The 72089-nt window shown below is 42.4% G+C and overlaps 1 protein-coding gene and 3 long non-coding RNA genes across 6 annotated transcripts; 3 read left to right on the forward strand and 1 right to left on the reverse strand.

Annotated features, from left to right (window-relative positions):
* Positions 1–7: 7 nt before the first annotated feature.
* On the reverse strand, positions 8–16308 carry LOC122478588 (melanoma inhibitory activity protein 2-like; the record flags this gene model as incomplete). Its single annotated transcript, XM_043572116.1, has 15 exons — positions 15900–16308; positions 12856–12987; positions 9204–9225; positions 8171–8259; positions 7853–7915; positions 7047–7113; positions 6743–6881; positions 4887–4988; positions 4140–4200; positions 3998–4033; positions 3848–3915; positions 3629–3723; positions 2546–2622; positions 955–1096; positions 8–84 (listed from the first exon to the last, which is right to left on the reverse strand). Coding segments are annotated over exons 1-15 (1236 nt in total), but the record flags the coding sequence as incomplete, so codon positions are not given.
* Positions 16309–21591: 5283 nt separating this feature from the next.
* Positions 21592–25544, forward strand: LOC122478587. The gene is made up of 2 exons (XR_006296102.1): positions 21592–23369; positions 23668–25544. It is a non-coding gene; the product is annotated as an uncharacterized LOC122478587 (long non-coding RNA).
* A 22024-nt stretch (positions 25545–47568) lies between these two features.
* Positions 47569–70067, forward strand: LOC122478585. Of its 3 annotated transcripts, none has more exons than XR_006296100.1 (5): positions 47569–47625; positions 48015–48115; positions 48961–48996; positions 49079–49146; positions 49271–50094. It is a non-coding gene; the product is annotated as an uncharacterized LOC122478585 (long non-coding RNA). The 3 variants fall into 3 exon arrangements; XR_006296099.1 differs by lacking the exon at positions 47569–47625 and adding an exon at positions 70022–70067 and having other exon boundaries at positions 47964–48115; positions 49271–49477; XR_006296098.1 differs by lacking the exon at positions 47569–47625 and having other exon boundaries at positions 47965–48115.
* LOC122478586 lies at positions 50566–56027 on the forward strand. The gene is made up of 3 exons (XR_006296101.1): positions 50566–50687; positions 54163–54376; positions 54757–56027. It is a non-coding gene; the product is annotated as an uncharacterized LOC122478586 (long non-coding RNA).
* Positions 70068–72089: the final 2022 nt, after the last annotated feature.

Raw genomic sequence — 72089 nt, forward strand, 5'->3', positions numbered from 1 at the left:
CATTTACCTTGTCATTCGTGGTCCCTTTGGTAGAGTCATTGTTGCTGTTACTCACAGAAGCAACATGTGGATCTGCAAAAGGCCCTAAAGAGATGGAGGTTTATTCTGATTTGAGTAGATTGTGCAGAGATTAAAAAACAAAACAAAAACAAAACAAAAAAACACAAAAACAAACAAACAAAAAACCACTCTCCTCATTCCTCAAGCAACTTAAACTCTTTGGCCCAGTCAGATCCCAAATCACATGCACAGGGTATCCCACATGCTTCAGGTGATCCCAAGGTAAAGGGAGAGCCATTCTTTAAACTCTGATGAAGACCCATAAAAGCCCTGGTTCAGGTGTTTTCATAACTCCTCAAACAACTGTGGATGACTGGGGGCTCAACTGGATGGATATACGTTAGGCTGCGCCTCATGCCTCCCACCGCCCAGCACATGGACTGTGTATGGCACACATCTGCTGAAGCGCTATGCCTGCTTTTCTGCATACAGCCCCATTCCATCTCCACAAGAGACACCTGTACCAACACAAGGTGGGGGAAATGACCCAAGGATGACAAGTCAATCATGACAAACTCAAGGAATGTGGTGATGATGGCAGGCATTTTCCTTGCGTTGCAATGGTCTGTGGTACCACCTCTGCACCTTGTACAAGACTGAACAACGGGGCGCCTGGGTGGCTCAGTCGGTTAAGCATCCGACTCCAGCTCAGGTCATGATCTCACAGTGCGTGAGTTCCAGCCCCACGTCGGGCTCTGTGTTGACAGCTCAGAGCCTGGAACCTGCTTCAGATTCTGTGTCTCCCTCTCTCTGACCCTCCCCCATTCATGCTCTGTCTCTGTCTGTCTCAAAAATAAGTAAACATTAACAAATTTCTTTAAAAAAGACTCAACAACAACAAAAATTAGATGAAGGTTCTTAGCAAGCCAACTCATACTGCCCAGATCATCTTACCAAGTGGTGCAGGTGGAGGGGTTCGGGATGGTCCCGAACCTGGTACAGGAGGTGGATGTGCCCAGATCAAAGGGTGGCCTCTATAGTAGGGTGGGCAGAATCTTCCAGTTGATGGAGGAGGTCGCCACGGATCCACACTGCCCTGTAGAACAGAAGTGACAGCTATGTGCAGATGCCACACAAGAGAACCAATCCGCAAAGCAGCTGAAACCCATAGAAGTACGGGTCAGCACCTGCTCCCTACTCTGCCACCAGGATCCAAGAGAGTAGCATCAGTACCTGAAAACTCTGTCCCTGCCACTGGGTACCACCTACAGCTTAGGCAACTAAACACAGGCGGTTAAACTACTGTCACCACATGTCCCTGCCCATGTCTGAGAATTTAGAACAAAATGACCCCATCTTACAGGATTAAATAAGTAATTCAAACTAATCAAGGGGCATATTCCAGACAGGAAGACATCCAAGTCCAGGATCACTTTGCATCCCTCCACTACAGTGACGGCAAAAGCTCTGTTTTTGGCTTGTTCCGAACACAGAAAAATGGACTGCAAATACACAGCTCATTCTCTGCACATGAAATCACAGCTACTCTTGGGGACAAGTTCTGCCTGCCGGCCCCACACTTGGCCCCCTCTGCTTCCCTCGCTGAGAAAGAGGTCTTCCTACTTTCTGCAAGTGCTGTCAAAGGCCAAGAAACCACTCGGGAGTTGGGGATGCCTGGAGTCTTGTAGGGGACCTGAGGAAATGTTTGCTGTGAGGAACATATTACACATCAATGAGTACTAGGCCCCCAAGTGTTTACCTGAATTCATAAGGAATTCTGGTTTTGTGTACACTACAAGACACAGAGTAATACATCCTATGGGAAAAAAGAGGCAGACATTCATGAAACAGAATTAATGCAAATGTGTTTTGACTTTGGTATACATTTCCAGGGATGTGTCATGAGCGATGGTATCAGCTCTAACACTGACTGGAGACACAAGAGAACCTGCTCATATGAATAAAACTGAAGGACCTTGTGTTCAGAATACTTTTACCTAAGATACTGCTTAAAAGGATTCGAAACAGTTCATTTACCCATGAAGACGTGAAGATGGTGAGTTATGACAATGACTTTGTCTAAAACCATCATAAATTGTACAAGGCACACAATATAAAGATGGAGGGAAGTCTTTTCACGTTTAGAACTAACAGACAGTCTTCACCATGAATAGTGAGACCAGAAAGAGGAAAATAACAACAACACTGATCCCACAGAGAGGTAGTGTGTTAGGAGTCAACAAGCTTAGAGACTTTGCTATAGAGTGCAGTGTATCTTCCTGTTGTTGTTATTTTGAACACAAGGGAAAAGCCATAAGGTGGTCAACTTCTAAGTTCCTTTGGCTACTAAACTGACCAGAAAAAAGATGACAGGCTGAAAAGACAGAAGCCTGTAGACTCTTGGGTTAAGGCTGTGCCATTTGGAAAAGATAAACAGGCAGACATATCACACAACACAGAAAACAGGGATAAGGCCGCAGAGCATGCTGTGCGCAAATGAGGGTTTCCTGACAGACCTACAACTGAAAATGGCCCCAGCATTTACCTTGTCCTTCTCGGCATTGTTGGTAGACTGCTTGTAGTTGTGACTCATGGGAGTGACATCAGCTTCGGCTAAAGGCTCTGAAAGGGATAGAGGTTTACTCTGATTTTAGTAGACTGTGAAGAATTCACACAAACACCACATTTTGTGACGTGTTAAACTCTCGCCCACACTCAGGACCAGGAGGAGAGGCAGAGAGTAACCCACAAGCCTCAGTTCACCCCAGTGATAAGGGGAAATCCATCCCATCATATCTTAATGAAGAAACCATAGGGTCCTGGCTCATGTTCTTCATAATTAGTCAAATAACTTTCAACAGGGCAGCTCAAAGTGAAATCAGGAAATCGTCACCAAAACAGCCATTTCTCAATACACATGAGGGGTAATAACTCAGCATCTCATTTCAGATAAAAATTAAAATGAGAGCGTCAGTTGGTGGATAACATCAAAAAACCCTCCACAGAAGAGCATGGGTGTGTTTCTTCTGACTCCAGGCAGATTGTTCAGTCTTTCAGCTTATCTATAAGCTGCCTTCCACATGGGAGCTGGTATTATGTAACTATTTCTGAATGGAACTGAACTTGACTGATATTATATTAATGAGGAAAGGAAAACTATGGGTGTTTAGCAGTGAAGCCGCAGAGTTGCACTGATAACATCAGAGGACGAAGCTATTTGGAGCTTGGATTCAGAAATGTAGGTCTACAGTTCACAACAATAAAAATAAAGGAACATTAAAAATAGTCAATAAATGACCTTCTCCTCAAATAAACTAAAGTCTTCACATTGAGTCCGGGTGGGAAGAAGGATGAGGCCCCTGTCCTGTCATCCTTTCCAAGCTCTTCAGACAGGGGGATGCTAGAGGAGGTGGGAGGGTCACAGCCAGAGGAGGGGCATGAGCTCCACCAGTCACAGGGACAAGTGCCTCACTGCTTGTAGTACCAGAGGAGAACACCCTTCTGTCACCCCTTCAGACCACCTGCTGTCCTTAGTGTTTGCTGTTCTGTCCAAACACACGATGATCACCCACAGGAAAAGGCTTTGCCGCAGAAATTAGGCTGCTGCACATCACCACATGCCTTTTACCTCTCCTCGCAGGGTTCTGCATCTCTGGACTTCCAGGCATTGGTCTCCGCCTCCTGTATCCCTCAAGCAGCCTCTTTCCTTCCATCTCATCCAGTCTTGGATACAGAAAAAGAATGGACTTCTATCAGAGTTGCAACGCCACGTCCTCTGACTAGACACTAAACAGCACAGCTGTCATCCCTCAAAACACCCATAAAAACTCATGTCACGCTCCCACACCTGTGTTTCAAGCGGGCGACCTCTCGGCTCTGCTCCACCATTTTCCTCTCCCAGATCCGAGTCTTGATCTAGGGGAGAAAAACATATCCACCTTCAGTCGTGCCAGACTGGGAACCAAACAGAGAGAGGAGGAAAAAAGAAAACACTTACCAGGTTGTCCTGAGCATTACGCTCATAAACTGCGACCTGAAAAAGCAACAATGAAAAGTCCGTGTTTAGGAATTCCAAGGGCCACTACACTCAACCACATGAGGTACTAAGGGTTCACTATGTCAGGCAGAACTCACGTTACCTGGTGTGTGAAGGTGAGTTCTGCCTTCTGCAGCTGTTCTCGTGTTTGTTCAATTTGCTGTCTGTGAGATACAATTGTTTTCGTCAAATAAGGCCTAATATGAGGTAGGATTATAAATAATCTGCTCATGTTCCCGTCATCCTCATATCTTCCCCCAATACAATTTATCCTTTCACATGAAACACTTTTCACACAATTATAAATGTACAGAACCAAAGCTATTGTTCCATCCTCTCCTTACTCATTATTCCATGCCCGTAGGGTTCAGAGGTCATAGAATTCTTTTCCATTTGCAATCTTGCCCTAATTCATCATGTGACAAGTGACTTTCATCATAAAGCCAACATAAAGTTCTATTCTCCTTTAACTTGTGTACTCACCAGGTTTCCTAGGGTTGCAAAGACCACGACCATCAGATGGTACTACCTTGTTGATGGATATGATTTCATCCTATGACACACTGCTTTCCTATAGATTATGACAACTGACACCACCCCTCAGGAACGTTGGCATGGATGAAGTTTCTACATGGGCAGGTCAATGCTGGAGACCCAGAAATGTTTAGTAGCTTAATTGTTTTGTTCTTTCTAATACTTATCTTTTCCTATCTGTTAATTCTCTACAGATATGTCCTCTGAATTTGTGTTTGTATTACTATATTCATGGAGTCTACCCATTGTACAAAGGTTAGAACTAAGAAACGAACAGGGGTTTCATGAGCCGCTGCTAATTAGTATCTGAACTCACTTGCACTTGTGTATGTCCCTTGTAGCTATTTTCAGATTTTCCTCTGCAGTTGCCATCTGATTCTTCATTGCCACTAGTTCACAGTTTGTCATATCCAGATTCCTAAGATGGGAAAGATATATACACAGTCCAGTAGCCAAGGTCCAGAAATTCTGCCTTTTTCCTTCTCAGCTCTCTTAAAGCCTAGATTCAAATATCCCTATCCCCTCCCCCAACGATGCACAGACTGACAACACAGTCAGAGAAATGAAGACCCCATTTAATGTTAAAGAAAATTCAACCTCCGTCTGCTGCCAAGTCGCCTACAATCAGAGCCGCCTTTCTAGTTCTCTGCTTCTACTCCTTCATCGTCAAGTCATCAAATAACATTGCACCTTGTGCCTTCCCAGAGTTGGTCTTTTGTTTGAGATGGAGAAGGCCTATTTCAGGTCAGTGTGAAAACCTGTGCCTGACCAACTGTACCCATTAGGGTGAGGCAGGGGATCATCATTGCCTTACACCTCCATGGGGCAGTGCACTGAATCTCAGTCCAGAAGTTGTACCCTGACACAGACACTGAGCATGAAAGACAGCCTTCCAGGATATGGCTTCACCAGCATTGCAAATCACTCCCATACACCACTAAGGTTCAGGAGTGCAACCCCTGCCCACTCTTTCAAAGATCCTGGTGGAGGGAAAGGCCAATCTTAGAGTGGCAATATATGCTGAAATATAACATGGTGTGAACTGTCCCACAGTCAGGCTGTTATCTTCAGGAAACAGATTTCAGATGGAAAACTATCAACTTCATGGAGTCAGTCTACTTGAACAAGACTCAGTTCATTGACAGTGAAGGCAGCAAAGGGAAATGCTTAGAAAGGCTGGTTTGCTGTGTTGCCCTCAGACTATTTTGTCCATGGTGTTGCTTTAAAGGGTTTCAACTTGGCACCGGATGTACTCAAGAATCACATGCAAAATTGAAAGACTGTTAGTAATGGACACAAAAGCACTAGACAGAGAAAGGTACATGCATTTCCCTCTGGTCTCACAGGTAGTCCTTCAGCAAATGCTTTCTGGGGTGGCTGTAACGTAGAGGCTCTGTTGTAAGGGGGTGAAGATAGAAAGGTGGTCAGGGTGCTGTACCTGCTCCCACAAAGAGCTTACACATTAACAAAAACAACATGCCAGTGAGACAGAGCAGGCTCCACCCCGGGTGTGGAAAGGACTAACAGAAGCTGAGTCTCCAGGGAAGACAAGGAAGCATTTCCTTTTCAATGTGAATAAGGTCTCTAAAGGCCCTCCTCCTGAGAACAAAAGGAAATACTGGACCAAAGAAGAAACATGCACCTGGTGCACCAAATTTCTAATGAACCCATGAAGACACACTTCATACGAGGCTCACTTGCAGACTGGATGAAGAGATGCAGTCCTGATGCCATCCCAACCCACAGTCTAGAAAGAAACTCCCATGGTTTCTGCAGCAAGATAAGTCAATGTTTTCCCTAAATATTTTTGACCCAAGTCTGGTGCTGAACAAAGATGACCTAATTCCCGGCTGATAAGACAATGGGATGGGATTGAAACGTATAGGCCAATGTAAATGGATCCAGAGGGGATCCTGTCATCAGTGTGTTTAATGCCAGTATCTTCCCTCTTCTACCCCAAGTACATGACACAAGAATGTGTAACAAGCACTAAGGACAGAGAGGAAAATGCAGGTTATAGGAAGCCAGGTAGGAAGGGCAGGCACAATTCTCCTGAATGCATTTGGCAAAATTACTCTGGATCCAATTCTAGAAGAAATATGTTTATCTATAGCGGCCACCACATTCATTCATACAACAGTACTCGGGACCATTATCACATGAACGTCTTACTTTGCTGTAGCCGTTTTTCTTTCTTCATAGAATTTATCAAGGATGCATACTTCCTCCTTCAGCCTTTTGGCTGTTTCTTCCCTGATTGCTTTAATAGAACTCAAAGCATTAAGAATGTCTTCCACAGTCTTTATCCTTGCTGTAAAAAAAAAATGGTTATTTTGTGCATGTGCATATGACCTGAGACTTGGTTTTGGGGTGACAGGAAAAGGGCAACTAGTGTGAAGGCAAGAAGGCATTCTTTCCCTTCCCAGTGCAAAGTCTTTGCCACCATATGGGGATTTCTCCCCAACAGACAACATACCTTCCAGTGCACGGTTATGGGACCTCCAGGCTCTCAGTTCCTCCAATTGACTGTTTGCATCTTCTGACTTTAGGACAGATATGAGAAAATACATTCAAGAAATAATGATCGCACAACAATGTGAGTGCAACAGGACTGTGCATGGCAACAAAGAAAGATCCTGGGGCATAAATACAACAAGGAGAAGGCAAAGAACATGGAAAATAGTTCCAGTCAAAGGGCTCACAAATGGCTTTCTTAGGAGAATATTCCTCTATGCACACTGAACATTGTTGAGCATTAAGAGAAGAAGGCAGTATACAATTTGCTATTGCCCTTCATCTCTCAACTATCTTGGGGGATTTTCTCCATATCTTGGAGGGCAGGTCTGAATGATGTGGTAATGACCTAGTTGTGAAAATAAAAGATACTTCCTAGTCCTTGAAATAGCAAACTCCTCATGGTGGTCCTAGTGAAATGCCAGCTGTGCAGATGGAGGTTTGTCTCCCAGAGGCCCACTCTCTACTATGGTAAACAGCAAGCGAATATGCTATGCTCACCTCACCCAATGAACAAAAAGCCTCCAAAGTCAAATTACAGTAAAAGCAGCCAACTCTTAGCACTTCCTGATTCTTAACATTCCTCTCTCTCTCTCTTTCTGATTGCAAGGTAACATGTGCACTTTGAAGGGTGTCATTTAAAATTTTATTGAAGTGCTCAACTTTTTTGATGTTCTCCTTCAACAGAACATGTTGAATGAATAACAATAATTCCTTAATTTTACTTGTGTTTTTAGAACGCAATCTAGGCAAAGAAAGGATTCTTACTTTCAACTTAAGAGCTTCAGCAGAGTGAATGTTACTTTCTCTCTTCGCTTCTTGAAGATGTATCTTTAATTCATTGATTCTATATATAAAACACATGAAAAAGGAATCAGAATTCAAAAATAGCATCGTGGTAGATAAGCCTATGTCTGATGTGTGACTCCTTTCACAAATAAAAAGGTAGTTTTTTATTACATTTGTGAAGCTTGTCTTGAATTGGAAGTATGTATAGAACACATGAAATAGGTCAGTAGGATGAACTACAAGAGGTAAAACTAATCAAAATGAAGTCACAAGAAATATTTGAAAGGGCAATGCTACCTTCTGTTCCCACATGGATATTGCTTCAGCCAGCTCTGTGGTTTCTTTCTCCAACGTGTTGATCTTTGCAGTTTTTTGCTGTAAATTAACTAAAAGGAGATAAAACAATTTTTAAGGTTGTTACCAAACCAGTGACATCGAATAATCCCACTGTATTAGCAGCACAGGCACATGATCTGACACATGGGTGTAACTAACTGTTTAGCTTTCTCATTGTGCCTGAAGAAAGCAAGTTTCAGCAGCATTTTAAACCCAAGAAACCTCATTTCACTGACATTCCTATACGTGTAAGCTCTAGAACACTGACTCCTCTAACAGACACAAAGTGCAAACTCCTCTTACATTGGCCCAATGTGAGAGCTCTCATGCCCTGAGGTCACTCTTCTCATCACCACCACCGCTGCATTTACAGTGATGAACACCAACCAGTCTTTGAGGGCTTGTTAAGTGTCAGGTAGCCACCTTGCCTCTCAACAGACAGCACCACAGAATCACCACAGTCCATGGGGTCCGTGCAGAATAGATTGCCCCCCATTGGCATCAAGTTCACTTTTCCCCTGGCATGAATGGCTCCCTCCACCTCAGACTCAAAACCTTGGTTTAACCCTCTCCTGTGACACACACGCTGCCTGGCAATACCTGGCTTCTTCTCTAAGCTTAGGCTTCTTGACAGACTCAAAGAGGGTTTTCTCATCTTCACATTTCACCAAAAGCCAGGTCATGGCAAAGTACTCACTCCACACCTCAGGCTCATATCATCACTTCTGTCCTAATCATTTCTATGCAAAATTACACTCATTCTGTTCTCCTTCCTCCTGTGATGTTTTCCTCCCCTGGTCTCTTGTCTTAAGAGAGGCAAATCCCTCCACATTGTCACTTAGCCTCTAACAGGGAAGAGAAAGATTTTCAAGAGTTAACAAGTCAATTAGACATCAGAAGTCACCATATTTATCCCTAGTTAAAAAATTAAAACCCACACCAAACACGAGTAATGAAAAAAAATTACAAAGACGACTCAAACCTAAAATCTTACCTGGATATACTGGAGGCTCTGTCTGAGAGAGGAAGAAACAAAATTAAGTTTGAGGTCAAAACATAGTAATAGTAAAAACTTATTCTTCCTGATAAAATACTGAAATGTCATCCAATGAAATTACAATGATCATTTTGTTCAGCATAATGAATTCATAACATTAATATAATAAAAAAGTAGAATTTCATATTTAGTTCATGATTCTTTATAAACCATTTCTGATAAAAGCAGAAAGATTCAGAGCTTATTTTGACCAAAAGATAGATTTACATTATATTAAATAAATATCAAAATATTCAATTCTGTCAGTGCATAATGCAGACATTTTTAGAAATACGTAAATAAAATATTTGTCCAATTTTTTTTCTCTTGTAGTCAAACCCAACATCCACACTGAAGTCCAGAACCCAGGATCATTTGAAATGCCAAAAAAAGAAAAAAAGAAAGAGAGAGAGAGAGAAAGGGAGAGAGGAAGAAAGAGACAGACAGAGAGAGAGAGAGAGAGAGAGAGAGAGAGATGGAGGGGGACGGTAGGGGGGCGAGAAGGAAAGGGAAGGGATGGGAAGGAGGAAGGAAGCGGCAAGGAAAGAAAAGGAAAACCTTTGTATGCAGACACGCTTCTTTCATTCTCTAGAAAGCTTTCTGAAATGTTACACAGGGTTGGCTGCTTTCCGAATCAATAAACAATTACAACATGTCAGGCGCTATGATTTTCCTAGATCACTAAAAACAGAGGGTCTTCCAAAAACACATCCTCAGATGAGAAAGAGAGTGGAACATGGCTAGGGCAAAAGCACAGGCACCAAAAGAAATGACGGCTAACATTTCAAAAACAAAGCAAAAAGGGCTCCCGTTGAGAAGGTATAAGAAAAGCAAGAGGAACTTAATTCCTGTAAAGGCACTGGTCTAAGGCAAGGGTTAACAGTTTCCATACTGGAGACTTCTGGAAAAGTGAACCAAAGAGAGAACAGGTATTAGGGAGTAATGGTTGTCTGGGCAAAAGTAGAAATAACAATTTAAAGCCTGACTGCACTAGGATTTCTATTTTCTAGGAGCACTAAAAGCACGTCAACCATGGAAAAAGACATCCTGTGATTGTCTTGTGTCCACTGAAAAGTAACAACCATAAGATAATGACTGTGGGACTGAAGGATGCTTCCCCACTCCCAGCCCCTCACCCTTTGGAAAAGTGCCTCTATAAGCCTGGCACACCACCCTTTTGGGGAGCGATATTCCTCTTTCTTGGTGGCTCCGCTGTATACAACCTATCTCTAATAAACGCCACCTGCTTTGTTTCCCTTTCGATCAGTGTTCATTACTAAGACACTGAGACTGGAGAACGTGGTCTGGGTGGTCCAGTAACACCCAGACCCAAGTCATCCCCTGATGAATTATAGCTCAATAATATCTAGGCAAGACTCTACTTGAACAAAAGGTAAAGACACATTTTCTTGATCTGTAGGACGTATATCCCTATTTGAAAGTTTTGAATGATGATGTGATGCTGAAGCGAGCCCCAACATCTTGCCAGGATATTGGAATATCATCATGGTATCAAAAAGTGAGTCATAAAAATGTTGTTATAGGAAAGTGTATCTACGGAGGGCAAACAGGAAACCATGGATAGTCCTTTAATGTCACATGTTTCCTTTCCTAAGCAGGGGAAATGGAAAGAGAGATGGCCTTACAAGTACTTAATATGCATATTTTCTTTTTGAAGGGAAAGATTTCTAAATTGGCAGGAAAAGAGGAAAAACAGCCACTTATAAATAAACTCATGCTGTTCTGTTCTTGCTTAGAAGGCCTGCCCTCCAGAGAAACTATTTCTCCAAAGCCTAATGGGGTTTTTCTGAAGACAAGCAATACAGATGAAGGGAAATACTCAACTACAGTGCTCTTCCTCCTTCCTGTCTCATAGGGGAGTAAACTCAGCCTAAAACCTAGGTAAAGACAAAACTTTACACTAAAAGCCTTCACCTCAGTTTTTTTAAACACGGACGTGACCCCAAGCTTCCCAAAAAAGTTAACAAGGTACCCTAAAAGGAAAAACCACATATTTTGAACGCAGAATGCAAGCATTAGAATCACACTTCCTATGGCAGAGATGGTGGGATAATCAGGCTGGGAATGTAAAACCGCTCTGATTAATAGGATAATGACTCTAATGGAAGAAGTAGTCAGTATGCAAGAAGAGGTGGTGAATGTGAGCACAGAAACGATAACTCTAGGATCCAAAAGGACTTCTAGAAATCCAAAACATCATAGCAGAAATAAGGAATGGCTTCATTGGATTTATTAACACACACAGCACAGCTGAGGAAAGACTCAACAAGCAGAAGGAAATGTCAAGTAGAAACACCCAAAACAGAAACGCACACACAAAAATTAAAAATACAACAGAGAAAATCCAAGACCAGTGTGACAATGACAAAAGGTGTAACATACACACAATGGGAATACCTATTATACGTTTGAAGTGAAAATGACTGAGAATTTTCCAAAATTAATGATAGTCATAAACCACAGATTCAGGAAACTCAAAGAATTTCAAGCAGGATAAATACCCCCCTCCAAAAAAAACCAAACCAAACCAAACCAAAACAAAAACAAAACAAAACAAAACAAAAACAAAAACCTATCCCTAGACATATACTATTCAATCAAGAGAAAATTGAAAACAAAGAATTTTGGAAGAAGCTAAAGGGGTAGTGTTGGGGGCTGGAGTCGCAGGGAGATGGAAGAAATAACACCTTACCCAAGAGGAACCAGGACAAAAAATACTCAGAATTCAGAAACCATGCAATCAAGAAGAATGAAATGTTTATACTGTTAAAAGAAAAGAACCCATCCACCTAGAATTCTGTGAACAATTAAATTGTCCTTCAAAACATGTACAAAATAAGGGAAATTATTGGAGATACTGAGGTCAATAATAAAGGCTTAATTCTCCAAGAAAACATAATCCTTAATGTACATGCATTAACAACAGAGTGCCAAAATACATGAGGCAAAAACTGATACAACTGATAGGAGAAGTAGACATATACATTATTACAGCTGAAAGAATTCAACACCCTCTATCAGTCATTGACAGATTGAGCATAAAGATATTCAAATATAAGAACACAGTTGGACTGAACTGCATCACCAATCACCTAGATCCATGACCATCTGTAGAACACTTTCTACAATAGAAAAATACACATTCTTCTCAAGCTCATATAGAACATTCACTGACACAGACCATATTCAGGGTCATAAAATACACCTTAACTTGAAGTCAACAAAATCATAGAAAATGCGTTCTCAGAACACATATGTAAGCTAGACATCAATAATAGAAAGACAACTGAAAAACTACAAAATATATGAGAGATATTCTAATAGAAGATAGAGAATAGAGATAGACTAGAGAAATTCTAAAAGAAGAGGGTCAAAGAGACATTTCACAGAATTTTAAAAATATGTCCATCTAAATGATAATGAATGTTGGAATGACTACAATTTGTGGGATGCAATGAACGCCGTGCTTAAAGGGAAATTTGAAGTACTGAGTGCATACAAATGGTCTAGTAAAAAATTTGTGCTTACCAAAAAACTTCTGCTTACTTATGCTTAAAAGCCTATCTCTAAGGTATTTTAGTATACTCACAGCAAGGACAACTCTCCAGAGGTAAATAAGACATGCACAAATTGCAACGGTGGCAGTAATGACGGCAAGCTTCCCCAGAGTTCCGAAGACACGAGAGCCAAGAGGGAAATGGTCAGCCAAAATATGGACAAGCTGAAATAATATTTGAGATAATGAGGAATAGCAAAGACATTTATAACATCTGTCACCAAGAATCATTTTTATAAACCTTCAACCAGCCTCCAGGAGGTTATAAGCACACCTCTCAAATGCCTCCTCCTGAAGGAGAGGGAGGACAGAAGGCTTACAAAGGAGCAGGGGCAAACCTGTAGGAGTGATGATTGTGTTTACGATCTTACTGTGGTGATGGCTTCATTGTTCCTTACCCTTTTAGTAGACAAGAAGTAAATGACTTGTGTTGTACATTCATGAAGTACCTAGATAAAATCCTTTGGAACATTTCCAAACATACACCAACATTTACGGAAGGATGGGAGAAAGTAACAATAAAAATGTACTAGAGATTCAAATGAGACTGTTATAGAGACAGATGTTTACAGATATGGATATAACTGAGAGATGTGCAGCTGCTCTTAATATGGGATTATTCCAACAAAAATAAATTCTACATTATTGTTTAGTTTCTAAAAACACTGAGGTTTTCTTTTTTCTAATGTTGATTTATTTTTGATAGTAGAGCGGGGGAGGAATGAGAGAGAGGGAGACAGAGAATCCAAAGCAGGCTCCACGCTGTTAGCACAAAGCCTGATGCTGGTCTCAAACTCACAAACCTGAGCCAAAATCAAGAGTCAGATGCTTAATTGACTGAACCACCCAGGCTCCCCATAAGGTTTTACGTTCAAGGTTTACTTTGAATCTGAATCACAGCCCAAATTGTCAGATTTCTGAATTAAATAAAGATTTGCATAATCAGGTGATCTTGTGTATTTTGATGAAATCTATGAGGTTTTAAGTTACTTGAACACACATCTCCAAATAGCCAATACAATACATTCAAGTTCCTATTTCATAGTGTTGCACCTAAATCAATCAATAACAACTATGGAAATTACTTTCTTTTTTTTTTTAATGTTTATTTAATTTTGGGACAGAGAGAGACAGAGCATGGATGGGGGAGGGGCAGAGAGAGAGGGAGACACAGAATCGGAAGCAGGCTCCAGGCTCTGAGCCATCAGCCCAGAGCGTGATGCGGGGCTCGAACTCACGGACTGCGAGATTGTGACCTGAACTGAAGTCGGATGCTTAACCAACTGAGCCACACAGGCACCCCTGGAAATTACTTTCTAAATAACACAAAAGTCCTGGATGTGGTCACTAAAACAACAGAACACATGCCATTTTACTAAAACTAGACTTACCAGTCTTTTAGGGAGAAAATACACTCACAATGCAATTCATACTAATTCACATACCAAACTTCAATTTTGTACCAATAAACCTCTCTAGAAAGTAGCCTCCAAAATGTGTACCATTTGTATCTTCAGCTCTCAGAACTGAGGTCACTAAATTGCGTCCTGGTGGGAAATGTACACTGTCTTTGAGTGGCCAGTGTCTGCAAGAGAACAGGGGCCGTCAGCACAGCGATCATGGGGATCAAAAGACAGAGGCCATCTTGACATGAATGGTAAACATCCTAAGTCCTGGGCACTCTTGATACCTCTGCCAGCTATCTGTATGCTGATTTGATTAGTTACCGTTAACTAGATTAGATCCAAGGGAGCCAGTAACACTTGGTTCCCACAGACAATGGTCATGACCAGGTGGAGGTAGGAAATGCAAGACAAGTTAGTTTGTGCAAGAATTCAGAGATGAGGGAGGGAGAGAGAGCTGAACTGATCTATGAGATGCAGCCTAGGCAGAAGGGGGAAATTGCAATAAACAGAACCAAGAAATGTCCTCCTTCGTAGACTCAAAAGAGACAGAATAGATTCTGTTGTGCCTGGAGGTATTCATGTGACAGGATTCTGCCTCAATTTAGGTTGTACCTGACTTGGGACGTTGCAGATCCCTCTCGAAGAATCTGGTGCATGCCAATATCAAGAAATCTACTTTTCTCTGTGGGTGTCCCCTGTGTCTCTGTCTCAGGGTCTTGGGAGTACAGGTTTTGCTTTTTAATGATAGAATGAAACATTCACACTGGCAACCAGGTATTTCTTTATAGTTGGACAATCCTAAGGACATTCAAGACCCTTTTTGCTTTGGGTAAATCAACACTCTGCACATAGTTGGCTAAAGAAAGGACAAGAATGCATTCACTTCCTGATCACATCACTCCTAGTGATTTTCTTATTATACATGTCCAAGCAGGCTGAGGCCACTTCATGTACACTGAGCTTGTCAGCTACCTGGTTGGACACAGAGTCCTTGGGGGCAGCCTCTAAGACCAGAGGGAGAGGGCTGATGCACAAGTTCCCAAAAGCGAACAAACCAGGAATCACAGAGCACAAACGACATTTCACTTTCCAACACCAACACTTCGGACACCACGGTTCCCAGGGCTACCAAACTTCACAAATGTGAACAACGTGCTGATAGGAAAACTAACTACGTATAAGAGGGACTCTAAACTTACAAAGCTTGAAGAAGAATCTTGACAGGGCTTCCAGGAGCCATCTAATAGTATAAAATACTATTAATACTATTGAATGGATCTTATTCAATAGAGTTTCTGACATTTTTAAAAATGATTTTAAGGAAGTATAATTCAAACATCATACGAGCCCCTTATTTAAGGCAAAGATCTCAGTGGCTTTTAGTATCTTCCCATGTCCTTCTTTCTTGACATTATGAAGCTCAGGTTTCCATCCTGTCAACACTACTCTTTTTGGACCAAGTGGCCCAGACAGGATCCACAACTTCATGTGGACAGGTGTGGCCAGAACCCCTACATGCTGGTGGAGAAACCTTGCCCTGACTTAATGGGTTTTCCAAAAGAACTGAGTTCTCATCAAGGACTCCATGAAAAAGCTGTGTTTTTAACCACAGTCTGAAAAAGATAAATAAATACAAAAGGAAGAAGTCACTGATGTCGGATGTGTACTCACATTTGTGTTGGGGTAACCGGGATACCCGAGTAAGAGCATACAGAAAAATAGCTTCTGAACCGTCATATTCTGGTCCTTTCAGGGGGCGCCTGGGCACCAGAGAGGAGGTGCAAATGGAGGTGAGGAGGTGGTGGGGGTGGGAGGGGAAGGGATGGGGTGGGAAAGGGGGTGGGGTGGGGGGGGCGAGGTTTAAATAGGGATGGGATTGGGGAGGGGGGTGTGGCAGGAGAAGAAGGGGGTCAGGGAGAGAACCCGGATCAGATCAAGTACAAGAAGGGAGGGAGGAGGGTTCAGACAAGTCAGTAGCTCAGCAGGTCAGTAAATCACTAGATGAGTAGGCCACAAGTAGCCAGTTAAGTAGACTGTCAGTTGCAGGTGGAGCAGACGAAGATCTCTCTTCATCCAAGTCTTCACCTGTTTGAGCATTGCCATAGCAATTCAGACGCTTTATGCTCTCTCTCCACCAATCAGCTGCCTTCGACCCTGATAGCTCACAAAGGACACCCCGCGTGACCATGGCTTTTCAAAAGCCCCTTCCATTATGTACATATCTGGGGGCATGTGTGTCCCTATGGGTGTTTCTATGTATGTCTGGGTTTGTACATGTATATATTAGTTCTGTGTGTGAATTTGCTGCCCCTTTGGGTCTTACCGTGTGTGTGTGTGTGTGTGTGTGTGTGTGTGGGTGTGTGTTCTCCTCGGGGTGTCACTGGCCGTGTCTGCAGTGTGGGTCTGTGTGTGAATCTGTCCATAAGCCCCATACCTGTGTTCCCAGGTGAGGCTGGGTGTGATTCTGTGCTTGTGGTGTCTGTTTATTTCTTAGTGAGTATGGGTGTCTGTGAACCTCAGAAATGAGCTGCCACAAAGGGGACTCCCCAGGGGCGCCTGGGTGGCGCAGTCGGTTAAGCGTCCGACTTCAGCCAGGTCACGATCTCGCGGTCCGTGAGTTCGAGCCCCGAGTCGGGCTCTGGGCTGATGCCTCGGAGCCTGGAGCCTGTTTCCGATTCTGTGTGTCCCTCTCTCTCTGCCCCTCCCCCGTTCATGCTCTGTCTCTCTCTGTCCCAAAAATAAAATAAACGTTGAAAAAAAAATTCAAAGGGGACTCCCCAAAGGTGACCCCCCAGCGATGGGTGAATGTGAGACAATCTATCTCTTCATTAGATTCTGTTGGGAAAACTGTATATCTACATGCAAAAGAATGAAAGTGAACCCTTCCCTTACATGATACACAAAAATCTACTTAAAATGGCTTAAAGACTTAAATGTAACACCTGAAACCATCACACTTCTAGGAAAAATCAAAGAGGAAAGCTCCTTGACTATGCTCTAGGCAATGAGATTTTGGGATTGGCACCAAAAGCATACGCAGTAAAAGTAAAAATAAACAATTGGGCCCACATCACACTAAAAAGCACAGGGAAGGAAAGGGAAGGAAACCATCAACAAAATGGAAAAGCAACCTACAGAATCGGAGAATACATTTGCAGACCATCTCCAAGAAAGAGTTAATTTACAAAACAAATAAGGAGTTCACATGAATAGTTAACCTTAAAAATAAAACTACCAGTTATGTTACCAGGAAAAGAAAATGGCTTATTTAGGAATAGCAGAGAACTGCCCCTTGGGAGAAGGAAGCTATAGCAAGTCTGGAGAACAAAGGAGAGGAACACTTTTGTAGAGGAAAGGAAGAAATTGGGAGGGCTATGATATAGTAAAAGTCCATTGGAGTAAACTGGGAGATCCAAGTATAGTGGCTTTTCATTGCTGAAGTTGTGACCGTCATCAGCTGGGCCATCATGAGGGAAGAAGAAAGACCTTTCTTCCTCTTGCTGAGGTAGTATAGCAGTAGCTGAAGTAGTGTCAGCTTACAAGATATGTCTCCTTCCAGTGGGTCTGCAGGAAATGACACGTGGTAGAGCCTGTGAGCTTCCCCCTTCTGGCCCCCTGACTCCATTTTCTTTAAGGTTTTATTTTCTTTCCAGTTCATTAGCATACAGTGTTGCATTCGTTTCAGGTATACAATAGAGTAATTCAACACTTCCATTTTACATAAAGTTTCCTCTTACAATTTTCCCAAAGTCAACAGCAAAGAAACCATATAACAGGGTGAAAAAGTGGGCAAGGACCCAAATAGACTTTTTCCAAAGAAGACCTACAAAAGGCTAACCGGTATAAGAAAAGATGCTCAACATCGCTAATTGTCAGGGAAATGCAAACCAAAACCACAATGAGCTATTACCTCACACCTGTTTGTTAGGATGGCTATTCTCCAAAAGTCAAAAGATAACAACTGTGGGCAAGGATGTGGAGGAAAAGTGAACCCTTAAGCACTATTTCCAGGAATGTAAATTGGTACAGCCATTGTGGAAAACAGTTTGGAGGTTCTCAAAAAGTTAAAAATAGAAATACCAGATGATCCAGCAATCCCACTTCTGGGTGTAGATCACTATCTCAATGAGACATCTGTACTCCCATGTTCATTGCAATATTATTCAGTAGCCAAGATATGGAAGCAACTTTAAGTGCCCATCAAAATAAAGAAAAATGGCCTGTGCATTCAGTGGAATAGTATCTGGCCAGAAGAAAGAAGGAAGTTCTACCATTTCTGACAACGTGGGTGAACCCAGAGGACATGATGCTAAGTGAAATTAATTAGTCAGACGCAAACAGACAGATATTGTATAATCTCATGCACATGTGAACTCTTCGTCTAAAGAAAAGTTAAACTTGTAGAGACAGAGAGTTGAAGGGTAGTTACCAGAGGCTGGAGGATGGGCAAAAGGGGGAGATACTGATCAAAACGTACAAACTTTCCATTGTAAGATGCACAAGTTCTAGCGACCTAACGTACAGTACGGTGACTACAGTTAACAATACCATATCGTATACTTGAAATTGACTAAGAGAGCAGATCTCAAGCATTCTAACCACACCACAAAAACAAAGTAGCTATGGGTGGTGATGGATATGTTAACTCGTTTCATTGTGGTTATCACTTCACAGTGTATGCATATACCAACCTATCACATTGTAAGTCTCAAATCCATAAAATTTTTATTCATCAAAAATAATAAATAAGTAAGTAAATAAAGACCAAAATAAAGAGATAAATGAACAAAATTCCAATGTGTGAAAATGACTTTGGATAATGCCTGAAACATAGTAACAGCCAGCAGAGATACAAGAGGACCTGGGAAATAGATACATACGTGGTACTTCAGTATACCTGGAGCAAAAAGGTGAGGAGAGAATACAGGCTTCTTTTAAGAGATGAAGCTGGAGAAGTAACCAAAGCCTGTTTCTGCAGGACCTTGCAAACCAGTAAAGAACTTTGTGCTTTTTCCGGAAAGTACTGAGAAGCCATTGAAGAATTTCAATCATTCACTGACTGATTGCTGAGCTTTCATTGTTAAAAGATCATTCTGATTGGAGATGGAGAATGGGTTGACGTGAAATGGAAGTGGGTGGCAGGAAAAGTAAACAGGCCAATTTTAAGGCTGCGCATGAGATGATGGTGGCCTGGCCTATGTTAGTTGCGCAAGACTGGAAGTAGTGGGAAGATGAGGCAATTGTTTCAAGACATACAAGTGAGAGGTCTTGATGATTAGCTATTGGGGTTGGGAGAGAGGGAGAGGTCTAATGGGTCAGTTGCTACAGTGGGATCGAGAAGGGCAAGAGACAACTTGCATTGAGCTACGACAGGATGACCTTGGTGGGAATGATACAACTGGGAGGTGAAGGCCAGAACCCAGATGACCATATGTTGAGGAGAGGCTGGGAAGTGAAGAGTGGAGTCAAGATTATTGACTTGTCAACAGTACTGCTTGTTGCCACCTAACATCCATTCCCACCTTCTCTCATAGTGAGAGAATTCCTGATATTTAGTTGGGTACATGGCTTTGTAGACTAAGCCTTTACATTACCAGGAAGTGTTAAGCTATGGTCAACAGAATGCAAATGAAAGTGAGGTGTGCTATGGGCAATGGCGTTAAAAGAAAGGATATGCTCTCCCCTCCCCATTTTCCTTGCCTGCTGGCTGCAAGCAGATCTGCTGTGCTGAGTCATCTTTGACCTTGTCAGTAAGGAACCACAGAGCAACCATACAGAATCCTGGGTATCTGACACTATAGGGTAACCATTGTGGGTTTGAACATATACCTAGACTGTTACATGAAAGAGAAATACATATTTTGTTGAAGCCACGGTTATTTATAGCCCCTGTTAGAGCAACCCGCTCTATATCCAAACTATTACAGAATTTGATACAAGAAGGGAGTGGCTGATGGTTTAGAACCCAACATAAGTGGCATAGGTTTGGTGGGCAGGCAGTAGGTGGGAAGGCACAGGTATTGCAGGCTGCAAGTTGTGACAAAACACTAAGCTGTTGTCTATGATCATTCTCATGGCGGATCACATGCCATCAGAACCTGAAACTCAAGAAGAAATTAATAGAAATATTTGGAATGTGGTGTCTGTGGGATGCATTTTGCCACTTTCACCAGGAACCTGCCACAAACAGATCTCAGGCTAGGGTCAGCCAGTCTGCCAGCACTGATTCAGGGGTATACAGCTCTTCTAAGGAAGCTCTTTCTGCCTGTAGATGACAATCCAATTTGGCGGCAACGAGAGTGACTAGTGCCTCCAAAGCCTGAGAGAGGCAAAAACTTCTGCACCCCAAACTGAAGGAATTACAAGTGGCTTTCAATAGGTAGCCTAAGCAGGACAGGACACCCAAGCCTTTCTCAGTCACCTCCCCAATATGGCTGACTCAAGGTAAATTGGCTAAGTGCAAAATAGCTGTCATTGATTTAGTAGGGAGACTTGGTAAATCCCAGAACAAGCTACACAGAAGACCAGAGTTTTCAGGCCCCAAAACTATGCCTGAACAAAATATTTCAGTATGATTATTTACATATGGAATTTGACAGACATAAAAGTAGACCAGAAGCCTAAATGTTTGAGGGAATTTGCTTGCAAAAGAAACCATAGCCTAGGAAAATGGGGAGGAGAGAGCATATCCTTTCTTGTAACGCCATTGTCAATAAGGCATAGACTAGTTTGACCTCTAATACAATCCTTATGATCCCCTTTCTGCGCCACAGGAAGTGGGCTGCAAAAGCCATCCTGTCCTCAAGAAGGGTATATTCTTCCAAACATCCACCTCAGATTTGTCCACAGAGGATGATGAACATGAAAGAATGTTCCAGAGGGAAAGACAAAAGCTAAAGATGACAGCAGAGGAAGGAATGCTTCCCAGACAGCAGAATCAGGACCTACTGAATGAACTGAGGCCCCAAAGAGTGCCAGGACAGGGTTCTGTCATAATTCATGCCCAGGGGAGTTGGATCATTGCTAGGGACCTATGTTACCTCATTATTCACTCTTCTCTTTCCAGTATTGGAGTTTTTATAGCAATATCCTACTCCAGGGATAGATATTGGTTGGTTTGGAGACTAGACATAACTCATGCTTTAGTTTATAGTTTGTCAGATAGGAATTCTATCCCTACTGAATGGAGAGAACCAAGGAGTAACAAGAGATACTAAATTTTGACCCAGATGTAGTCATTCTATGAGACCTGGAGGTTATATTTCTTGAATATGACAATGTTCTATGCGTGGGGATGATGCTCTGTGTGTATTTGCGGACAGTTGTTTAATCAAAGGGGTAGACCCTGACAGAAACTGTTAGTGGTCACTCAATAGTCATGCCCTCAGTTCTCTCATAGAAATGGAATGCCCTATTTCTGGCTGAACACATAACCACTCAAAAGGAAAGACCACATTTCCCAGCCTCTCACGAAGCTATGTACAGCCAGGCGACTAAGTTCAGACCAATTAAATGTGAGCAGAAGTGATATGGAAAACTTTCTGGTTATTCTCTGAAGCTAGAGGCATGTCCTCCCCTTTCCCACGTTCACTTCCCGCTTCCTGGATGTGGACATGATGCTGAGTCCTCTCAGTTCTAGCCTAGAGGTGGTGGAGCACCTTCACAGAAGGAACCTGAGTCCCTGAGAGGGTGGAGCTGCTAAGCCAGCTATGGACTGCATATGCCCAGACTATTCAGGAAGGAAGGAATAAGTTACTGGGTGTGTCTGTTGAAGCAACCGAACCTATATCTAACCAGACATTACTCTAAAGAATTTGTTCGTATTGTAGACAGTAGGAAGCTAACAACAGCATTTGAACTCTCATGATTTGTTACAAGTATTTTTGTTCTAATGTTGAGTACATTGATGATATGCCAGTATCATCAAATGAAAATCACTAATCCTGAGTTTCTAGAACTTGAATAAATCTATCAATAACCCAAAGCAGTCATTGTTTACTCTTTTCTATGTTTGCAAACGTGGATGGGAATTGGGAAGAAGAGCGCCAACCACCTGAAACAGATAAATTTACACATCACACAGAAAAATGAAGTTAAAATTCCAACAAAGGATACATGTTCGATATTTTGTTAAATACTGGGACTGCTTTGAAATGTATATTATCAATACCTCCTTTTAAATAACCTTCTTAGATTTTGCTAACTCGAGACTCTAAGGTCTACCTTTCCGTCTTCTGCTGAGTATCACAAGGTCTCCTCTCCAGATCTAAATGCTACAAACTTTGTTATGAGACAGTCTTATGGGACAATATCTAGAGGACTGTCAATGTGACAGTTTTTAAAAGAAACCCTGACATTTTTGTGGGTTCAGTCTTCAGGGCTCAGTGCTCTTGTGACTGATGAGCAATCTCTTTTATCAGTGCAAGACTTTGTGATAAAATCTTACTCGACTTCTGTGTCTGTTATCTTAAAGTCTACCACACCTGGCACTATAGTCTGTGGCCTATTTCTCTTGACATACTATTAAAAGTCAAGATATATTCATTGTTTCATTTTGCCTCACGGCCCCCAAGCCCCACCTTCCACAGGCAAAGGAGACTGTCTTTTAGGCCTAGGAGCCAATGAAAGTGATCCAGTACTTGGTTTGTTCCAAGTCTGGGAAAGTTCCTCCTGCCCCAGAGCTGGCATTGAAATTGCAAACGGTAAGCAGTTCTCAGAGGAGACAGGGACAACAGCTCCCCCATCCTCCCAATATCTCAAGTCCCTTAACAGAGTCTGTTGTTGAAGTTGGTAGATATTTGTGTTCAATTTCTTTCTCTCCAGCAGTCTGACTCTTGTTTGTATTCATAAAGAAATTGTTGACCTTATGGATTCATTCGCAGCACTATGACCTCAAAGATGATCTCTCTGAGACACGTACCGACACACTGCCTTTTCTCCAATTTGCCTAGGTGGTTCCCCGAGACAAATGTGGAGCTGGTTTCAAATCTTCTCTGTGACCTGGTGTGACTGATGAGGACTAAGGAGAAAAACTGCTACTTGGACCTTCAAATTTTCTGACTCCAAGACCCAAGGCAAAACAATTCTCCACACTTTAATTTGATAAAGGATGTGCTAAACCAAAGGTCCCAACTTGAAAAGGTAAAACCAAAAAAGTTTTTCAACTTTGAAATGTTGGCAAAGACCCCCTGGTAAGGTGTCTGTTTCATAACCAAAGATCATGAGATTCAAACCCCATCCATGCCTGGCCCTAGAAAGTACAAATTCACAGGAGAGGTGTTCTAGCAAGTGACTAAAAACACAGGCTTGGCAGCCAAACAGGTTTGTGTTTAAATCCTGGCCTTGTCACTAAAACCAAATGTCCTTGAGGAAACTGCTTAGCTAAAACCTTAGTTTTGTTATCAGTCAAATGGAGATGTTAATGGTACCCGTTTCTTAGTGTTGTTGCAGAGATTAGATGAGATAATCAATGACCCCAAAGGAGAAGACGACAAATGGAGCTCTGGAAGAATGATTAATCTCTCCCAGAAAGTGGCTAGCATCCTCTCTGATACATGGGCCCTCAGCCATGGGGACCAACTGAAGATATTCCTGCCCCCAGCACCAGAAACCTACTGGAGCTGCCTGGCCTGGGTGCGACTGGGTAAGACATGGGAGAGGGGCCCCTGGGACAGAGGCTCCTATGGGATTCCAGTCTCAGTCATTCACAGAATGGAGAGATGGTAAAAGGATGTCCATCTGATGCCTGAATTCTTCCCATTGTGTGGGGGTCTATAAACAGGCCTAAGGTTTCATCTCAGCTCCACGAACTGCCACTTTTGTAATATCATCCCTCTCTGAGCCCCAGTTTCCTTATTTGTGAAATGGGCACAGTAATAGAGTCAGACTTATGTGTTATTGTGAAAATGAAACACAAATTATCCATAGAGAGTGCTTAACTACCTTGTAGGCCATTTATCACCTCAAGGAAATCTTAGCCTCTGAGAGGCTCCAAAATATAAATATTTTTTGGAATTAGGAGGTTCCTAGGAAACTCAAAGCACATGTTCCCTGGAGATTTCCCATGAAGCGTTTGCCATTATAAGTTCCCACAAATGGCTCAGCCTATTGCTTTTGCCTAATAATAGGCTTGTAGTCAAAAAACAAAAAACCCTGAAGAGCATTCAAAGAGCAGGTATCCTTGAGAATGCCAGGTGTGGGAGGCACAAAGAAGACAAGACAGGAGTGAGCCACACCACGGCTCAACAGAAGCCCTTGAGTACTTCAGGAAGTAAGTCCTATTTTTTGAAGGCCCTATGCTTGGAGGCTCATCTTTGCCATGTAGTTCCCAAGAGTTGGGGTACCTGAGGTAGCTCACAAACCCCTCAGTCCTCTGGGACAACTTCTGTATTATGAGATCCTCCTGACTGTGGGTCACCACACCTGGAGTGGAGTTTCTTGTGAGACTGTGTCTCTGCCTCTCCTGTTTCCATATATTTTGTCCTTTTATCCGTTATTTTACAGACACTGTTAAGCTATCTTTCAGACACTTTTCAGAGGGAATTGTTCCATAAGCAGCTGTTGAATTCTTGTGTTCATGGGAGGAGGTGAGTTCAGGATCCTCCCATGCTGCCATCTTGACCCCAGCTCCACAGTCCATACTCTAAACCACATGTGAAATAATACATGTTTAAAACCACTCTGTGGGCAAATAGCAATGATACGTTTCTTCTGAACGTGTATTCGGAAATGTTATCAAAAGTCCATGGAATGAAAATCGCTGAGCAAGAAGCTGGAGCTAAGGATGACTGAGACAAAGTTCTACCCTCAGAGGGGCTGAAACACTCCTAGGGGAGATGAGATCGATGAAGGAGCAATTTAATGCAATCAGGAAGGTCCTCGGTAAATTGACAAGGAGTTCAGAAGGAAAAGAAACTCCCTTCAGCTAGAAAATCAGGAAAGGATGCTGCAAGGAGGTCGCACAACATGCATATTCCCACTGCAAAGAAGCCACTCTGGGGGACTATACCTTTGTTTTCATTGTATCGCTTCTGCTTAAAAATAGTTTAGGACGATACTTTGGGAAAGGGTCACCAAGGAAAGCAGCGTCATTACTCTAAACTTCCCTTTTTTATTCAGAAGTATACTTCCCAGAATGAGATTTCAATATCCCACTGTTAATCATGGATAGAACAACTACACAAAAGATCAACAAGGAAATAGGAGAGTTGAACAACACTGCAAAACAACTATGTTGATTCAAAGTGAATAAAAGTTGTTTGTTTTTTTTTTAATTTTAGACAGAAGAGAGAAGACTTTCATTTAAGCCCAAGTTAAGATAGCCACCCAGGATACAAAATCTTCACAAAGAAGAGACTTCTCTGAGGAAGGAACAGTCAGTGCAGGATTACATATGTTTTTTTCACACGAAGCATCATAAATCATCATGGCCAATGACATTCCAGAAAGTTACAGACTTTATCTCTTTATCTTTTACAGGAGGGCACCTTTATCTTTATCCTTTATCTTTTACAGGAGGGCACCTGTTGGGATGAGCACTGGGTGTTGTATGGAACCCAATTTGACAATAAATTTCACATTTAAAACATACTAAAAAATGAAAAAATGTAAAAAAAAAAGGTGAAATTGACAACACTTAAAAGCCGTCATTCTGACCATTTTAAAATGGACACTCCAGTGACTTTTATTATACTCCTGATGTTGCACAACTATTACCACTAAGTCTAAAATATTATTATCATTCTGAGAAGAAAGCCCATATCCCAATTCCTCCCACGCCAATTCCCTGGCAACCACTAATCTACTTATGTCTCTTGGATCTGCCTGTTCTGGAGGTTTCATATAAATGGAATTATACAAGACATGGACTTTTGCTTCTTTCACTTAGCACAATGTTCTTGAAGTTCATCTACACATGTGACAGTACTGCATGCCTTTTGATGACTAGACAATATCCCCTTGTACGGTTTTACCACCTTTGATGTATCTGGTCACCAGTTGATGAACAACTGGGTTGTTTCCACATTTCAGGAATTGTGAATAGTGCTCCTATGAACATTTATGTAGAAGTTTTTGTGGGAATATATGTCTTCAATTCTCTTGGGTTTATACCTTGGAATGAAATTGCTGTGCCATATGGCAACTCCATTTTAACTTATTAAGAAATTGCCAAACTGTTTTCCAGATTAGCTGTACCATTTCACATTTCCACAAGCAGTGTTTGAAAGTTCTGATTTCTCTACATCTTTGCCAACGTTGATTTTTTTCCTTCCAAGATTTTATTTAAAATTCGTTTAATGTTTATTTATTTTGATAGAGAGAGAGAGAGAGAGAGAGAGAGAGAGAGAGGGAGACAGAGCAGGAGCGGGGGAGGGGCAGCGAGAGAGAGGGAGACACAGAATCCCAAGCAGGCTCCAGGCTCTGAGCTGTCAACACAGAGCCTGATGCGGGGCTTGAACTCACAGACTGCGAGTTCGTGACCTGAGCCAAAGTCGGACGCTCAACCGACTGAGCAACCCAGGCGCCCCTCCTTCCCAGATTTTATTTAAATCCAACTTGGTTAACATGTAGTGTAGTACTGGCTGCAGGAGTAGAATTTAGTGATTCATCACTTACACATAACAGCCAGCGGTCATCACAAGTGGGCTCCTTAATGCCCATCAGCCATTTAGCCCATCCCCCCAGCCACTTCCCTTCCACCAATACTCAGTTTGTTCTCTATAGTTAGAAGTCTCTCAGGGTTTGCCTCCCTCGCTGTTTTTATCTTATTTTTCCTTACCTTCCCTTACGTTCATCTGTTTTGTTTCTTATATTCCACATGTGAGTGAAATCATATGTTTGTCTTTCTCTGACTGACTTATTTTACTTATTTCACTTATGAACTAGTTCATAAACTACTTCCATCCATGTCTTTGCAAATGGCAAGATTTCATTCTTTCTGTAGTCTGAGTAATATTCCATTATATACATATACACCGATTCTTCATTATCCATTCATTGTTCAATGGACATTTGGGCTCCACCCATACTTTGGCTGTTGAGGCAATGCTGCTATAAACATCGGGGTGCATGTATCCTTTTGCATTGGTATTTTTGTATTCTTTGGGTGAATACCTAGTACTGCAATTGCTGAATTGTAGGGCAGTTCTATTGTTAACTTTTTAAGAATGTTCATTTGAGAATGAGTGTGTGTATGTGATTGGGGGCAGGGGCCGAGAGAGAGGCGGGGGGAGACAGAGAATCCCAAGCAGGATCAATGCTGTCAGCGTGGAACCTGAGGCAGGGCTCAATCTCATGAACCATGAGATAAAGACCTTAGCTGAAATCAAGAGTTGAATGCTTAACTGAATGAGCCACCCAGGTGCTCCTGGTTTAACTTTTTGAGGACCCTCCATACTGTTTTCAAGAATGGCTGCAGCAGTTTGCATTTCCACCATCAATGCAAGAGGGTTCTTCTTTCTCTACACCTTGCCAACACTCGTTGTTTCTTGTGCTCTGGCAACCATCAGTTTTGAACAGGGACTCTTTATTATTGTCCTTAAGATATTTCCATCTGAGACACAAAAGACAAAGGTGGGAGGTGTGGCCAAGGCCCACACTGGTACACCAGATGCTTTTCCAAAACCAATAGGCCTGTAATAGGGTATGTAAGCTTTAGTACAAGACAGACATTGTCATCATCAGTTGTTCCCAGAAATATTCTAATTCTCCAAGCTTGTGAAATCAAGGGAAGCCTCTGCTTGACATAATCATAGAGCAGCCTGCGGCAGACAGATGTACCCTGCATGTGTCAGTCCCATAATAGTCCCCAAATATGTGATAAATGGATGGAAGAAACACTATCGAACAGCCAGAAGAAAAGAGGAAGGAATGTTTGTTGTGTCCAGTGCAAATCTAGCAATCCACAGCAGTGGCTATTTTCACACAAGAGGCACCAACATAGAGGAAGTTTCCACAACCCCCTTGCATCACACAGTTTCAAAATCAGGCTGCATTTCAAATAGCAATTAATCTGACACCTACCCATGTAAATTATTGACCGCTTGAGAGGAAAAGGTAATGGCAACAATGCTCAGAGGGCTCAGAGTCGATTTCTACCAAAGCTGCTATTTGGTTGCTGGCCCAACGGAGAGGTGATAGCCTAGAAGACTAGTACTGAAAGAGATCTCATGTGCCTGCCAGGATGGTTACGGTAATGGTATCTACTTTAAAGATATGATTGAAGCCTTCTCGTTTGCCATTTTCAGGAATCACCTTTATGCCTGGAACCCTTCAGCTGACTGTCAAGGACATTTTCTATCAATCATACACATCTAAGTCCCAGTGCATGGTAGTCAATGAGGCTATGGCCCCACTTGTGGACCTTGTTGTGTCCAACTATGCCCCCTTGAAGACCAATCTCTTGGTATCAGATAAGAGCTATGATGGGTGGTTAAATTTCAAGGAGTTGATTCACTGAATGGGCACTAAAAACAAGATGCTGAAATACAGAAAATGTCTATTTTGGAAGATGAGATGATGTGTGAGACGTGTTAATGTAACTTGGGTGGTGTAAAAGGAGAGACAGGGAAGCTGGACAGCAATTTCTAATCCTGCATCCAGAGTACTCCCCTACACAAATTGATGAACTGTCTTGTTACTTCTCAGTCTGAGTGGAAGGTCACATGTCCTGATTCATACCTAAGTATTCCTTCTGGGAGACAACCAATAAATAGCTGATAAAAATATGAAGGATCAGGAAGCATATTGAAAACAAGGAACACTCATCCTCACCAGTAAGTGGGAGAAATACTTATTAGAACAATGGGATGATGCCACATCCACCCTCAGGTAAGCCAAAAATTGAGTTTGAACGCTATAAATGTGGTCTCTAGATGTAGACCCTGAGCTTGTCTCATCCTGGAAATGCAGTTAGATCAGCACCAAAGCATTCTGAGCAGCTAGCAAAGAGATTTCAACATTAAGACATTAATCTGCATCACTTGAGCCACAGAACATGGCAGGTATGTGGTGTGGATAGGTGAACTGCTGGAGAGAAAAGCCGGGGAGGGGAGGGAGCTGTTTGTGGAGAGAGAGGACAGAGAAAAGGAAAGGGGGAGAGTGCAGCCCACTGGGATGGTGCAAGAAAAGCACTCCCCTGAACGTAGCTGGAGAGAAAGAGAGAGAAAGTGAAAACACTTGCAGGGGACTGGACAAGAAATCTGTGAAACCACACGAAAAAATTTGGAAAGACCATGGATACCTGGAGATTAAAGAACATCCTACTATAGAATGAACGGGTTAACCAACAAAATAAAGAGGAAATATAAAAGTACATGGAAACCAATGAAAATGAAAACATGGCAGCCCCAAACCTCTGGAATGCAAGAAAGGCAGTCATAAGAGCAAGTATATAGCAATCCAGGCCTTCTTAAAGAAGGAAGAACGGTCTCAAATACACAATGTAACCTTACACCTAAAGGAGCTGGAGAAAGAAGAGCAAATAAAGCCCAAAACCAGCTGAAGAAGGGAAATAATAAATATTAGGGCAGAAATCAATGATATTGATTTAAAAAAAGAAGTAGAACCAATCAACTAATCCGGAAGAGGGTCCTTTGAAAGAATTAACAAAATAGATACACCCCTAGCCAGACTGATCAAAAAGAAAAAGGAAAGGACCCAGATAAATAAAATCATGAATGAAAGAGGAGATATCACAACAAACACCACATAAATACAAACAATAAAGGAGAATACTATGAGCAATTATATGCCAACAAATTGGGCAATCTGGAAGAAATGGAAAAATTCCTAGAAACATATAAACTACCAAAACTGAAACAGGAAGAAAGAGAAAACCTGAACAGACCCATCACCAGGAAAGAAATTGAATCTGTAATCAAAAATCTCCCAACAAAGAGTCCAGGGCCAGATGGCTTTCCAGAGGAATTCTACCCAACATTTAAAGAAGAGTTACCACCTATTCCTTTGAAGGTGTTCCAAAAAATAGAAATGGAAGGAAAACTTTCAAACGAATTCTACAAGGCCAGCATTACCTTGATTCCAAAACTGGACAAAGACCCCACTTAAAAGGAGAACTACAAATCAGTTTCCCTGATGAACATGGTTGCAACAATTCTCAACAAGATACTAGCCAACCAGATCCAAAAACACATTAAAATAATCATTCCCCACAATCAAGTGGGATTGATCCTGGGATGCAAAACTCGTTCAATATCCACAAATTAATCAATGTGGTATATCACATTAATAAAAGAAAGGATAAGAACCACATGATCCTCTCAATAGAGGTTCCTGAAAGCATGTGACAAAATATGGCACCCTTTTTAAATAAAAACTTTCAAGAAAGCAGGGATAGAAGGATCATACCTCAAGATCATAAAGGTCACACTGCTAATATCATCTTCAATGGGGAAAAATGAGAGCTTTCTCCCCTAAAATCATGAACTCCACAAGGATGTCCATTCTCATCACTGTTATTACAGATGGTTGGAATTCCTACCCTCAGCAGTCAGACAACAACAAAAAAAAATTAAAGGGATCCAAATCGGCAAAGAGGAAGCCAAAATTTCACTCTTTGTAGACACCATGGTAATCTATGTGGAAAACCCAAAAGACTCCATCAAAAAACTGTTAGAACTTATACATGAATTCAGCAAGGTTGAAGGATATAAAATCAATGTACAGAAATCAGTTGCATTGCTATACACCAAAAATGAAGCAGCAGAAAGCGAAATCAAGGACTTGATCCCACTTAAATTTGCACCAAAAAAGAAAAATACCTAGGGATAAACCTAACCAAAGGGGTGAAAAATTGATACACTGAAAACTACAGAAAACTTAGGAAAGAAACTGAAGAAGACACAAGAAAATGGAAAAACATCCCATGGAGTGGAAGAACAATTTAACAGTTGTTAAAATGTCAATAATACTCAAAGCAATCTACACATTCAGTGCAATCCTTATCAAAGTAACACCAGCATTCTTCACAGAGCTAGAACAAACAATCATAAAATTTGTATGGAACCAGAAAAGACTCTGAATAGCCAAAGAAATCTTGAAAAAGAAAACCAAAGCTAGAGGCATCACAATTCTGGATTTCTAGCTGCATTACAAAGCTGTAATCATCAAGACACTATGGTACTGGCACAAGAACAGAATAGAGAATGGAACAGATTAGAGAACCCAGAAAGGGACCCACAAACGTATGGCCAACTAATCTTTGACAAAGCAGGAAAGAATATCCAATGGAATAAAGACAGTCTCTTCAGCAAGTGGTGTTGGGAAAACTGGACAGTGACATGCAGAAGAATGAACCTGCACCACTTTCTTACACCATACACAGAAATCAACTCAAAATGCATGAAAGACCTAATGTAAGACAGGAAGCCATCAAAATCCTCAAGGGGAAAGCAGGCAAAAACCTCTTTGATCTTGGCCGCAGCAACTTCTTACTCAACACGTCTCTGGAGGCAAGGGAAACAAAAGCAAAAACAAACTATTGGGACATCATCAAGGTAAACAGTTTTGAACGACGAGGGAAACAAACAATCAGCAAAACTAAAAGGCAACTGACAGAATGGTAAAAGATACTTACAAAAGACATATCACATAAAAAGATGAGTATCCAACACCTATAAAAAACTTATAAAGTGCAACACCTAAGAAACAAATAATGCAATGAAGAAATGGGCAAAAGACAGGAATAGACGCTTTTGTAAAGAAGATATCCAGATGGCTAACCGAAAGAAAAAAAGATGCTCAACATTACTCATCATCAGAGAAATACAAATCCAAACCACAAGGAGATACCACCTCACACCTGTCAGAATGGCTAAAATTAACAACTCAGGCAATAAATGATGTTGGTGAGCATGCATAGAAAAGGAACCCTTTTGCACTGGTGGTGGAAATGCAAACTGGTGCACCCACTCTGGAAAACAGTATGAAGGATCCTAAAAAAAAAAAAATTAAAAACAGAACCACCGTACGACGCAGCAATTGTACTACTAGGTATTTATCCAAAGGCTACAGGACTGCTAATTCAAAGGGTCACCAGCACCTCAATGTTCATAGCAGTATTACCAACAATAGGCAAAGTATGAAAAGATCCCAAATATCCACCAACTGATGAATGGATAAAGAAGATCTGAGCATTCACTGTGCGTGCCAGGCCCTGGACTCAAAGATTTACATGTTTTATTATTTCATTTAATCCCCTTCAAACCTCAGATCATGTAACCATCCATCTTACGGAGCAGAAATGGAGGCTCCCAGACTCCAAGTAATTGCCTGCCGTAGGGGTTAATAAAAGGATGGAGCTGGAACTCAAATTCACGTGTATCTGACAAGAGACATCATGCTTCCAATGTTAGGCTGTGCTGCCTGCCTCCTAGAGAGGAGAACGGAGGATGCATACCAGTTAGGATGGGCTAGATGTTATTGTGGGTAACAAATGGCCCCGAAGTCTTAATGGCTTATAATAACGGAAGTCTCTTTCTTGCTCAAGCCACATGTCCACCATGGTCCTCCTGGGACCAGGACAAAAGAGCACCCACCATAGGTAAATACCAGGTGCCATAAGAGATGGACAGAGAGGTGGCCAGACACAGTTGTTCCCAACTGTTGTGTTCGAGGTGGCACACTTCGCTCCCACTCACGTTTCACTGGTCGGAGCACATCACAGGACTGCATCCAGCTTACCAGGTCACAGGACAATGTGACATTCTTTGTGGAGCCTAGTGAGGCCACCACATGGTACCAACCTGTCTGGGGGACTGGGCAGGGACAAAGGCGACGCACGGGTCATTGGTAGGAAATGACAGCAGGACTCATTCGGGATGGGTTTGCTTCATCCTCAACCAGGTGAAATTTGTCCCAGAGTTGCCCAAAAACATTACTGGTAAGATTAAAGAAGTGAACTTTGGAAAAAGGAGTTTGATCACATGTAATCAGAAAAACACCCAGAAACCACTCTGTGATCTTGACCAAATTCCTGACTGCCTCAGTTTCCCCACTATGGGGAGGATGAGGACGGAGGGTTGGGCATTGTTTTGTAAGAGCATCAGGAGTGCCCACGGTCCAGCATTTCTGTTCTTTTAAATTAATATCAGTTATTCTCCTTCCTCCAAATCCCTGGGTGAGTGCTCCGAATGTGGCCTGCGTAAGAAAACACTGACCTCGGCCTCCAAGGTGACCTCGTGTTGTGCTTTTATCCTGACAATGAACTGGCCCTAAATGCTGTCCCTCCATCATTCTCCCCAAGTCCCATCAGAGAAGATTCCAGGGCTAGATTCTCCCTCCTGGTTCCAGGGGCCCTGGGTGACTCCTTATGCCCATTCAACAGCTAGGACACAGAGGTCATGGGGGACACTCCTGTGGCCCCAGGTGCCCATCCCTGTCTGGCTTGCCCATGCCCTGCTGGAGGGTGATGCCAGGGCAAGAGACAGTGAGGTGGCTGGGGCAGGGGGTAAGGGCCGAGGGCAGCCCAGCGTGGTGATTCCCCTTGCTTGCAAGACCATGGCTCATTGCTCCATCCACCATCCCAGGGATCAGCTGCCCCTGCTGCCTCTGGATCCTGCTGCTGCTGCTTCCCGGCCCCAGCCTGTACCAGCACAGGTGAGTGAGGGATGTGCCCTTTGGGGACTCACAAGTCCTGTAGGGCTCCTCCAGCTCTTTCCTGGGGTGCCGAATCCTGCATTCCTTCCATGGGGCCCAGGAACTCTGTTTCCCTGGGCCTCCCTAGGGGCCCCGGCTCACTCACCTCTCCCAGGGCCCAGGAAGCCCTTATCCTCACCAGGGTCTAGGAGCCCTCCCCATACTTAATAAGCCCTCCTTCCACCTGGAGCCCTCCCAGCCGCTGGCCTGTGGTTCTGTGAGTTGACCTTTCACTCCATCCATCCTTGGGGACTGAGATGGCAACACAAGGCGGGGACACTGGAGGACAGGAGAAAAATGGACAGAGGGAGCTGAGCCTCAGGTTGAGGGCAGCCCAGATTGTCTCCTGCTCACCCACCCCAGGAGTCATCCTTGAAGGGTCTCCTCTGCAGCCGCTCATTCCTAGGGGTATAGACATACACACTCACAGAAAGAAACAGACACCATAAGCACAGAGACACACGGGCATGGAATCACCTGCAGCCTCATCTGGGTACTCGGGTATGGGACTCATGGACAGGCTCACACACAGACCCATGCTGCAGACATAGTCAGTGACACCCTGAGGGGAGCACACTCACCCACACAGACACACACACGCAGGGCCACGTGTAACAACCCCATAAAGCAAACTCTGCACATGCTAAACACACACACACAGAAAACACACACACACAGGTATGATCAAGAACACCCAAAGGGGCCTCACATGCACAACCAATACACACACAGACATGAAACACAGATACACACACTCCCACCACAGGGACCCGTGTCCCTGGAAGATAAAGATGATACAGTCACAGACACAGAGGTCTGCACAGCAGATACATACTCATTCAGAGACAGACACAGATACACATACATACAAATAAATCCAAGTGAAAAACATGAAAACAACCAAATAACAAGAAACTCATGTCCACAGTCAATAGACTCACAGAAACAGAACTCACACGAACAGGTGCATAACGTAAATTTAGACACACACACACGCACACTCCACATAACTCTGGCACTCCACTGGAGGCCAGCACAGGCAGACAGAATACACAGACCCTGGCATGACCTATCCCTCCTAAGTTGTCATGGAAGGGGGTGTTTTCCTGGTTCCAACCCGGTGCTGGGCACCCCGTGTCAGTGGCTTATGGAAGGTTGTGTCCATGCCTGGATTCCAGGGAGTGGCCAGGGTAGTGTGGCCATGGGGACAGGAGCACAGAGTAGGGACAGGGTACACTTAGCGTGGGGGTGTTGCATGGGGCCAGATCAAGTGAGGGAGACAGGTGAGCCTCCCCAGGACCCTTCCACCTGTTTCTGTACCACCTGGGGTGCGGTGGTACCCGCATAGACCCCTAAAGACTCCTATACAGCCTCAGTACCTCTGATGCCTTCTCCTACCCTTGCTGTCAAGGAGCAAAGAGCACCCCCTTGGACTTAACACCTCCCACCTCAGATTTCCAGCCACAGCCCCAGGTAAAAATTGACAATGGGGAACAAACTGAATGACTATTTAGTGGCCCCAGGTGAAATATTCATGGTATTTAAACTACATTTGTTGGCTTAATGAAAATGGGCGTGTCTTTGGAGTTGTCACCATCAAATATAAAACTTTTATTCTACCAAGGTGTGCAGAAAGTCAAATAAGCTTGTGTTATTTCTGTGGCAATTTGTTAGCAAAAAGAGGACTTAAAATGATTCTGAATTTTGTCTGTCTCAAAGTTTTCCTGGATAACTGTTAAGATAGCTTTCAAAGTCTTTAACTTGAAAGTTTTGGTTAAATGATAAATACAACTGAATCCTTTGGCCATCTAGGCCTTTTGCAAATAGGACTGAGTGCTGTAGCATTGATTATGGAATGTAGATTTGTACTTTTGGCTTCTTATTACAGAGAAGCTGAGGATATTTGGGTCTGTTGGAAATATGCTTTGTGCTTTATTAAAAGACTGTACTATGGAAAAACATGTTTTTTAATTATAAAATGTAGTTTTATGAATTTTAGATCTAGAAGAACTCTGGTATAAGAGTTCTCAATTGGTTACTTCTTAGTTTTCGCTGGAGACTAAGGTTTCTAAGAGTGAAAATTCTTCTGCTAAATGTAAATAAGACTGATGGAAATAAGGAAAGTAACTCTGCATGTAAAAAAACGAAGAGATGTGTAAGGAAGATGTGATGAATGGGAATACGTTTTTGTTGAGGTAAAAGAAAGTAATTTTCTCCTAAAATGAGATTGGTTGTTTGGAAAGAAACGGCTTGGGATTAAATCTGAGTGCGAAAGAAAGTTGTAGAAAGTTTGTGAAGGGTAGTCTTTGGACAATAATTTTATATGTCATCAGCACAGACTAACCTTGAAATGAATGCACTTTCTTCATTTCGTATTTGAGAGAGACAGTATGTGCACACATGGGGGAGGGGCAGAGAGAGAGAGAATCTCAAGCAAGCTCCACGCTTAGCGCACAGCCTGACTCGGGGTTTGATCCCATGACCTGAGCCAAAATCAAGAGTGGGATGCTCAAGCAACTGCGCTCCTGCAGGCACCCCAAAATGAACGGATTCTAGAGGTACACAGTTAGAAGATTACAATTCTTCTTTCTCTCTGCTAAAAGAAGACAACGTTTTCTTGGATTGCTATTTTGCACTTGGTAAGAAAACATAAATCTTGTTTTCTCTTTTGTTTTGCTTGCCCAGAAAACCAAAGGTTCCCTGTTTTGCCTTTAGCAGGTCTTTGGTATGTTAAGAAAGTTAAAACTTCACAATGTTAAAGGAGCAAAGTTTTACTAACAAGTATAGTACCCTATCTATTGGCCTTTGGAATCTCTTGTCACCTTGGTTAAATAAATAAGTTTTAAGTTTTATAATGATCCATAATCCTATTTAGGCATGAACATTAAAACTTTCCCAAGATTTAAATAGTAAATGAAGTCTTTTTTGACCAACTAGGCTTGTTTATTTGGTATGTTAAGATACTTGGAATGCACAAATAATGATAAACTTAAGCTTGTATTGCTTGGGTCACTGCTACAATGGTTCATATAGGGAGAAAGAGAGATAGAGACAGATATAGATATGAAATTCCTGAAGTTTTAATATCACTTGATATTCTGATTATCGAAGTGTTCTGTGTCACAGAAATAACTGAATATTCTTGTCAGCTGTATTATGGTCTTTTGTCATTTGCAAAATGTGTTTCATCTTCAAGCAAATTCATGCAAAGGACTTATTTTTAAACAAATGCAGGTTTTTGATATCTTTAAAATCATAAAACTGGGATACCTGAGTGACTCAGTTAAGCATCAGACTCTTGATTTTGGCTCAGGTCACCATCTCACGGTTTATGAGACTGAGCCCCTTGTCGGGCTCTACACTGACAGTGTGGAGCCTGCTTGGGATTCTCCTTCTCCCTCTCCCTTCCCCACTCATGCTGCCTCTGTCTCTCTCAAACAAATAAATAAACTTAAAAAAATCATAAAGCCAAAATGGGTAAGAATTTCCAGAACTAACGAAAGCTACATTCAAAGTGAGCAAGAATTAGTAACATGGAACTAAATGAACTGAAGAAAATGATTACAATTTTCGTGACTCTTGTTTGAAATGTTACTTGTTCTCTGATGTTTGCTCTGCCAGATTAAGGAAACTCTCTTAACATGAGTCTCTATGACTTACAGAAACATGGTAAAACATTCATTTGTGAACAAATTGATGCATCTAACTTTCCTCCCTACCTCAGCCCTCTGAAATTCAAAAGTTCTTTCTTACAAGGTAATTACAGTTGTTTTCCTAAGCTCACTAAGAATCTGTTCTTGTAACAGGACACTATTGAAAGTATTGGTTATTTTACCAAAGCTTTGACTGGAATGTCATATTTCAGAGGGACATACATCGACTCAGATATGACTATACAGCTTTAAGGAACTGAGGTTGCCTTTATGAAACATAAAGCCAGGGGACACCTGGATGGCACAGTCAGTTAAGCGTCTGACTTCAGCTCAGGTCCTGACCTCATAGTTCGTGAGTTCGAGCCCCGTATCAGACTCTGCACTGATAGCACAAAGCCTGCTAAGATCCTTTGTCGCCCTCTCTCTGACCCTCCCCCACACATCCCCCTCTCTCTTTCTCTCTCCAAAATAAACACACATTTAAAGAAATGAAAAGTAAGCCAGGAAAGCCCTTTGGAACTGTTGGCCTGATACCTTGCTTACAGGTTTCCCAGCAGCCTTACCAGGAGAGTCAGGAATATCACTTCCTGGAAGGTACAGGGACCTCAGGATATTTGGGGGACCTTGAGAAGAGGAATTCACCCACACCTACAGGTATTGCAGGCATGTCTGATGGCAAATATTTGGCTTGGCTTCTGGCCTGGCTCGGACAAGTTTTCTCCCACTTGCCCGTGATTCCTCATAATTAGGATATTGTTGAAGTTAGACATCAAACAAAGAGGGCTTCTTGATGGTTTGATCCCTTAGCCATATATGCCCCAGGGGCCACCTCTATTGATATAAAATTACAAATAGAGGCTTTAGCCAAGCATAAACTAGTCATCTTTAAACAGACCCAGCTCAGTTTAAAAAGTGACCCTCCAAAATCGAATGGCCGTTGATATCCCAACCGCAGCCCAAGGAGGCACCTATGCTTCATTAAAGCAGAGTGCTATATATGCACTCCAGGTTATCCAGAAATATTACTCCAGAATTATGGCAGGGTTACCAACTGACATGTATACTCAAATTAAGGCTATACGAAAATACTTCCCTCTCTTTAAAAGACTGGTTAAGGGGCGCCTGGGTGGCTCAGTCGGTTGAGCGTCCGACTTCAGCTCAGGTCACGATCTCGCGGTCCGTGAGTTCGAGCCCCGCGTCGGGCTCTGGGCTGATGGCTCAGAGCCTGGAGCCTGCTTCCATTCTGTGTCTCCCCCTCTCTCTGCCCCTCCCCCGTTCATGCTCTGTCTCTCTCTGTCTCAAAAATAAATAAAAACGTAAAAAAAAAAAATTTAAAAGACTGGTTAAGCCCTGCTTCTCAGGACGACTGTGGTCAACTATAAAGGGTCTCTTTGTTGGACTTCTCATTCTTTTAGCCATACTAATGCTCATATGTTGCCTTTTCCAAAGTTTCTCTGCTTGGTGCCAAGACTCCATCACTACAATAACTTCAGGTTGACAAATGGTCCTTACCACCACAGACATACTTCTTTGGGATCCACATTGGAATCAGCTGCCTCCACTTTTCCTAAATACCCTATACATTCCTGACCATGACTTAGGGACATCTCTACATCTCTATTCAGCAAGAAGAAGTTACAGAAGATGAGGCCTTCCCCCTGCCTTCAACAACCTTAAAGATTTAAGGTTCAGAATTGTTCACGGGGCGGCAGGGGGCGAGGTGCCTGGGTCTCTCAGTCAGTTAAGACTCTGACTCTTGATTTCAGCTGAGGTCATGATCTCATGGCTCGTGAGTTCAACCCCACATTGGGCTCAGCAATATGAGAGTGGATGCTGCTTGGGATTCTCTCTCTCCCTCCCTCTCTGCCCCTCCCCTGCTCACTCTATGTTTCTCTCAAAGTAAAGAAACTTAAAAAATTATTCATGGGGGAAATGAGGAGGAGCACAAAGGCAAGAGGATCATAGTCAAGATTAAATTTTCTCACAATCTGCAGCCCACTGAAAAATCCCTGAGACATGCAGAGTGTGACCCTGCTCAAGGCACTAATGGCACTAAATATTGATGATTTGCTAGAGACTGAAAGCAACCCTGTCTTCACAACAGCCAGACCTCCAGGATCCCATGAGTCTTCTATAACATGCACAAATCCCTTTAGAGATAGGTTACGTCTAGCCTCTCCACCCCCAAACTTAAAAGTATACAGTTAATTGCTCCTCACTTTCCCAGTGCAGCTCTTCCTTCCAACCTGTCCTGTACCCATGCTGAAATGAAAACACCTCTTCGCACCATAAAACGTAACAAGAATTCATTCTTGACCATTGGGCTTGATGATCCTGCGTCCCCCGTAGTTGGTGATGTTAATGTGCACAGGTGCTCAGTACATGGCTCTCTCTTGTCCTCACCACAGTTATGGACACAGGCATGTACATGGAAGGACACCATTTTACTGAAGCAAACCGGTCTAGGTCACACAGCTGGTAAGCAGCACAGCTGGATCTCAAACTCTAGGCTCCTGGTCCTGCCCCGAGGGGCCACAAAGGGCTCCCCAGATGGGAAGCTGACACTGGCTTTGGCGACACTTCCTCGCCTCCATGAATCATCTCACCTTTTCAAGGCCCCCAATCTCTGTTCACTGCTGCCTCTTTCCCTGCTCCCTGCTCCAGTTATAACCGGGGTGACCCTGGCCACCTGCTAGGCCCTCCCCGCCCAGAACACCTGGGGCCTTCAACCATCTAGGTGTTGTCCCAGGGCTCCCAGGAGAGAAGCTAATGAACTATTTCTCTTAAAATGCTCTCCTCCCTGTGCTGATTCATAGGGGCACATGTATAGCAGTACTTTCAATAATAATTTCAACAAATTATGGAAAGAGCCTAAATGTCCATCAACTGATGAATAAAGAAGATATGGTGTATATATACAATGGAATACTAGTTGGCAATGACAAAGAATAAAATCCTGCCATTTGTAACAATGTGGATGGAACTGGAGTACTATGCCAAGTGAAATAAGTCAGTCAGAAAAAGACAGATATCAAACGTTTTCACTCATATGTGGAACTTGAGAAACTTAATGGAGGACCATGGGGGGAGGGAAGGGGAAAATGTAGGCAAAGTATAAGGCAAATGTAGGCAAATGTAGGCAAATGAAGGCAAAGTATAAGAGACTCTTGAATGCAGAGAACTGAGGGTTGATGCGGGGGTGGGGGGGAAGTGAGTGATGGGCATCGAGGAGGGCACTTGTTGGGATGAGCACTGGGTGTTGTATGTAAACGATGAATCACGGAATCTGCCCCCCAAACAAAGAGCACACTCTATACACTGTATGTTCGCTAACTTGACAATAATTTCAAAAACAAAAGAGTCAACTACGAATATCAGCAGCCAGACAGTTGCCAGATGTTTCAAGAATACCCACGAGGGAGGATGTTTACATTCATGCCAGTATGGCTTGTCTTTTGTGTGTTCGATACCTATGATCATTGTGCTGACAGCCCCTGCTCTCTTTTAGACAGTGGCCACTCAAAGACATGTACATTTCCCACCAGCACGCATTTTAGTGACCTCACTTCTGACAGCTGAAGAAACAAATGTTACACATTTTGGAGGCTACTTTCTAGAGTGGTTCATTTGCACAAAATTAAAGCTTCGTATATGAATTCATGTGAATTGCACTGTGGGTGTATTTGCTCCTACAGTGCTGGTTAGTCTAGTTTTTGTAAAATGATATGTGTTCTTTTGGGGACCATATCCAGGACTTTAGCATTCTTTTAGAAATAATTTTCATAGTTCTTATTGATTGATTTAGGTGCAATACTGTGAAATAGGAATGTGAATTCCTTTCATTGGCTACTTGGAGCTGTGTATTCAAGGAACTTAAAATCTCCTAGATGTCATCAGCATAGAGAAGATCGCCTGATTAGGCAAATCTTTATTTACTTCAGAAATCTGACACTTCGAGCTGTGATTCAGAATCGAAGTAAACATTGAACAAAAACCTCAATGTTTTTAGAAAGTGAACTAGAAGTATATTTTGGGGGGAGTAATAATCCCATGTTTATAATAGTAACTACTCCTCTCTCTCAGTTATGTCCCTATCTGTAAACATCTATCCATATAACATTATCAGTTGTATCTCTAGTACATTTTTTATTGTTACTTACTCCCATTAACCATAAATTTTGGGCATATTTTTGGAGATATTCCAAAGTTTCTGTAGATACTTTACGAATGTACAACAGAAGTCATTGACTTCTTATTCTATGTTTAATATTATTGATTTTTCTATTTTAAGCTGGTTTATAAATTCTTAAGTTATGTTAACTACTTGAAAAATATTAGAATGTGCCCGCTTGCCTACCTTCCTATCTTCCTTCCATCCTTCATCCTTCCTTTTTTTCTTTATTTCAGGATTTAAAAATAATCCCAGTTCTAAACTTCAATGTGGAACCTGGGTTTAAAAAGACAAAGTCAGGGAAATGATGATTTAGTGCATTTTTTAAAAATGTCTGCATTATCAATTTTCAATATTGAATAGGGTGAATGTTCATTTAAGAAAATGTAAATCGATTTGGGGGTCAAAAATAAGCTATATACATTGTGCGTTTTAACGGAAATGTTTGTGAAGTATCATGACTTAAATACGAAATTCTAATTTTTTCCTATTTTTTAATCCTGTGAATTCATTATGCAAAATTAAATGATTATTGTAATTTCATTGGAGTATTATTTTAGTATTTATCATGAACACTGGGTTTTTTACTAACAATATGTTTTGACAGCAAACTTAATTTTGTTTCTTCCTCTCTTAGAACCTCAAGAATATCAAGGTAAGAATTGAAGCTTTAGTTTTCTTTGTAATATTTTCTCAGTACTGGTGTTTGATGTGGGTTTTTTTAATGTTTGTTTCTTTTTGAGCAAGAGAGACAAAGTGTGAGTGGGGGAGGGACAGAAAGAGGGAGACACAGCCTCCCAGGTGGGCTCCAGGCTCCCAGCTGTCACCCCAGAGCCCGATGTGAGGGTAGAACCCACAAAACATGGGATCATGGCCTGACCCAGAGCTGGACACTCAACCAACTGAGCCACCCAGGCACTCCTTGATGTGCATTTTAATTCAACTAGGGATACATATGGTGACTTCTGATGTCTAATTGGCATGTTAACTCTTGAAAATCTTTCTCTTCCCTGTTTGGGCCTAAGTGACAATGTGGAGGGGAGTTGCCATCCCTTAAGATACGAGATCACGAGGAGGAACACATCACCAGAGTAGAGGGAGTGAAATGAGTGTAATTTTACATAGAAATGGTTAGGAAACACGTGATTATATGAGCCTGAGGTGTGGAGTGAGCACTTTGCCATGAGCCGGCTCTTGCTGAAATGTGAAGATAAGAAAACCCTTTTTGAGTCTATCAAGAAGCCTAAGCTTAGAGAAGAAGCCAGATATTGCCAGGCAGGGTGTGTGTCACAAGAGAGGTTTAAAACAAGGTTTTGAGTCTGAGGTGCAGGGAGCCGTCCATGCCAGGGGAGAATGAGAAGTGAATGTGACACAAATGGGGGAAATGTACTCTGCATGGGCTCCATAGACTGTGGTGATGCTGTGGCGCTGTCTGTTGAGAGCCAGGGTGGCTGCCTGACACTTAACTAGCCCGCAAAGGCTGGTGTTCATCCCTTTGAATGCAGTGGTGGTGGTGGGGAGAAGAGTGATCTCAGGGCATGAGAGCTCTCACAGTGGGCCGGCCAATAGAAGTTTGCACTCTGTGGTCAGATGAGAGAATCAATCCCAGTTGGAGGAGTCTGTTCTAGAGCTTATGTGTGCTATCCATCTGTAATTATTGGGTGCTTCATGTGTGTTGAATAATATTCCTTTAAGGTTGGAGGGTAATATTCGCATGTCGGGATGAAAAACGTTTGTCTTCTAGGAATTGCCATTAATCCAGATCCTTCAGCCACTAAGCGTAAAGCTGAGATGGTACCCGTATGTTTGATTCCAAAGACCTTGTCCTCCAGGGCCCCTGGCCTAGGGTTCATGAAAGGCAATCTGTGAGCAGCAGGAAGTCATCCAAGGCCTTTGAGTAGTCAACCAGTCAGCAGCAGTTTGAGTTTTCCTTGTGTGGAATTCCAGATAGCACCTGGGGGTGTGAGTGGCTCAAATCGAGACTAAATGATGTTTTTTTGTTTTTGTTTGTTCCTTTATTTTCTGGGACCTCTCTGTGTACCTTAATACTTGGAGGAGAGAAACGTAAGTTGATAGGATTTGATTTTTCTGTTTCAACTCTGGTGGTGACTATTTAAAGGGACTGAATTTTCCAAGAAGGGTGCTTCCAGATGAGAGAGAAATTAGCAGAAGATATTTTATTGCATTTCTCCATTTTGGACAATATTTTAAATAGGAATCGCATTGAAATAGGCTTTCTTCGGTTTAAAATGCTGCTGAAACTTGATTTCTTCAGACACACGGGAAAGCTAAAATGTTAGTTACACCCACCTGTCAGATCATGTGTCTGTGCCGCTAAAACACTGGGATTATTCGATAGAACTGGTTTGGTAACAACCTCAGAAATTGTTTTTATCTCCTTTTAGTTAGTTTACAGCAAACAACCACGAAGATCAATAATTTTAAGAAAGAAAACAAAGAACTTGTTGAAGATATATCCACTTGGGAACAGAAGGTAGCATTGCCCTTTCAAATATTTTGTGTGATTTCATTTTGGTTACTTCCACTCTGGTAGAGCATCCTACTGACCTATTTCATGTGTTCTATAAACAGTCCCAATTGAAGAGAAGCTTCACAAATGTAAAGAGCTACCTCTTTATTTGTGAAAGGAGTCACACATTAGAAGACAGGTTTATCTAGCATTATGCTTTTTTTTTAAATTCTGATTCCTTTTTCATGTTTTATAAAACAATGAATTAAAGAAACGTCTTCAGGAAACTAAGAAAGGAAGTTTCTCTCTGATGAAGCTCTTAAATGGAAGGTAAGAATCTCTTCTTTGCCTAGATTGCATTCTAAAAACACAAGTAAAATAATGAATTATTATTACTCATTCAACATGGTTTGTTAAAGGAGAACATCAAAAAAGTTGAGCACTTTAATGAAAATTTAAAGGACACCCTTCAAAGTGTACATGCTACCTTGCTATCTCAGAGAGAGAGAGGAATGTGAAGAATCAGGAAGTGCTAAGACTTGGCTGCTGAGTTTTACTGTAATTTGGCTTTGGAGAGTTTTTGTTCATTGGGTGAGGTGAGCACAGCATATTAGCTTGCCATTTACCACAGTAGAGAGCGGGCCTCTGGGAGTCCAACCTCCTACCAGGGACCTGGAATTTCACTACGACCACCATGATGACTTTTGCCATTTCAAGGACTAGAACTTATCTTTTATGTTCACAACTAATTATCACATCATTCAGCTCTGCCCTCTAAGATATATAGAAAATTCTCAAAGATAATTGAGAGATAAAGGGCAACAGCTAAAATGTATAGTCCCTTCCTTTTTTTAAAAAAATTATTTTTAAATTATTCTTTATTATTATTATTATTATTATTATTATTATTATTTTAGTGAGAGAGGGAATGCAAGTGGGAGAGAGAGGCAGAGGGAAACAGAGAGAATCTTAAGCAGGATCCACACTCAGCGTGAAGCCCAACACAGGGCTAGATCCCATGATCCTGGAGCATGACCTGACCCGAAATCAAGAGTCTGACACTCAACTGACTGAACCACCCAGGTGCCTCATAGTCTCTTCATTTTGTAATGCTGAACAGTGAATTTTCAACATGAATGGGGAAAAAGTGTGTGTGTGTGTGTGTGTGTGTGTGTGTGTGTGTGTGTGTGTATGCACACACACACATATACAGATGTACATAAATATATATATTCCAACAAGAAAACCATTTATAAGCTATCTGACATGAACTATTTCCCACCATCTTTATCTTCTCCTAGTTATATTTATGCCTCAAGGTCTTTGTTTACTGCAATGCACAATCCTGTTGTGTTAGGTGCACTCAAATTTTTGTGTGATCATTACTTATGGAAAGTGTTTTTCTCTTATCTGTCTTACTTAAAAACGCAAGATGAAAATGGTGAATTCGAGCATGTAGAGTTGAGAGTCTTGAGGTCCAATAACTGTCAACTGGAAAGTATGCTGTCTGTTGCGGAGAAATCCCCATATTGGTGACAATGACTTTGCATTGGAAAGGGAAAGAGTGCCTTCCTGCCTTCACGGTTCTTGCCCTTTTCCTATCTCACCAAAAACAAGTCTCAGGTCATGTGCACACTTAGAAAGAAAATCCATGTTTGCACAGAAAATAAAAAGGCCCTGGAAGACAAGTGTAATGCACTGAGGTCTGTGAAGCAACCAAAGAAGGAAAAGTCAAACAGCTGAAGGACAAAGCAGGCATCCTTGAAGAATTCTATGAAGAAAGAAAAGTGGCTATAGAAGAGTCAAGTGTTCATGTGAGAACTATCACAAGTACTGTTGTATGAATGAATGTGGCAGCCAGTAGAGATAATTAAATTTCTTTTGGAACTGGGTCCAGAGTGTCTTTGCCAAATGCATTCAGAATTGTGCCTGTCCTTCTTACCTTGCTTTCTGTCACCCACATTTTCCTTTCTGTCCTAAGTGCTTGTCACATATTGTGTCATGTATTTGGGGTGGAAGAGGGAAGGTATCAGCATTAATAACATTGATATTTGTATCTGCTTGGGATCCATTTACATTGCCCATGGGTTTCAGTCCCATCACGTTGTCTTGTCATCCAGGAATTAGGTCATTTTTGTTCAGGACCAGACATGGGTCAAGAATATGTGGGAAAAAATTAATTATCTTGCTGCAGAAACCACAGAAATTTATTTCTGGAAAATTGGTAGGGGTGCCAGTAGTACTGGATCCCTGCATCAGTTCTGCTAGTGAGATTGTTCACAGCAGGCCCAATTCCGAAGGAAGCTGAGTTAATTCATGTCCCCCGATTTTTTAAGTGTAACTCCTCTGAGTCTTTACCAAAGTCTGCAGCTTCACTAGGGCTCATCTTTGCTGGCTGCCTCTGAACTACACATGTTTCCTTCTAAGTCTGTGCCCATAAAGTTGTTCAGCTATTTTGCAGTTCAGTTGTCTGTCCCCAAGTTCATTGATGAGTCCTGGGGAGATTGGTTCCCACTGCCAGGCTGGCTTTGTCCTGGGCTTCCTTCTTCTCCATCCATCTTGGTCACATGTGTCTTCATGGGGTCATTAGAAATTTGGTGCATTCGCTCACATGTTTCCTCCTTTGTACAGTATTTCCTTTTGTTCTCAGGAGGAGATCAGGGCCTTTAGAGTCCCTCATTCACATTGAAAAGGAAATACTTCCTTCACTTCCCTGGAGACTCAGCTTCTGTTAGTCCTTCCCACACCTGGGGTGGAGCCTGCTCTGTCTCACTGGCATCTTGTTTTTATCATTTCTAAGCTCTTTGGGGGAGCACGTACAGCACCCTGGCCACCTTTCTATTTTCAATCCCTTACAACAGAACCACTACATTCCAGCCACTCCAGAAAGCATTTGTTGAAGGACTGCCTGAGATGCCGGAAGGAAATGCATGTGCCTTTCTCTGTCTAGAGGTTTTGTGTCAGTTTCTAGGAGTCTTTCAATTTTGCATGTGATTCTTGAATACATCCAGTACCAAGTTGAAACCCTTTAAAGCAACACCATGAACAAAATAGTCTGAGGGCAACACAGCAAACCAGCCTTTCTAAGCATTTCCCTTTGCTGCCTTCACTGTCAATGAACTGAGTCTTGTTCAAGTAGATTGGCTCCATGAAGTTGATAGTTTTCCATCTGAAATCTGTTTCCTGGAGATAAACCCAGACTGTGTGACAGTTCATATCAGGTTCATATCAGGCTCTACTTAGAGCAGAGATGTTGCTGCTCTAAGATTGGCCTTTTCCTCCACCAGGATATGTGAAGGTGGACGCAGGGGTTGTACTCCTGACTCTAGCGATGTCTGGGAGTGAGCTGCAATGTTGGGGAAGCCATATCCTGGAAGGTCATATTTCAGGGTGATTGTCTGTGTCAGGGTACAACTTCTGGACTGAGAATCAGGGCTCCCCACGGAGGTGTGAGACTAGTGATGATCCCTTGCTTCATCCTAATGGGTATGGGTGGTCAGACAAGGTTTTTGACACTGAACTGAAATGAGCCTTCACCATCTCAAACAAAAGACCAGCTCTGGGAAGGCACAAAGTGCAATGTTATTTGATGACTTTATGATGAAGGAGAGGAAACAGGTCTGAGAGCAGAGACATGGCAGCAGACAGAGGTTGAATTTTCTTTAACTTAAATGGGGTGTTCAGTTCATTTTCTGACTGTGTTGTCAGTCTGTGCATTTATGGGAGAGGTGGGGGAAGGGATATTTGCATCTAGGCCTTCAAGAGTGCTGGGAGGTAAAAAGGCAGAATTTGTGGACCTTGGCTCCTGGACCGTGTATATGTCTTTCCCATCTTAGGAAGCTGAAAATGACACAGTGTGAACTGGCGGCAAAGAAGAATCAGCTGGCAGCTGCAGGGAAAATGTGAAAATAGCTATGAAAGAAATAAACAAGTACAAGTGAGTTCAGCTACTAATTACCAGCAGCTCATGAAACCTCTCTTCACTTTTTTTGTTTTTAACCTTTTTACGAGGTTAAAAGTCTATGTTTAGACTCAACATAGTAATATAAACAAAAATGCAGAGGACATATGCATAGAGTATTAACAGATAAAAAAGGTAAGATTTAGAAAGAACAAAACAATTAACTTCATCAACATTTCCAGATTTCAAGCAATGGCCAGACTGTGTGGAAACTTCATCCATGCCAACGTTCCTGGGGGGTGGTGTCAAGTATCATAATCTGTAGGAAAGCAGTGTGTCTTAGAATGAATCATACCATCAACATGGTAGTGCCATTTCATGGCCCTGGTCTTTGCAACCCTAGGAAACGTGGTGAAGATCTAAGTGAAAGGACGAAAGAGCTTTATGATGAAAGACACTTGTCACATGATGAATTAGGGCACAACTGAAAGTGGGAAGGAATTATGTGAACTCTGAACCCTACAGTCATGGAATGAGTTAGGAAAGGATGGAACAATAGTTTTGATCCTATTGTACATTTACAATCATGTGGAAAGTGTTTCATGTGTAAAATTGTATTAGGGGACAGATAGGAGGATGATGACAACGTGGGCAGATTATTGAAAATCATACCCAATATGGGCCTTATCTGACAAAAGCAACTATAACTCACAGGCAACAAAATGGACAAAGACAAGAACAGCTGCAGCAGGCAGAACTCACCTTCAGACACCAGGTAACCTGAGTTCTGCCTGACATATTGAACCCTTAGTACCTCATGTGGGTGAATGTAGTCGCCCTTGGAATTCCTAAATATGGACTTTTCATTGTTGCTTTTTCAGGTCACAGTTCATGAGAAGAATGCTCAGGACAACTGGGTAAGTGTTTCCTTTTTTCCTCCTCTCCCTCTTTGGTGCACAGTCTGGCACGACTGAAGGGGGATGTGTTTTTCTCCCCCAGATCAAGCCTCGGATCTGGGAGAGGGAAATGGCAGAGCAGAGCCGGGAGGTCGCCCGCTTGAAACACAGGTGTGGGAGCATGACATGAGTTTTCATGGGTGTTCTGAGGGATGACAGCTGTGCTATTTAGTGTCTAGTCAGAGGACGTGGCATTGCAACTCTTATAGAAGTCCATTCCTTTTCTGTATCCAAGACTGGATGGGATGGAAGGAAAGAGGCTGCTTGAGGGATACAGGAGGTGGAGACCAATGCCTGGAAGTCCAGAGACACAGAACCCTCCAAGGAGAGGTAAGGAGCATGTGGTGATGTGCAGCAGCCTAATTTCTGCGGCAAAGCCTTTCCCTGTGGGTGATCATCGTGTGTCCTGGACAGAACCACAATTACTACCTAAGGATAGCAGGTGGTCTGAAGGGGTGACAGGAGGGTGTTCTCCTCTGATGACCCAGGCAGCAGAGCACCTGTCCCTGTGACTGGTGGAGCTCAGGCCCCTCCCCTGACTGCGGACCCTCCCACCTCCTCCAGCATCCCCTAGCTAAAGAGAGGAGCCTGGAGGGGATGACGGGACATGGGCCTTAGCTTTCTTCCCACCTTGACACAATGTGAAGGCTTTATTTTAGTTTTATTTCAGGAGTTCATTTCTTTACTATTTTTAATGTTGTCATTTTTATTTTATTTTTTCTTGAACCATAGCCCTAAGTTCCTAAATTCAGGCTCCATATAGCTTCGGCCTCTGATGTTATCAGGGCAACTCTGTGGCCTCACTGCTAAATACCCATCGTTTTCCTTTTCTCATTTGCATATTAGTGTAAGTACATTTCTATTCAGATGTAGTTATATAATAACTTCCCATGTAGAAGGCAGCTTATAGATAAGCGAAAAGACTGAACAATCCACCTGGAGCCTGAAGAAACATACCCAGGTTGAGCATTCCCTGATGTTATACCCTAATCAGTATTCTCCATTTACCCTTTTTTTAAGCTCGTTTATTTTGAGAGAGAGAGAGAGAGAGAGAAAGAGAGAGAGTGTGTGTGTGTCTGGGAGGAGCAGAGAGAGAGGCGGGGAGAGAGAATCCCAACACTGTCAGGGTGGAGTCGGGTGCAGGGCTCCAACTCACAAGCTGTGAGATCATGACCTGAGCCAAAATCAAGAGTCAGATGATTAACTGACTGAGCCACCCAGGCATCCTCATTTTTATTCTTAATCTGTAATGAAATGGTGATTTCCCATAATGTATACTGAGAAACCTCTGTTTAAGTGATGACTTCTAGATTGCTACTTGAACCTGACCTGTCCACAGTTATTTGATTAATTATGAAAAACATGAACTAGGGCACGGTGAGGTCTTTATCAAGGTGATGGGATTGTCCCCCTTGTCCTTGGGGGTCACCTGAGGCATGTGGGATACCCTCTGCCTCTGGCCAAGGACCTGTGTGTAGGGAACAGTTTAAGATATTGGAGGAATGAGGTGAGGGTTTCTTTTAATTTCACACAGTCCACTAAAGTAGAATAAACCTCTATCCCTTCCGGGGTCCTTAGCAGATCCAGAAACTGATGCAACCTCTGTGAGTTACAGCAGCTCTGACTGTACGAAGAATGCAGACAAGGACAAGGTAAATCCTGGGACCATTCTCAGTTGTAACACTTTCGGGAAACCCTCATCTGTCTGTACAGCACGCTCTCCTGGCCTAGTCTCATTTTGTGTGTTGTGTTATATGTCTGCTTGTTATTTGTTTTCCAAATGCACACTCTTAACCTAGGAGCGTACAAGCTTCTCTACTCTCAGCCTGTCATCTTTTTGTGGTAAGTTTAGAAGCCCAAAGGACTTAGAGGCTGAGTACCTTAAGACTTTACCATGTGTTTCTGGAAATAACGAGAGGAGGATGACCCCACATTCCAAACAGAAGTCTCCTGGCCTGGGTCACCCCTTCCAGACCTCAACTCTGTGGGAACAGTGTGGCTGCTGTGTCTTCCTTTCTTGATTCTGGCTAGGACATTAACCTGCTAGAAAGTCTACCACATTGTTTAAAACTGAAAAATGCGAAACCCCATCATTACTCCAACTTTTTATTTTGTGCCCTGTGCAATTTAAAATTATTTTTTAATATTTATTTATTTCTGAGACAGAGATAGACAGAGCATGAGTGGGGAAGGGGCAGAGAGAGAAGGAGACAGAGAATCAGAAGCAGGCTCCAGGCTCTAACCTATCAGCACAGAGCCCGACGTGGGGCTTGAACTCACAAACCGTGAGATCATGACCTGAGCTGAAGTCGGTCACTCAAGTGACTGAGCCACCCAGGCATCCCTGTGCCCTGTGCAATTTAGAGTGGTCTTAGACAAAGTCATTATCAGCACTCATCACCTTCCCGTCTTTGTTGGTAAATGAGTTGTCTGGAATCCTTCCAGCTATACCTTAGGTAAAAATAACCTGAACATTGTGTCCTTCGATTGTGTTCATATGAGCAGTTTCTGGTTGTGTCCCCAGTCACTGTTAGAGCTGATACAGTCTCATGACACATCCCAGGAGTTTTATACCAAAACACTTGCATTAAAGCTGTTATGCGAATTTTTACCTCTTTTGTTTCTGTAGGACTTAATTACTCTGTGTCCTGTAGTATGCTTCAAGTCAGAATTCCCAATGAATTAAGATGAACACATCTGAGCTTTGTAGACATTCACCACAAGTCCCTTGTTCCTCACAGAAGACTCCTATTCCCCTGCAAGATCCCAGGCATCCTCCACTCCCCAGAGGTCTCAGAGGCCTTTGACAACACTTCAAGAGGGAAGACTCCTTTCTCAGGGAGAGGAGCAGAGGAGACAAAGTGAGGGTCTGGCTGCAGAACTTTTCCCCAGGAGTGGCTGTGATTCCATGAGCAGAATATGAGCCATTTATTTGCACTCAATTTGTTGTGTTCCTATTATACCAAAAACAGAGCATCAGGAGTCACTGCAGAGGAGGCATGCAGGGTGAACTGGGACATAGATGCCTGCCTGTCTGGAGAATGCTGCTTCATCACTATGTAATCACTTCTGTTAACCCTCTAGGACAGGACCCTTGCCATTTTACTTCCGCAGACATGGGCAGTGATGTGTGGTGACAGCAGTTCCTCCTCTTGCATCCACCACCCCAAGCTGTAGGTGGTATCCAGTGGCAGGGACAGAGTTTTCAGGTACTGATGCTACTCTCTTGGATCCTGGTGGCAGAGAAGGTGACAGGTGCTGACACGTTCTTCTATGGGTTACAGCTGCTTTTGGTATTGGTTCTCTTGTCTGGCATATGCATGTAGCTGTCACTTCTGTTCTGCAGGACAGTGTGGATCCATGGGGACCTCCTCCATTAACTGGAAGATTCTACAGACAAGGACCCTAGATGCGCCCCCATGGGCTATTTGGCACATCCACCTCCTGAACCTTGGTGGCCCTGGGGCCACCCCGAACCCTCCACCAGCAACACTTGGTAAGATGATCTGAGTGTTATGAGTTGACTTGTAAAGCACACTCATTTTTGTTGGTGTTAGGTCTTTGGCCAAGGTGCAGAGGTGGTACCACAGACCATTATGATGCAAGGGGAATGTGTCTGCCGCCATTACCACATTCCTCGTGTTTCATGATCGACATATCATCTTTCTGTCATTACCTCCACTCTGTGTTGGTACAGGTGTCTCTCGTGGAGAAGGAATGGGGCTGTATGCAGAAAAGCAGACATAGCGGTTCAGCAGAAATGCCCTGCCCGCGGGCTGGGCTCTGTGAGGCGTGAGGCATGAGGCACAGCCTAATGTATATCCATCTACTCGAGCCCCAGCCATCCATCATTGTTTGATGAGTGATGAAAACATCTGAATCAAGGATTTTACAGGTCTTCATCAGGGTTTACAGGATGGGTCTTCCACTTCTTGGGGATCACCTGAGGGATGAGGCACACCCTCTGCATGTGATTTGTGATCTGACTGGAGCAAAGAGTTTAAGTTGTTTCAGGAATGTGGGGAGGGTTTTTTTGTTTTGTTTTGTTTTGTTTTTAATCCCCCAACAGTCTACTCAAATCAGAATAAATGTCCATCCCATCCAGGGCCTTTAGCAGGTCCAGAAGCTGGTGTCACTCCCGTGAGTGATACCAATACTGACTCTACCAAAAGTGCCGAGAAGTACAAGGGAAATGCTCTGGCCATTTTCAGTTCTAAGTCTCTCCTGACACCCGCATCTTTCTGTACAGCACACTCTCCTGCCAATGTCTCTGGTTTCTGTGTCGTATGATATGTCTGCTTGTGTTTTTATTTCCAAACGCACAACCTTTACCCAATAGTCTACGGGCTTCTCTACTGCCCACCTGGCATCTCTTTGTGGTAAGTTTAGAAGTTAAGTGTGCTTAGGGGTGAGGACCTTAGGGCTTTTCGAGTGTGTTCCTGGAAATAAGCCAAGGTGGATGATCCCACACTCCACTTGGAAGTCTCCTGGCTTGCCTCATTCTTTCTGGATCTCCTCAATGTGGAATCACTGCTCTTGCCGTTCTTCCTCTCCCGCTTCTGTCAAGGGTTTTTTGTGTTCAGAAAATCTGTGGATATCTCTACAATCTGAAAATGCAAACTGCCTTCACTGCAACTTATATTTTTGTATGTGTCATTTAGAGTGGTCTTAGTGTAATTTTCATATCCATCAGCATTCAATCTTTTTGTGGTAAACATGCTGTCCAGAATCCCTTCAGGTGTGCCCTGGGTATGAACATTCTGAACTATAAGAGGTGACATACTTGTTGTAGAAAACACGCACTGAAAGTTAAGTTGTGAAGAGAAAATCCAAAATTACCTGTGTGGCAAGTCCCCACCATGGCCTTCCCTTGTGTTCATATGAGCAGGTTCTGTTCTGTCCTGTTTCAGAGGTATGGGTAAAACATGGAAATTTACACCAGAAATCAAAGTGCATTTGTGTTAATTTTGTTAATTAGAATTTCAGCTCATTTTTTTAGAGGACAAAAGTGCCCTGCAAATTTTACTCTACTTAAGCTGAGAAGTACCTCTGAATTAAAATAAATTAGCTGAACCCAATTAACATGTATAGGTGAAGTGTTTCTCTAAGAGCATGCTTTCTTTCCAGGTTCTCTGCAGGACCTCAGGATCCCTATCGCCCCATGTGTCTCTGTGCCACTGGATAGCACTTCCAGAGAGGAGGAGACCCTACTGTCAGGAGAGCAGCAGATCAGGCACAGGCGGGGGCTTAGAGGCAGAGCTTTGAGCCACGAGGGCTATGATTCCCTGGGTGGAAACTGGGACTGTCATTACTTCTCATTCTGTAGTTCTTCACATACACAGTAAGCAGCCTTTGTGGCGGAGGGGTATAAACGGTGGGGGGGGGGGGTGACTGTGGACTTAGATGTCTTCCTATGGGGAGTATGCTATTTTATTAATTTAGTATTCACTCCATAAATCCTCTAGGAAAAGAGCCTTTGCTTTTCTACATTTACAAACATGTGCGAACGCTGGTTTATCACCATAGCATCCATTCTGCACCCCAAAAGCATAAGTGGAACCCAAAGTATGGGTAGAGATTTTGGCGCTGATGCTGCCCTCTTGGAACCTGGTGGTGGGGAAGCTGGCAGGAGATGAACACTGCTTCTTTGCGTTCCCACTTTTTGCTGGTGTTGGTGCTTTGCTCTGTCCTATGAACATAGCTTTCCTTTCTGTTCCACAGGCCATTATGTATGCAAGAGGGCCTGGTCCTTTCCCAGGATCGCCTTGCAGGCTGTCCCCCATGGACCACCCATCACCACCAGCCACGGGCTATGGGCCACCTCCCCCTCCTCCACCAGCTCCTCCATATACTAAATTTGGTAAGATGACCTGAACTGGATGAGTGACTGATAAAGCGTATTTGTCTTCTTCGTGAAAGACTTGGTGGGAATGATGTAGGGATGCTTGTGAGGGCTTGGCAATTCAACTGCAAACCTGCCTGAGGACAGTGTCACATATCTCAAGTTTCTCAGGACATAATGTGCAATGGGCTGTGTCATTTCCCTGTAATGAGGTCAGCTGTAGGTTTCTCTTGTCAAAAAGAAAGAGGATTTTTACACAAAGGCAGACGTATTGGGAGCACTGGTGCCTATCTTACAGACACAATGTTTTGAGCTCTGTGAAGGATGATATGTACCCCTAAGTGTAGGTGCCTCAGGTGTCCTGTCTGAAGGGGGGGCACATGCATTATATGACACAGACCTTGTGGTCACCATAGTGGAAGTACCAGTGAAGGATCCAGTGCAAAAATGGGGGAACTTGAATCACGCAGGAATAGAAGGGAAGTTGAGCACAGTAAGCCGAGTTTGAGGAGGTGCAGAGGCGAGGGTGCTGGGATCAGTGAGATGCAGTTGGAGGCCATTCCTGGCCACAGCCTGAGCAGGGAGCATGAGGTCCACACGGAGCTGCTATGTGGGATCACTCTCAGTGCACAATGCAGTGTTTATCTCCAAAACGTCAGTGCTGCCAAAGTGCACCTAGGCAATCATCTAACTGAATTGTTTTCTCCCTGGGATTTCTAAAGGTTCTGGATATTTATGGGAAAAAATGCCCGGCAGATATGGAAAGTTTAACGTGGTCTTACGGAAATGCTTGTCTAAGTTCATATCCCTCAGTGAAACTAAAAGTGAAGAAAGGACCTAGGTCAGCTGAGTGCCTGAACTGGCTTTCAGCCTGAGTCAGACTCCAGTGGGTCAACCTACAATTCAGGGTTGGCCAAGATGCCACCCCTGCTGGACCCCTGTCATCACCCTGACTACAGCTTTCCATCTCCTCAGACTTCTCTCACAATATCCCAAGGTTTTTCCTGCGTTCCTGCTGTCTCAGCCCTAATACCAGTTCTCAGTGGGACCTACACAGAGCCTCAGCTTTGTTTTCTGTGAAACAGGGGTAATATTTGTTTCTAAGGACATTATGAAAAGAAGACATTGAATACAGAATGCATCTGCAAAATGTCTGGGAAGTGTCCACTCACCCTTCTCACAGTTTCAATTAAGATATCTCCACACAATGATCATCAAAAAAAGACGGTCACGGAAGTTCATTAAACTAAGCCTGTTAACACCTCAGCCCAGGGATTGGCAATTGCCCTTTTAAACAGTAAGACAAGGTCCCTCATTTTTCTATTAAAATTTAGGCCCTACCAGACAAAGAAAGAAAATTATGAGAACATGTACATTCAGAGATACGAAGACAATCATTTTCCATATCATATAATCTCACATGCAGCCACATACTAATGTGTTCATCTGAGGCCACAGATAACTACAGAAAACATCCTGTCCCCTCCACTCTGTTCTTCCTAGTGTCCCCAATACACCTTTCACCATTCTATGTCAACGTCTGCTTCTAGGAGGATCTACTCTCACTCCCCATTGATGCATATAGTGGGGTTCCTGTACACACGGGTAACAAACTGGCAGAAATGGTGGTGATGGAGGATAGAAGCAAGGTCACCCTCTGTGCAAGGGAGCCCGAGGGAGTTTTCCGGGGTGGTGGGAACTTCCTGTATCTAGATTTATGGGGTGTTTGTGCTTATTTACTTTAGAAATATTCACTGACTCCCTGGTGCCTCAGGGTCATATAGACAGGTATCTGCCCCTAGGAAATAGCTGAGTTCTAATGGTGGGGAAGGATGAGGGCCCAGCAGTGATGGTGGGAGAGGAGTGAGGAGGCCACAAATGGAGTCAGACCCTCGCCCAGGATGCCAGGTCTCCACAGACAGCACCACGTGCAGGAGCGCTCTAAGGAGCAGAGATTTCTTGATCAGACCCGTGAACTACATAATCCCTGCAGTTTCCTTCACTGAGGGATGGCCAGAGCAGAGGCCAGCAGCTGGAGGACGCCCTGATCATGGCTGGATTGGAGCAGTGGACCTGGGGGATTGAGTCAGAGAAAGGGAAGGGCACAAGGTAGCGACAGGGAGTTTGAGAGACAAAGGGTAAGGGAGAGAAGGGGACTTTCTCTACTGACTTCACCCACATTTCTGTGTGAACAAAAGGGGATTCCTGTCTCCAAGGGTAGGGAAGAGGGCTGGCAAAAAGAGTTAAATTCTCAGCTCAAGTGCCCAGGGTATCTGCCTTGCTCTTGAGTACCTAACACAGGAAGCCTGTGCTTGCTGTCATAAGTGGAACTGCAGCTCGTGCCATTTAGTGAAAATCAAGCCAATTATGAAGCCCTCATCATTAAAGTAGTGCAACAAATTTACATGAACAGAGTGATACAATAGAGGATAAAGTCCAAAGGTAGACTGAATGTAATACTTACAGGAATATAGACTATCAGAAAAGAGGTATCCCAATGCAGGCATTCAGACATCAGGGCAATATCTGAAAACGTAAAAAAACTTTCTTCGTTACCTCAAAAGAAACATTTAAGTTAGACGCAAAGGATCATGATTTAAGGTTTAGAGAGAAACTGTATAACTTCATGGTGCTGTAGGCATGAGATCAAGTCTCATCAAATTATACCCTTTAACTTGAGGCTATTTTTATATGTAACTTATACCTCATTAAAGAGAGTTTTAAAACATAAAATACTAGAAGAAAATGGGTGAAAACTCCTTTCTAATCCTGAAGTGCATGGGTAATAGGAGTCTGTCTGACCATGTCTCAAAAATCCAAAATAGTAAGACATTTAAAAAATTAATAATAGCAGAGTAAGAGGACCCTGAGTTCACCCTGTCCCATGTTTTCAACTACATAACATCCACATTCGAGCCCATGAACCAGAGAGTGATCCAAAGACTGGCAGAACAAACTCTACACCTAAACTGAGAGAAGCTGCATCTGAAAGGTTAGGAAGGTCAGAAAGGTGGAGGGCGGCTGCCTGCAGGGAGGGCAGAGAAAGTGAGCCCTCACACCAGGGAGCTCACACAGGGAAGACTAATCCTCATAACATTTGGCTTTAAAACAGAGAGGGGCCAAATTCCCTTGAGTTTAGATCCTGGAGCTTTGGAGGTCAGCTGACCCAGCACTGGGTGATCCAGGAGGGTGAGTGATAGCCAGGTCCCTGCCTGTGTGGAGAAGAGGCAATGTAAATGTGGCAGTTCACGCAATGCGGAGGCAACAGGAGACAGAACTGTTCGTGCTGATTTCTGAGTGTGTTGGGGGACTTCTCCAACCATGAGGAAGCTCACAGGCACCATTCTTCTCCCCCACCCCCACTCCCAGAATAAGCCCAGAGGCACCTACCAGGGGGGTGAGGCTGCACAGACACTTGTTACCTAACCTGTTAGCAGTGCGCCAGTCCCAAGGGTTCACTGGGAGACTCACCCACTCCAAACCTGCTGGTATCAGGGTAAACTTTGTTAAAACCACAAGGGCACCCTGTCTGGCCAGCCACATGCATAGCTGCCACAGGACGCTGTGCACATCTGCACCACACCCAGCTGTGGTTCAATAATCACAAATCAATCATCAACAGGACAAAAGATTGTATTGATACAATACATAAACAGGACAAAAGATAAGAACCATATGATCGGGGCACCTGGGTTGCTCAGTCCTTTAACAGTCCTCTATCAGCTCAGGTCATGACCTCATGATTTGTGAGTTCGAGCCCCGCGTCAGGCTCTGTGCTGACAGCTCAGAGCCAAGAGCCTGCTCCAAATTCTGTGTGTGTGTCTCTCTCTCTGCCCCTCCCCTGCTCACGCTCTGTCTTGGTTAAAAATGAATAAACTTGAAAAGAAAAGAACCATACAATCATTTCAACACATGCAGATAAAAAGTATTTGACAAAGTACAACATCCATTCATGATAAAAACCCCAAAAAAGTAGGTTTAGAGGGAACATACATCAACATAATAAAGGTCATCTATGAAAACCCCACAGTTAACATCCTCCTTAATGGGGAAAATCTGAGAGCTTTTCCTCTAAGGTCAGGAACAAGACAAGGATTTCTACTCTCACCACTTGTATTAAACATAGTACTGGAAGTCCAAGCCACAGCAATCAGACAAAAAAAAAAAAAAACAAATAAATAAAAGGAATCCAAATCAGGAACAAGTAAAACTTTCACACATTGCAGATGACATGGCACTATATATAGAAAACCTTAAGGAGTCCACCCAATAACTGCTAGAACTGACAAATGAATTCAGCAATGTCACAGGATACAAAATCACTGTACAGAAATCTGTTGCATTTCTAGACAACAATAATGAACCAGTAGAAAGAGAAATTAAGAAAACAGTCCCATTTACAATTGCACACCAAATAAAAAAGACACCTCACCAAATAAGAAGATGCATATGAATAAATCTAGCCAAAGAGGTGAGCGACCTATGTTCTGAAAACTTAAAAACACTCATGAAGGAAATTCAAGATGACACAGAAATGGAAGGACATTCCATGCTCATGGATTGGAAGTACAAATATTGTGAAAATGTCTACACTACCCAAAGCAATTGATACAATGCAATCTCCATCAAAATACCAATAGCATTTTTCACAGAATAAGAACAATCCTAACAAAAGACCCCAATCTTCAGAGTAAACACCCTTTATGTGAAGTGATAATTATGGATGGCATTATGCTTCTGGATCTTCTATTCCAAAAGATACGAACTCCAGTCTACTCATTTGAAAACATTAGTCATATCCAAACCAAGGATCATTCTACAAAATACATTCTACAAAAGCACCTCTCAAAACTTCGCAGATAATGAAAAATAATGGAAAATTCAAAAAATATCATGGCCAAGTGGAGCCCAAGAAAACAGGATGACTGAATGTAATGTGCCAGCTTACACATTACAGATGAGTCTGGAACAGAAGAGGTTAAACCTAAGAAATCTGAGTAAAAATATAAACTTTAGTTAATAATACTTATCTCTTCTAGATATTGATTGCGATAATGTACAAACAGATATGACATCAATAACCAGAAAACAGTCTGACGTATGTGGAGACTCAGCACTATCTTCCCAAATTTTGGTAACTAGAAACCCATTATGAATTAAAAGATTATTAGTAATCATGGTTTTATTTTTTCAACACATTATATTATGTAATTAGTCCTACTATTAGTTACTAGTGATTGACATTTGCCTGTTCTTATTGTTCTTATTATTGTTTTATTTAAATAATTGCATTCATGTTACAGAAAACTGAATAATACAAAATGATATGCAAGTTATAGAAACATCTACTTTACATACTTGAAGATAATAACATATGTATATGCCACTTTATTACATGGTTAAGTGGTTTTCTGATCTTGAATGAGCATGTTATCGAATGGCTTTCCATAAAGATGGTTATCGTAGATAATGAACCACACTCAGATTTTACAGGATGTACTTTATATCATGCCTGAACATTAAAAAAAAAGCACAAATGGCCAGATGAATCATTGTGACTTGCTCTCTTATTATAAAGAATCCTTGCTTTAATATTTTCATGCATATTTTTAGCAGGAATACAACAGAATCAAATATTTCTAATTCAAAAAATATCCAAAGATTAGAAGAATGATAGTAAGTTCAAGGGGTTTCAGAAGGAAAAGATGTGACCATGAAGTGGCAGTCACAGGCAAGCAGCTTTCTCTGAGCCACTTAAAAAGGTTTGCATGAGTGGATGTCCATCACAGCATGTGACTTGCCAAAGGGTAAGACCCAGAAGTACAAAAGTGCAAGACAGTGTTCTAGGAATAGGTGACTTGGAAAGGGTGCTTCTGTGCCTAAGTGATGGCTCAGCAGCCTGGCTTGGGGTCCCTGGGTCAAAGGCTTCAAAAGGCTAGCAGTAAACTTAGACTCACAAAGATCTTAGTAACTTGGATCAAAGTAACTTAGACCCACAAAGATCTTAGAGTCACAGAGTTGATCTTCATCTATGATTAGGAGATGGTCACAGTTTCACAGGATATGAAAATCGGGCCAGCAGTAGGTGGCTAAAATATTATTTAGGGCTATATTTCTAATAAAAAATGGATGTGTAAAAATTTGGGTTTGGAATGTTAAGAAAAATCCCAGGTCCCTCATGGAGTTACTTATGTTAAGGCCCCATGTCACCAAACCTAGTTTCATTCCTGCAGGAATGTAACCTTTAACCAGTCAACATAATTGCCTAGTCAGTACTAGAAATTTTACTGATATACCACTGCCATTCCCTCAGGGAGGCAATCTTGCCTAAATAAGGTATTCCATGCCACTAATTTTTTAATTTTTAATTTAAGTTTATTTATTTTTAAAGAAACAGAAAGAGAGCACATGCAAGGGAGGGGCAGGGAGAGAGGGAGAGAGAGAATCCCATGACAACGAGGTCATGATCTGAGCCACTATCAAGAGTCAGACACTTAACCAAGCCAACCAGGCACCCCAAGTATGTGGAGTTTTAAGGTTAGCAGGCTTGGCTGGGACACAGCCCTGAGAGCACTGCCCTACTCCTAGAGAGAAGGCAGCAAAAAACTTGGGGGCAGGTGGCATGGAAACAGTGATCTGTACAATGCCTGGTGTACAATGTCTGGTGCACACAGTGGGGAGATTATACACTTCTTGGAGAACACCACTGAGAGGCAGTGTTCAAAAAGATGACCGTCTAGGGACAAAGGAGCTGGGTGGCACCATTTCCTTTCTCTGACCCCCGGCATAAACACAGAGCCACCCGCCGGAAACAAGGCAATTCCCACACTGGCTGCCTAACACACTTACACCAAGCCATACCCCACCCTCTGGTCTGGTGAGACTGCCCTTCTAGGTCAAGCTTGCCTCAGTCCCAATGGAGCTGGCCGCTTCCCCCAGAAGAACAGCAGAAGCCCCTGACCACACCAGCTCTCTTGACCAGACAGTTCTGCAGGGCTTCACTTCTAGTGGCAGTCATTTCAAGTCTCATTTAACAAGCAGATCAGAGCAGACTTAGATAAAACTCACCACATTCTGGCCAAGGACCATACATTGCCCATACAACTGGCCTGAAGGACAGTGCAGCCAGAACACAAAACAGTGCATGCAACACACAGCAGAGACACTCCCTGAAGTTCCAAGCCCTGGACACTAGATGACATCCTCTTCATAAAGCCATTCATCTCACAGGCAGGTAATATAATGAGCTTTTGTAACACAAAGGCAAATACTCAGCCAAAATGCCAAGACAGAGGAACCCATCCCAAATGAAAGAAGATAAAGTCATGGCCAGAGAAGTGGAAGGAATACTTTCAAACTCATTCTATGAGGCCAGCATTGTCTTGAGTCCAAAGTGGACAAAGATTCCACTAAAAAGGAGAACTACAGACCAATTTCCCTGATGAAACTGAATGCAAAAATTCTCACAGAAAATAAGCAAACCAGATCCAACAATACATAAAAAGAAGTATTCACCATAATGAGGTGGGTTTTTTCCTGGGATGCACAGCTGATTCAATATCTGCAAATCAAGTGATGTGATACATCACATTAACCAAAAAAAGGATAAGAACCACGTGATTCTCTCAATAGATGCAGAAAAAGCATTTGACAAAATACAGCCTTCTTTCTTGATGAAAAAAACCCTCACGAAAGGAGGGATAGAAGGATCATGCCTCAACATCATAATGTCCATATGTGAAAGTCCCAAAGCTAATATCATCTTCAATGGAGAGAAACTGAGAAGCTTTCCCCCTAAGGTCAGGAACATGACAAGGACTAAAACATAAATTAAAAAAAAAAAAAAGAAACAGTACAAGAGATGAAGATGGACACTATCTCACAATAAAGGGGACAATCAAACAATAAGATCCAACGATTGTAAATTTTTATGCATCCAACATGCAATCGCCAGATATATGAAAGAATTAACAACAAACATAAAGGAACTCATTTATAATAATGATAGTAGAGGACTTTAACACATTACTTACATCAAAGGACACATCCTCTAACAGAAAATCAACAAGGAAACAATGGCTTTGAATGACACACTGGACCAGATGGGTTTAACAGATATATTCAGAACACTCCATACTAAAATGGCAGAATACACATTCTTTTCAAGTGCACATGGGACATTCTCCAGAATAGATCACATTCTAGGTTACAAATCAGGCCTCAACAAGTACACAAAGATGAGATCAGACCAAGCATCTTTTCTGACCACAAAGCTAGGAAACGTGAAGTCAACCACAAAAAAAAAAAAAGGGGGGGGGGGGAAACCACAAATAAAGGGGGCTTAAACAACATGCTACTAAATGAATGGGCCAACCAGGAAATCAATGAGAAAATTCACTGAAAAAAATGAAAATGAAAATACACTGGTAAAAACTTTGGAATGTGGCAAAAGCAATCCTAAGACAGTATATAACAATACAAGCCTACCTTAAAAAGCAAGAAAAAATCTCAAACAATCCAAACGTAAAATTAAAGGAATGATAAAAAGAACAATCCAAGGCTAAAGACAGCAGAAGGAAGGAAATAATAAAGATTAAAGCAGAAATAAGTGATACAGAAACAAAAAACAGTAGACCAAGTCAGTGAAACCAGGGGCTGGTTCTTTGAAAACAGTAATCAACTTGAAAACCTCCTAGCCAGACTTATCACAAAGAAAAAAAGAAAGAATTTAAATAAATAAAATCACAAATAAGAGAGGAGAAATAACAGTCAACACCACAGAAATACAATTAGAAGACAATATTATGAAAAACTAAATGCAAACAAATTGGACACTCTGAGAGAAATGGATAAATTCATAGAAACACATAAACTACCAAAACTGAAATAGGAAGATATAGAAAATCTGAAACCAGAAAGAAATTGAATCAGTAATTTAAAAAATATCTCCCCAAACACAAGAGTTCAGGGCCAGAGGGCTTCACTGATGAATTCTACCAAATATTTAAGGAAGAGGTAATATCTATTCTTCTCAAATTATTACAAAAAATAAAAAAGAAGGAAAACTTACAAATTCATGTTATGAGACCATCACTACCCTGATACCAAAACCAGATAAAAACAAAAACTGGGGCGCCTGGGTGGCTCAGTCGGTTGAGCTTCGGCTCAGGTCATGATCTCACAGTCTGTGAGTTCGAGCCCCGCATCGGACTCCGTGCTGACGGTTCAGAGCCTGGAGGCTGTTTCGGATTCTGTGTCTCCCTCTCTCTCTGACCCTCCCCCGTTCATGCTCTGTCTCTCTCTGTCTCAAAAATAAATAAATGTTAAAAAAATTTTTTAAAAAACGAAAACTGCAGGGGCACCTGGGTGGCTCGGTCGGTTGACTGTCCAACTCTTAATTTCTGATTAGGTCATTATCTTGCGGTTCACGGGTTCAAGTCCCACATTGGACCTGCGCTGACAGTGCAGAGCCTACTCAGGATTCTCTCTCTCCCTGTCTCTCTGCCTCTCCCTCACTTTTATGTACTCTATCTCTCTAAGTAAATAAACATTTGAAAATATGTTTTTAAAAATTTTTAATAAAAGTGAAGGCCAATACCCTGATGAGCATGTATGCAGAAATTCTCATTAAATACTTTCAAATGAAATTCAACAATACATTAACAGAACCATTTCCCATAATGAAGGGGGATATATTTCTGGGCTGCAAGGGTGGTTCCACACGCACAGATCAATCAACATGAGGCACCACAGTAAGAGAAGAAAGGATAAGAAAAATAAGATGCTTTCAACAGATGCAGAAAAAGCAACTGGCAAAATGTCACATCCATTCATGATAAAAAGACTCAGCAAAGTAGGTTGAGACTCAACACACCTGCACATAATAAAGGTCATCTATGAAAAACCCACAGCTAATCTCATCCTGAATGAGAAAAATTGAAAGCTTTTCCTCTAAGGTCAGGAACAAGACAGAAACATCCCCTCTCACCACTGTTACTCCACATAGTACTGGAAGTCCCGGCCATAGCAATCAGACAACAAAAAGAAATAAAAGGAATCCAAATCAGCAAGGAAGAAGTAGAACCTTTGCTATTTGTAAATGACATGATGCTCCATACAAAAAACATGAAAGAATCCCATAAAAATTGCTAGAATTGATATATGAATTCCACAAGTCACAATACACAAAAATCAATGTACAGAAATCTATTGCATTTCTATAAACGAATCACGAATTAACAGAAAGAGAAATTAAGGAATCAATCCCATTGACAGGTGCACCAAATACCACAAGATACAAGGAATAAACCTAAGCAAAGAGATGAAAGGCCTGTACTCTCAAGGCTATGAAACGCTGATGAAAGAAATGGAAGAGGACACAAAGAAATGGAAATACATTTCATGTTCATGGATGGAAAGAACAAATACTGTTAAAATGTCTACTCTCCTCAAAACAATCTATACATGTATTGAAATCCCTATGACATTAACAAAATTTTTTTAATATATGAAATTTATTGTCAAATTGGATTCCATATAACACCCAGTGCTCATCCCAACAGGTGCCCTCCTCAATGCCCATCACCCACCCTCCCCTCCCTCCCACCCCCCATCAACCCACAGTTAATTCTCAGTTTTTAAGAGTCTCTTATGGTTTGGCTCCCTCCCTCTCTAACTTTTTTTTTCCCTTCCCCCCCCCCCCATGGTCTTCTGTTAAGTTTCTCAGGATCCTCATAGAGTGAAAACATACGGTATCTGTCTTTCTCTATATGGCTTATTTCACTTAGCATCACACTCTCCAGTTCCATCCACGTTGCTACAAAGGGCCATATTTCATTCTTTCTCATTGCCACGTAGTACTCCATTGTATATGTAAACCACAATTTCTTTATCCATTCAACAGTTGATGGACATTTAGGCTTTTTCCACAATTTGGCTATTGTTGAGAGTACTGCTATAAACATTGGGGTACAAGTGCCCCTATGCATCAGCACTCCTGTATCCCTTGGGTAAATTCCTAGCAGTGCTATTGCTTCGTCATAGGGTAGGTCTATTTTTAACTTTTTGAGGAACTTCCACACTGTTTTCCAGAGTGGCTGCACCAGTTTGCATTCCCACCAACAGTGCAAGAGGGTTTCTGTTTCTCCACATCCTCTCCAGCATCTTATGGTCTCCTGATTTGTTCATTTTGGCTACTCTGACTGGCGTGAGGTGGTATCTGAGTGTGGTTTTGATTTGTGTTTCCCTGATGAGGAGCGACGTTGAGCATCTTTTCATGTGCCTGTTGGCCATCTGGATGTCTTCTTTAGAGAAGTGTCTATTCATGTTTTCTGCCCATTTCTTCACTGGATTATTTGTTTTTCGGGTGTGGAGTTTGGTGAGCTCTTTATAGATTTTGGATACTAGCCCTTTGTCTGATGTGTCATTTGGAAATATCTTTTCCCATTCCGTTGGTTGCCTTTTAGTTTTGTTGGTTGTTTCCTTTGCTGTGCAGAAGCTTTTTATCTTCATAAGGTCCCAATAGTTCATTTTTGCTTTTAATTCCCTTGCCTTTGGGGATGTGTCAAGTAAGAGACTGCTACGGCTGAGGTCAGAGAGGTCTTTTCCTGCTTTCTCCTCTAGGGTTTTGATGGTTTCCTGTCTCACATTCAGGTCCTTCATCCATTTTGAGTTTATTTTTGTGAATGGTGTGAGAAAGTGGTCTAGTTTCAACCTTCTGCATGTTGCTGTCCAGTTCTCCCAGCACCATTTGTTAAAGAGGCTGTCTTTTTTCCATTGGATGTTCTTTCCTGCTTTGTCAAAGATGAGTTGGCCATACGTTTGTGGGTCTAGTTCTGGGGTTTCTATTCTATTCCATTGGTCTATGTGTCTGTTTTTGTGCCAATATCATGCTGTCTTGATGATTACAGCTTTGTAGTAGAGGCTAAAGTCTGGGATTGTGATGCCTCCTGCTTTGGTCTTCTTCTTCAAGATTACTTTGGCTATTCGGGGCCTTTTGTGGTTCCATATGAATTTTAGGATTGCTTGTTCTGTATTTGAGAAGAATGCTGGTGCAATTTTGATTGGGATTGCATTGAATGTGTAGATAGCTTTGGGTAGTATTGACATTTTAACAATATTCATTCTTCCAACCCATGAGTACTGAATGTTTTCCCATTGCTTTATATCTTCTTCAATTTCCTTCATAAGCTTTCTATAGTTTTCAGCATACAGATCTTGTACATCTTTGGTTAGATTTATTCCTAGGTATTTTATGCTTCTTGGTGCAATTGTGAATGGGATCAGTTTCTTTATTTGTCTTTCTGTTGCTTCATTATTAGTGTATAAGAATGCAATGGATTTCTCTACATTGAATTTATATCCTGCAACTTTGCTGAATTCATGTATCAGTTCTAGCAGACTTTTGGTGGAGTCTATCGGATTTTCCATGTATACTATCATGTCATCTGCAAAAAGTGAAAGCTTGACTTCATCTTTGCCAATTTTGATGCCTTTGATTTCCTTTTGTTGTCTGATTGCTGATGCTAGAACTTCCAACACTATGTTAAACAACAGCGGTGAGAGTGGACATCCCTGTCATGTTCCTGATCTCAGGGAGAAAGCTTTCAGTTTTTCCCCATTGAGGATGATGTTAGCTGTGGGCTTTTCATAAATGGCTTTTATGATGTTTAAGTATGTTCCTTCTATCTTGACTTTCTTGAGGGTTTTTATTAAGAAAGGATGCTGAATTTTGTCAAATGCTTTTTCTGCATCGATTGACAGGATCATATGATTCTTATCTTTTCTTTTATTAATGTGGTGTATCACGTTGATTGATTTGCAAATGTTGAACCAGCCCTGCATCCTAGGAATGAATCCCACTTGATCATGGTGAATAATTCTTTTTATATGCTGTTGAATTCGATTTGCTAGTATCTTATTGAGAATTTTTGCATCCATATTCATCAGGGATATTGGCCTGTAGTTCTCTTTTTTTTTGCTGGGTCTCTGTCTGGTTTGGGAAACAAAGTAACACTGGCCTCATAGAATGAGTCTGGAAGTTTTCCTTCCCTTTCAATTTTTTGGAACAGCTTGAGAAGGATAGGTATTATCTCTGCTTTAAATGTCTGGTAGAATTCCCCAGGGAAGCCATCTGGTCCTGGACTCTTATTTGTTGGGAGATTTTTGACAACTGATTCAATTTCTTCGCTGGTTATGGGTCTGTTCAAGCTTTCGATTTCCTCCTGTTTGAGTTTTGGAAGTGTGTGGGTGCTTAGGAATTTGTCCCTTTTTCCAGGTTGTCCAGTTTGTTGGCATATAATTTTTCATAGTATTCCCTGATAATTGCTTGTATTTCTGAGGGATTGGTTGTAATAATTCCATTTTCATTCATGATTTTATCTATTTGGGTCATCTCCCTTTTCTTTTTGAGAAGCCTGGCTAGAGGTTTATCAATTTTGTTTATTTTTTCAAAAAACCAACTCTTGGTTTCGTTGATCTGCTCTACTATTTTTTTAGATTCTATATTGTTTATTTATGCTCTGATCTTTATTATTTCTCTTCTTCTTCTGGGTGTGGGGTGCCTTTGCTGTTCTACTTCTAGTTCCTTTAGGTGTGCTGTTAGATTTTGTATTTGGGATTTTTCTTGTTTCTTGAGATAGGCCTGGATTGCAATGTATTTTCCTCTCAGGACTGCCTTTGCTGCATCCCAAAGCGTTTGGATTGTTGTATTTTCATTTTCGTTTGTTTCCATATATTTTTTAATTTCTTCCCTAATTGCCTGTATAATCCATTCATTCTTTAGTAGGGTGTTCTTTAACCTCCATGCTTTTGGAGGTTTTCCAGACTTTTTCCTGTGGTTGATTTCAAGCTTCATAGCATTGTGGTCCGAAAGTATGCATGGTATGATCTCACCTCTTTTATACTTATGAAGGGCTGTTTTGTGACCCAGTATGTGATCTATCTTGGAGAATGTTCCATGTGCACTCAAGAAGAAAGTATATTCTGTTGCTTTGGGATGCAGAGTTCTAAATATATCTGTCAAGTCCATTTGATCCAATGTATCATCCCGGGCCCTTGTTTCTTTATTGACCATGTGTCTAGATGATCTATCCATTGTTGTAAGTGCGGTATTAAAGTCCCCTGCAATTACCACATTCTTGTCAATAAGGTTGCTTATGTTTGTGAGTAATTGTTTTATATATTTGGGGGCTTGGGTATTCGGCGCATAGACATTTATAATTGTTAGTTCTTCTTGATGGATAGACCCTGTAATTATTATATAATGCCCTTCTTCATCTCTTGTTACAGCCTTTAATTTAAAGTCTAGTTTGTCTGATATAAGTATGGCTACTCCAGCTTTCTTTTGACTTTCAGTAGCATGATAGATAGTTCTCCATCCCCTCACTTTCAATATGAAAGTGTCCTCAGGTCTAAAATGAGTCTCTTGTGGACAGCAAATGGGTCTTGTTTTTTTATCCATTCTGATACCCTATGTCTTTTGGTTGGCGCATTTAGTCCATTTACATTCAGTGTTATAGAAAGATATGGGTTTAGAGTCATTGTGATGTCTGTAGGTTTCATGCTTGTAGCGATATCTCTGGTACTTTGTCTCACAGGATCCCCCTTAGGATCTCTTGTAGGGCTGGTTTAGTGGTGATGAATTCCTTCAGTTTTTTGTTTGGGAAGACCTTTATCTCTCCTTCTATTCTAAACGACAGATTTGCTGGATAGAGGATTCTCGGCTGCATATTTTTTCTGTTCATCACATTGAAGATTTCCTGCCATTCCTTTCTGGCCTGCCAAGTTTCAGTAGAGAGATCCATCACGAGTCTTATCAGTGTCCCTTTATAAGTTAGAGCACGTTTATCCCTAGCTGCTTTCAGAATTTTCTCTTTATCCTTGTATTTTGCCAGTTTCACTATGATATGTCGTGCAGAAAATCGATTCAAGTTACGTCTGAAGGGAGTTCTCTGTGCCTCTTGGATTTCAATGCCTTTTTCCTTCCCCAGATCAGGGAATTTCTCAGCTATGATTTGTTTAAGTACACCTTCAGCACCTTTCCCTCTCTCTTCCTCCTCTGGGATACCAATTATGCATAGATTATTTCTCTTTAGTGCATCACTTAGTTCTCTTTTTTTTTTTAAACGTTTATTTTTGAGACAGAGAGAGACAGAGCATGAACGGGGGAGGGGCAGAGAGAGAGGGAGACAGAATCGGAAGCAGGCTCCAGGCTCTGAGCCATCAGCCCAGAGCCTGATGCGGGGCTCGAACTCCCGGACCGCGAGATCGTGACCTGGCTGAAGTCGGACGCTTAACCGACTGCGCCACCCAGGCGCCCCGTGCAGCACTTAGTTCTGTAATTTTCCCCTCATACTCCTGGATTTTTTTATCTTTTTCTCAGCTTCTTCTTTTTCCATAATTTTATCTTCTAGTTCACCTATTCTCTCCTCTGCCACTTCAATCCGAGCTGTGGTCGTCTCCATTTTATTTTGCAGCTCATTAATAGCATTTTTTAGCTCCTCCTGGCTGTTCCTTAGTCCCTTGATCTCTGTAGCAACAGATTCTGTGCTGTCCTTTATACTGTTTTCAAGCCCAGCAATTCATTTTATGACTATTATTCTAAATTCACTTTCTGTTATATTGTTTAAATCGTTTTTGATCAGTTCATTAGCTGTCGTTATTTCCTGGAGGTTTTTTTATGGGGAATTCTTCCATTCCGTCATTTTGGATAGTCCCTGGAGTGGTGCGGAACAGCAGGGCACTTCGCCTGTGCTGTCTTGAATAACTTGCATTGGTGGGCGGGGCTGCAGTCAAACCTGATGTCTGCCCCCAGCCCACCGCTGGGGCCACAGTCAGACTGGTGTGTACCTTCTCTTCCCTTCTCCTAGGTGCGGGATTCACTGTGGGGTGGCGTGGCCCGTCTGGGCTACTTGCACACTGCCAGGCTTGTGGTGCTGGGGATCTGGCATATTAGCTGGGGTTGATCGGCCAGGTGCACAGGGGTGGGAGGGGCAGGCTTAGCTCCCTTTTCCTTTGGATATCCGCTTCGGGATGGGCCCTGCGGCACCGGGAGGGAGTCAGACCCGCCAGAGGGATGGATCCGCAGAAGCACAGCGTTGGGTGTTTGCACGGTGCACGCAAGTTCCCTGACAGGAACTGGTTCCCTTTGGGATTTTGGCTGGGGGATGGGCGAGGAAGATGGCGCTGGCTAGCACCTTTGTTCCCCACCAAGCTGCGCTCTGTTGTCCAGGGCTCAACAACTCTCCCTTCCATTGTCCTCCAGCCCTCCAGTTTTCCGAGCAGATCTAACTTATAACCTTCCAGATCTTAAGTCCTGCTTGCTGTCAGAACACACTCTGTCCAGCCCCTCCACTTTTGCAAGGCAGACTCAGGGGCTCCTCTTTGCCAGCAGGCTGCCCCTCCACCCCGGCTCCCTCCCGCCAGTCCATGTAGCGTGCACCGCCTCTCCACCCTTCCTACCCTCTTCCATGGACCTCTTGTCTACGCTTGGTTCCGGAGACTCCGTTCTGTGAGTCTTCTGGCAATTTTCTGGGTTATTTAGGCAGGTGTGGGTGGAATCTAAGTGATCCGCAGAACGTGGTGAGCCCAGCGTCCTCCTATGCCACCATCTTCCCAGAAGCCTCCAACAAAATATTTTTCACAGAACTTCAATGAATACTCCTAAAATTTGTATGGAAACACAAACGACCCCAAACAGCCAAAACAAAACTTGTAGAAGACAAGCAAAGCTGGAGGCATCACAATTCCAGACTTTAGGTTTTATTACAAAGCTATAGTGATCAGAATGGCATGGTACTGAGGGAAAACACACACACACACACACACACACACACACACACACACATAGATCAATAGAATGGAAACCCAGAAATGAACTCACAAGTATATGGTCAAAGTGGAAAAGAATATCCAATGGAAAAGATAGTCTTGAGGTACATGGGTGGCTCAGTCACTTAAGCATCTGACTCTTGCATTCAGATCAGGTCATGATGTCAGGGTTCATGAGTTTGGACCCCATGTCAGTGCAGAGCCTGCTTGGGATTCTCTCTCCTTCTCTCTCTGTCCCTCCTCTGTATTCTCTCTCTGTCTCTGTCTCTCTCTCTCAAAAATACAGATGGCCAACAGGCACATGAAAAGATGCTCAACCTCACTCATCATCAGGGAAATACAAATCAAATCACACTGAGATACCACCTTACACCAGAGTGGC

This window comes from Prionailurus bengalensis, unplaced genomic scaffold (genome assembly GCF_016509475.1).
Source record: "Prionailurus bengalensis isolate Pbe53 unplaced genomic scaffold, Fcat_Pben_1.1_paternal_pri Un_scaffold_99, whole genome shotgun sequence".
In the NCBI taxonomy this organism is placed as follows: Eukaryota; Metazoa; Chordata; class Mammalia; order Carnivora; family Felidae; genus Prionailurus; species Prionailurus bengalensis.